The 72,089-nt window shown below is 37.5% G+C and overlaps 5 protein-coding genes across 5 annotated transcripts; 4 read left to right on the top strand and 1 right to left on the bottom strand.

Annotated features, from left to right (window-relative positions):
• Window positions 1–7,077: 7,077 nt before the first annotated feature.
• Window positions 7,078–18,306, top strand: LOC140817864 (uncharacterized). Its single transcript, XM_073177657.1, has 2 exons — window positions 7,078–9,025; window positions 17,756–18,306. Exons 1-2 carry the CDS (start codon window positions 7,078–7,080, stop codon window positions 18,304–18,306), a joined length of 2,499 nt encoding a protein of 832 aa, XP_073033758.1.
• Window positions 18,307–43,004: 24,698 nt separating this feature from the next.
• LOC140818214 (calcium-dependent protein kinase 26-like) lies at window positions 43,005–46,016 on the bottom strand. Its single transcript, XM_073178105.1, has 7 exons — window positions 44,808–46,016; window positions 44,524–44,667; window positions 44,150–44,302; window positions 43,938–44,053; window positions 43,688–43,855; window positions 43,350–43,574; window positions 43,005–43,248 (listed from the first exon to the last, which is right to left on the bottom strand). The coding sequence occupies exons 1-7, from the start codon at window positions 45,715–45,717 to the stop codon at window positions 43,126–43,128; spliced, it is 1,839 nt and encodes a 612-aa protein (XP_073034206.1). The 5' UTR covers window positions 45,718–46,016; the 3' UTR covers window positions 43,005–43,125.
• A 5,620-nt stretch (window positions 46,017–51,636) lies between these two features.
• On the top strand, window positions 51,637–52,458 carry LOC140817863 (uncharacterized). The gene has a single exon (XM_073177656.1). The coding sequence runs from the start codon at window positions 51,637–51,639 to the stop codon at window positions 52,456–52,458; it is 822 nt and encodes a 273-aa protein (XP_073033757.1).
• Window positions 52,459–55,044: 2,586 nt separating this feature from the next.
• On the top strand, window positions 55,045–56,286 carry LOC140817862 (uncharacterized). The gene has a single exon (XM_073177655.1). The coding sequence runs from the start codon at window positions 55,045–55,047 to the stop codon at window positions 56,284–56,286; it is 1,242 nt and encodes a 413-aa protein (XP_073033756.1).
• Window positions 56,287–58,872: 2,586 nt separating this feature from the next.
• LOC140817861 (uncharacterized) lies at window positions 58,873–60,114 on the top strand. The gene has a single exon (XM_073177654.1). The coding sequence runs from the start codon at window positions 58,873–58,875 to the stop codon at window positions 60,112–60,114; it is 1,242 nt and encodes a 413-aa protein (XP_073033755.1).
• The last annotated feature ends 11,975 nt before the right edge of the window (window positions 60,115–72,089 follow it).

Here is a 72,089-nt window from a genome sequence, read left to right as displayed (position 1 = left end):
TCTTGTGTTGTTTTCGAGACTACCGGCCATTGGGGCATGAACCACCGACCAGAGACTCTTACCAACATCCCAAGGAGTGATTTGAACCCTGGCTAAGGGCCCTAGGCCAGCCACAATCCGCGTCACACCAAAACTCAACCGAAACTCCAACCGAGAACCAACGTGCATGCGTGTGTAGTGTTTTGCCTTGATCTATGTCTTGCGTCGTTCCAGTGGCCATTTGATTGACCATGGCCCAATCTAGATATCTAGGAGCATGATATGAACTGTGGCTAAGGGCCATAGGCCAACGAAGATCCACACCAAGCCAACCAAAACCGAACTCATGTGCTGTCAAAAACCGAAGGCCGAGAGGGGAGGGGGGCTGTTCTTGTTTTTAAATTGAAAACCGATGAGCCATGGACCAAGCCACCAAAAGGGCGACTTAGTCTCGTCTTAGACATGCTAGGGGAGTGATCTAACCATGGCTATAGGCCCTTGGGGCAGCCAAGATCAGATCCTTCCTCCTTGCCATCAAAACTGAATTTCGAAACTCATAATGGACCAAATGAGAAGTTGCTGTCCATTTCTGAATTTCCAGCAACCAGGGGCTTGAACGAACGGACCAATATGATCCTAATACCTCCTATTACGTGTACATATGTCGCCTTGGGAGCCTGGAGTCGAACCAATCACCTGAAACTCACAAACCAAGAAAAACGTGAAGCTTGCCAAGGAATATCAAAAATTCTGCATGTGTTGTTTCAAAATGTTTTAACATGGATCTCGATTTTTGCTTGAATAAACATGATCATGTACTGAAAAATAAATGATAATATGACTTGATTGAGGTTTGAAAGAATCTAGACATGCCTGGTTTCGTTTCGAAAGAAAACAAACGAAACGACGACGACGCGGAACGGAGGAGGTGGAGCGCTTCTCTTGTTTTCTTTACTCTCGATTTTCTTCCCTTGCTTCCTACTGAATTCCCACGGTTTTTCTACTGAAAAATACTCTGAATTTCGTGAATGAGGGAGGGGGAATGATGGTTAGGAGAGTGAGGGGGAGATCCAATAATAAAGGGGTTCAATGTATGACCAAGTCTCCCTCTTTTTTGAATTTTGAATGGTTGTTTGATATCAAGTCTATGTTGGGTGTTTCTAGAATGGTGATGGCCGATTTTTACATGCTAGACTAGGATAGGATAATGCTAATTAGATCATTAAATGGTGCTAGAAAGATCAAAGAATTATCTTCCTAATTAAATACAAGAAAGGGTCAAAGGTGGCAAGGCAAATGAATTGTTTAATAGTCTAAGGGGGTGGCCGAAATTCACTAAATAAAAGGAAGGGAAAAATAATTATCTAGTGAATTAATAACCCTTAAAAACTTTACTAATCCTTTAATTAATTTAGTGAGCTAACCCCTTAATTATGCAACTTAAATGAGCTTATTTTCTACTCACCTCAAGTAACTTAAATTAAATCCTCAAACTTTCTCACTAACTTAAACTAACTTACTTGCTAGCTAAATTAAATTCTGGAAATATTTTCTGAGTCTTAAATTTTATCTCTGAACTCCAACTCCAGTCCGGCCTCACTGAATTAACTGAAAGAATAAAATCAAACTGCTGGCTAAAATAATTAACTTCAAAGAAATGCATTTAAATAATTGTGCAATGAAGTCAATTAAGTTTAAAATACTAGAATTATGCATGGCTTATACGTAGACTGATGTACGGGTTCTAAATTTCCCTACATGATCAAGTATAAGCAAGGTAAGGAAAACATAGTGGCCGACGCACTATCACGGAGGTATGTGCTTTTCTCTACTTTGGAATCTAAAATCTTGGGGTTTGAGCTTGTTAAAGAATTGTATGTGCTAGATGATGATCTTAAAGAAGTGTTTGAAACTTGTATGCATGGTCCATATGATAAATTCTACTTGCATAAGGGTTTTTTGTTTAGAGAGGATAGATTGTGCATTCCTAAGTCATCAATTCGTGAACTACTTGTTAGGGAAGCACATGGGGGTGGCTTAATGGGACACTTTGGTGTGACTAAAACTTTAAATTCTTTGCATGAACATTTTTATTGGCCACACATGAAACGTGGCGTTGAGCGTGTTTGTGAGAAGTGTATGACTTGTAGACAAGCTAAGTCTAGGACACAACCACATGGATTATATACACCACTTCCCGTCCCTAGTGAACCTTGGGTTGATATCTCTATGGACTTTGTTTTGGGGTTACCTAGGACAAAGAAGGGGAGGGACTCTATATTTGTTGTTGTGGATAGGTTTTCTAAAATGGCACACTTTATTGCTTGTCACAAGACTGATGATGCATCTAACATTGAGGATTTGTTCTTTAGAGAAATCGTTAGGTTGCATGGCATGCCTAGGACTATTGTGTCTGACCGTGATGTTAAATTTTTAAGTTACCTTTGGAAAACACTATGGGCTAAACTTGGCACTAAATTACTGTTTTCTACGACCTGTCATCCTCAAACTGATGGTCAAACTGAGGTAGTTAATAGGACGTTAGGAACTTTATTACGTGCTATTCTTAAAAAGAACTTAAAGAATTGGGAAAATTGCTTGCCATTTGTTGAGTTTGCATATAATCGTTGCGTGCATTCTACTACTAATTATTCGCCATTTGAAATTGTGTATGGTTTTAATCCCTTAACTCCGTTGGATTTGATGTCGTTACTTGTGAGAAAAAGGTTAAACTTGGACGGCAAAAAGAAGGCTGAATTTGTTAGGGGGTTGCATGAAAAGGCCAAAGCCAACATTGAGAAGAAGAATGAACAATATGCTAGGCAAGCCAACAAAGGGAAAAAGAAGGTGGTATTCGAGAAGGGTGATTGGGTGTGGCTACACTAGAGGAAGGAGAGGTTTCCGGAGAAGCGACGCTCAAAGCTATTACCTAGGGGCGATGGACCATTCCAAGTTCTTGAGAGGATCAATGACAACGCCTACAAACTCGACTTGCCAGGTGAGTACAACGTAAGTTCTACATTTAATGTTAGTGATTTTTCGTTGTTTGATGTAGGTGATGAGCAAGATTTGAGGACAAATCCTTTTCAAGAAGGGGAGGATGATGCGAACACGGGTCGTCAAGCCCCAAGGAAAGCATGGGATCCTTTGCAGTTGTCGGAGGGACCAGTCACGAGGGGTCGATTAAAGAAGTTCAAGGAGGCACTACAAGGAGTCATGAGTAGGCATGAAGGAGTCGGATTGCATGGGAGTGTGTTAGAAGACCAAAGGAATAGTATTCAAGTACTGATAGCATTGGCCGAGTCTGGACGGACCTGTACACGGACCCGCACACGGGGTCCGTGCTCTATACAACCTGAGGTGCCCATTGACAGTATCTACACGGACCCGACGACGGACCCAAGCACGGGGTTCGTGCCCTATTACATTGGCGAAGACAGAGTCAACACGGACTCGTACACGGAGGTGAGCACGGGGTCCGTGTCCCTTGTTTCCAACTGAAGTCTATTTACCGAGTGTACACGGACCCAGATACGGAGGTCTGCACGGGGTCCGTGCCTAGTGTTTTTCGGCGTGAATTATTTCCTTCTTTAGAGTTTTATTTTGTTAGGTAACTAGATTCTAGTAATCTTTTTGATATGTAAACCATATTGGACGAAATTTTACACACAATACACATATTATTTTGAGTTTTATCAAACTTGTGAGAATTTTCTCTCAACTTTTCAAGGCTTTAGCTTTGTTAAATCAAATCAAACTTATCAAAGTTTATAACTTTGTGGCGTTTGTCGATCGTGCTTGTGCGGATTATCGTAGGCGTCGTTCTTCGAAGGTTCGTATCAAATTCGATTGTTATCCTCGTGTTTATTTGTTGCTAAACTTTTATAGTTTAGAGGTGAATAACACATCAATTACTTGATTCAAAAGATCGGGAAAACACACGAGTCTTATTATCGTAATTAAATAGAGGGTGCGATTGCGTTTTAATCGTGTTTGCTATTTATTCGTATCAAGATTCACATCATGACTTCATGAGCTTGTCGCGGTCAGTAGTAGTACAACCCTTTACAAGAACATAGGCTCTGATACCAACTATAAAGGCCTGAAAATCCTTACTTGAAAATTTGCGGGAAATTTAAAATTTTCTTTTATAATAAATGGAGTGCCTCATTCATACCAAAAACTGATAAAATGTTTAACGTTCAAAATAGCAGCGGAAGAAATTAATACTTGCCAAAATAACAAGTTAAAGTATTCAACAACTGGTAAAATGTTTGAGCATCAAAAAAATGACAAGTGCTGAAACTGAGGTCCTCGGGTGCCACTACTGCCGACTCAAGCTAGCTCATTGGTCCCCTCCCTCGATCCCGACATCATTAGTACCTACAACAATCAAGTCTAGTGAGTCTAAAGACTCAACATGCATATATCATAAATAACAAGTAAATACTATATTAAAATTTGCATGGGATAAAATATCATGTCATGAGGCATACGTGAAAATAACTTGTCATGAGCAATTATAATACGTGCATAACTGAACTGAAAATCATAGTAAAATGTTTGCTCCTTGGAGCCCTGTACTGAAATAGCTTGCAATAAATTTTCTGGTGAGATTATGGTCTACACAAGTGGCCCTGAACTGAGCTGACCGATACTGGGGACCGGACCGATACTGGGGATCGGATTTACGTCTGATCAGACTACTGCCACAGTACTGGGTGAAACAACTGAACTAACCGGTAACTGGTGACCGGACCGATACTGGGGACCGGACTTAATACTGATAGTAAAGTGACCACAAGCAATATCGCATAAATCTCAAAATTTGTATTTGCACGTAATATAATTAAAGAACATAATTAAATATGAACAATTTCGATCTTCTTGCATTAAAATCATGTACTTGCGATATTTAAAAATACCTATATGACTTGATTGAAGAGTGAAAGAAGATATAAACATGCCTTGGTTTGTTTTGACAGAAAACAAACGCAATAACGACGCGGCGCGGCGGAGACGGAGTGCTCTTCACTTTCTCACTTTTTCTCTCTCAATTCCTTTAAACCAAGCATGCACCATAATTATTATAATAGCGAAAAAAATTGTAAACATGATGCATGAACATTTAAAATATCATGAATTTGTGCTAGGGCGCTGCCAGGACCAAATTCTCATCCCGGGTGCAAAATGACCATTTTGTCCTTGGAAACCCAAAAATTATCGTTCCAACCCTGGACCTCTAAAATTGACCCGAAGCTTACAAAACTCCTTAAAATGTCCCAAAACATTTTTATAAGCGTTATTAGACGTAAACTCGAGCCCATACTACAACTTAATCGATTGATTTTTAACTTGGACCGGAGTCCCGGTTTTAATCCGAATCGACTCAAAACACAACTAATTTTTTTTTCAACTTTTTAACACTTCTTACAACCAATAAAGCTCCTAAACTTCCACCTCAGCCCCTAAAACTCACGATTAAAAAAACAGCAAGTCATTGGACTCTAATCCTCCCAACAAGACACGTACACCCTCACTCACCTCTCCAAATCTTTGTGCTGGCCCTCCTCCACCAAAAACAGCCCTCAACCAATCACATCTCGGCTACTCTAGGCTCTCCTGGACTCAAATAACCCACACTTACACTTCCATGCATGCTGGAATTTTTGATCGACCGCTCACCCTTAAGAATTCCAAAACGCAGCCCCCTTCTCCTAAGCTCGCCCGATGGTGTGCAGGGACGGTTCCAGTCGGGTTCGAGCCTCCCTCAGCTTTTGCTCAGACCCCTCACTGCCTGGCTCCAGCCTCGGTTCGCCCCTTACACCGCTGGTCCCAACCCAACCGCACAAATCCCATATGAACCACTCACTCGTCACCAATCCTCACGGTTCTTCCACCTACATACCAATCCACGATTCTAACTCTCACGACAGCCTCTGAACATCACGTTCTGACCCTGAAACAACCACAACAACAGCCCCTTGCACAGATCGAAAGAAAAACGTGAGCAAAACGACACAACCATGCAATGTTCCAATGGAAAACCGAAACATTCATCATGTCTTAGGCTAGATCGAAAGATTTCGTGGATGCACACATGTATAACAGTACTATCGACATGTATGATGCAAAACAATGGAACGAGCGTGCCTTAGAAGTTTGATGAACCACAAAAGAGGAAGGAGACACCGAGAGCTTCTAATGCAACGAATGGAGGTGGCCGATGGTTTTGCTTTGAGCTGCTGATGAGAAAACCGAGGGCACTGAATTCAGAATTGGGGTGTCGGCTGCTTGTAACTATTAGGTTTAGGTTAAAGTGTGTTTAGGAGCTTAATAAATAGTAAACAAATGGTTAATGGGCTCTCAATTATTTAATTAAAAGTTTAAAAGAGTATTAAGCTCAATAAGCTTAAAAGTGGGCCCATTAAATCCAAACACGCTCCCGAACAATATATCGAGTTGAAAAGATTTTTTTTTTAAATATTAGCCGAACCATTAAAAAGTCCCCCGATTCGATAAAATTTGCGTACCGATTAAAAATAAAATCTTACGGGTAAAAACACCCAAAAATTCCTATTTTAGTAAAATACACTTAAAAATGCTTTAACTTAATTTATAAAAATAAATCATGTAATAAAATTATTTTTCTGAAAATTCTCCGGTCTCCGTTCCTCGATCGAACGTGAAATGCACCTAGAAATCCTAATGCATGAACTTTTAAAATTTTAAGAACTAAATTCTATCATGCATGAATTATGCATAAAATAATTAAAGATAATTTAATGAAATGAACATGCTAAATTACCACTTCTTAAATGAGTCTTTATTAGCTTATTTCAATACTCCATCTCCAGTCCGGCCTCACTTATTTAATTGAAAAGATAACAATTAAACTACTACGTCAAGTAAATAAATTTAAAGAAAAGAATTTAAATACTCCTGAAATAAAAATCATTTTAATTTAAATACTAGGAATTATGCATGACTTATACGTAGTCTAAGTTACGGGTTCTACAAAATGTTGGGACCAGAATTGTTCTGCCTTCATCTTTCGGTGGAAGCCCACGTGATATGTACCAAAGGTATCAAGATGCCATGACTTTGGTACAAACATATGGAAAACCAGATTTAATGCTTACAATGACATGCAATCCGAATTGGAGTGAGATAAAACATCAACTACTTCCAGGACAATCACCTCAAGACCGTCCAGATTTGATTACAAGGATATTTCGGTCAAAATTTGAGGAGTTCAAAAAAGACATCGTGGACAGAGGCATTTTAGGTAAGGTCTACTCTTATTCGTACGTCATTGAGTATCAAAAAAGAGGGCTTCCTCATGTTCATATGTTAGTCATATTTGAAAATAATGACAAGTTGTGTACTCCCGAACACTTTGACTCAATTGTGCGGGCTGAAATACCTTCACAAACACAAGAACCCAATCTTCACAAAGCAGTTGTCCACCATATGATACATGGGCCATGTGGATCAATCAATCCTAACTGTCCATGCATGGTAAATGGTAAATGTAAGAAGAACTTTCCAAAGCCATTTGTGGAATACACATCTCGAGGAAATGATTCTTACCCTTTATATCGAAGACGTGAAGGTATCCAAGTATCAATTCCCAACAATGCCGATGTTTTCATTGATAATGGTTGGGTTGTCCCGTACAATCCGTGGCTTTTGTTGAAATATGATTGTCATATTAACGTTGAAATATGTGGAGGGATTAAATGTGTCAAGTACATATACAAGTACATCCATAAAGGTCCCGATCGAGTTGCACTAGAGTTACGAAATAGGCAAAATTGTGATGAAATACAACAATATGTGGATGGAAGGTGGGTTTGTGCGCCTGAAGCATTATGGCGAATTTTCTCATTCGAGTTCAGTAGGATGTATCCTTCAGTCATTAGGTTACAAATACATATACCAAACCAACATTTAATCTATTTTGACCCCCAACAGCACATAAGTGATATACTAGCAGATGATGACAACTCAAAAACTATGCTTACAGAATTTTTCAAAATGAATTGTGATCCTGACTTGACTGGAAAGTATTTATACCGAGAATTTCCACAATATTACACATGGATAAAATATGGAAAAAATTGGATTCGTCGAAGAAGCAAAAATAAAGTGGTTGGAAGAGTATATGTTGTGTCGTCATCTGAAGGTGAGAGGTTTTATCTTCGTATCCTTTTAAATCACGTTAGAGGCCCAACATCTTTTGAACATCTGCTGACTGTGAATGGGGTAACATATTCAATATTTAAGGATTCTGCTCAAATGAGGGGGCTACTCAAACAGGATGATTATATAAAACAATGTTTGCTAGAAGCATGCTCTGTCAGAATGTCATCTTCATTGAGAATGTTATTTGTATCTATACTGGTGTTCTGTCAACCAACTATAGTTCGAGAACTCTGGGATGAGTTCCATCCTTACATGTTTGAAGATTATGGTAAAGAAATCTCTTCAAGTAACTTAATCATCAATAAGTTATTGCTTGAGATACGAAGGTTGTTACATCATTACAAAAAGAAACTTGATGATTTTGATTTGCCATCAATAAGTGCTGAGTTTTTAGAAGAAACACCCCTACCAAAATTTATTGAGGATGAGCTTTCTTATCAGATTTCTGATGATGATTTGAGATACATTGAACGTTTGAATGCTCAACAGAGGATGGCGTTTGACACAATCGTAGAAAATATTATGCATAACCAATCAAAACTTTTCTTCATTGATGGTCCTGGAGGTACTGGTAAGACTTTTTTATACCGATCAATATTGGCACATCTAAGAAAAATGGGTAAAATTATAATTGCGGTTGCAACATCTGGGATAGCTGCGACATTGTTGCAAGGTGGAAGAACCGCACATTCACGTTTTCAGATTCCACTTAGAACAACTGCATCAACACTTTGCAATATAAAAAAACAGACAGAACTTGCAGATCTAATAAGACGTGCATCAGCTATAATATGGGACGAGGCTCCAATGGCAAATCGCTATGCTTTTGAATCTGTCAGTAAGAGTTTCCAAGATATTATGGAAAATAAAGTAGCATTTGGAGGGAAGACAATGGTTTTTTGTGACGTCCCGAAATTTGAGATTCACATGAACCACGTGCGTGCAAGTTATTAAATTCCTTATGTATTTTATTAAATGGTTTTCATGCATGCTTAATTCATTGATTGGGGTTTTAATTCACGATTTAAGAATTTGCATTATTTTAATATTTATGTTTAATTGGTGTACGTTAAAATACTTTTCGAGTTTCATGTTTCAGGCGATTATTAGAGGCGGGATCGAGGAAAAAACCGGTGACGATTTTTTTTAGCAATTTAAAGTGTGGTATTTTATTTTAAGTCAAGAGTGGGGCATTTTAAATAATTTATTAAGTTTTTAGTATTATAAAAGCCTTATTTATGTATTTAGGAATTGTAGAGTTTGAAACTTTTAAAATTAGCATTTTTGTGTGTGTTATTTGAATTAAGGAGTTTATTTGAAATTAGTGTGTATTTTATTTCTAAGGAAGTGATGAGCTAGTGTGGGTTAACTTTTAATTATTGGTTAAATTATTTTTAAACAATATTTTAATCTCCTAATCTAGCCACACACACACTACACGATTTTCACACTTTTACACACACACACACCGATACACACATCGATACACACATTCAGAATTTTATTATTTTGAAAGAGTGAAACCTAGGGTTCCTCAAGCTAGAGCAGCCGCCCCTTCCCTCTTCGATTTCCAGCAACTTTTCGTGTGTTTCCTTTGAGGATTTTAGTGCCCCGTTCGTCCCGGATCAACCTCGCATCCCTCCCCGCTTCGGTATCGTCGTCACGGTATTTTTAAATATCAAAAGGCACGTATAATCTGTTCTTTCTGCATCGATCTTGTCATAGTATGCGTCGTGTTATTTTATGCGTGAAAATCCATGTGTGACGTTCGTCGTTTGAGCAGGAAATGGTTTGAATGCGTTTGAAATACTTTTTAGATCTGAAATCTCGTAAGTTACTGTTCTGATGAAAACTGCGATTTTTATGTCGGGATTTTGAGAAAACTTTCAACTAGAAAATTGTAGAACTTTTCGATACCTTCGATTTGATATAAAATTCGAGATTTTTGGATGAAAACTTAATGAGTTATGATGTTTTTCGTGGGACTGCTCAAACTGTGACTTTTACGAAAATTGTGTTCTTGAAGTTTTGTTGCATGCTTCGTTGGGGATCGACGGGTGATCGTTGCTGCGTCTAGGTATGGTTAGTATGATGTTGGGATGTCATTTGATACGTCGTTTAGTGTCGATAGGCACTCGAATGTATTAGAAGTCGTAGGAAAATTTTTCGGTGTCAATTGCCACATTTTTGAATTGTATGTATCGTAGGGTGAACATCGTTGCTTTGGGTGTTGTACGATTTTGGTTAGATGTTATGGCATGCTAAGATGGTCTCGTGGTGTCAATTCATGGTCCGTGCAATCGAGTCTAGAAAGTCAAGCGAATCATGTACAAAATTTTCGTTGGTCCGCGTTCACAGTGGGTACACGGACCCATACCCGGACCTCTACACGGGGTCCGTGCCTGTTGTTCTTCCGGAGTGTCTTTTTACAGTGTCAACACGGACCCCCACACGGACCTATGCACGGGGTCCGTGCCCCCCTCCTTTTCAATGTCTTTTTACAGAGTCTACACGGACCCCTACTCGGACCTCAGCACGGGGTCCGTGTCTCCCCTTTTCTGCACACACATTTTTACAGTACCTACACGGACTCGGAGCCGGACCTGGGCACGGGGTCCGTGTCCTTCATATTTTGGGAAAATATTATAACACGTTTGAGGTTTGATGTTATGGCTTAGTGCAAGGATTATCCAGGGTCGCGTTATGGGGAATGTTAGAACGTCCTAAGTATCGATTGAACTTGAGAGTAAGTATGATATTTACGCCTAAGTTATGCAAGTTACGTATGTGAATTCACGTTAGTATGTACAGCAACGGCCCCGGTCGCAGTCCAGCGAATCCCTCAACGCCAAGTAAGTGAGTATTGACGTGCAAAGAAAATATTTTAAGTTTTGAGGTATGCTAAATGTCTTATGACCAAATTATGTTAGGATTGGAAAGCGTTAAATTATGAACGGGGACCAATCGGCCCGTTAAATTATGAACGGGTTAGATCGTGGTTGGAAAGCGTTAAATTATGAACGGGGACCAACCAGCCCGTTAAATTATGAACGGGGATCTTATGTATGCGGCAGTGGATACGTCCCTGTCAGCCCAGTACTGTTGTATAGTCTGATCAGGCTCTTTTATGTTATGGGTCACATGCTTTGAAACATCCTCTACGCAAAATGATGAAGTTACGTATGTTCAAGTATGCAGTATGTTTATGAAAGTTTATGTTGATGGCACGTCTAGTTATGTACGTACGTATGTTTAAGTTTATGATGCAAGCTCAAGTTTCAAGTTATGTACGTCCTATTTTTAAGATGCATGCGATTTTATTACGTAGTACTCGTTATTCCAGTTTATACGTGTTGAGTCTTTAGACTCACTAGACTTGATCGATGCAGGTGACTATGTTGAGGAGGCAGGAGGTGGCGACCAAGGGACAGGCTTGGACTGAGTGGCAGGCTAGACCCGAGGACCGCCTACGTTATTTTAAGATTTTAAGAAAATACATTTACACTCTGATTTTATGATTGGGTTGTGAGACATTTCGTGACAGCTTTTCTTTTAGCAAATTTTAGTTGGCAATATTGATTTCAAATATTATTTTGATGAATGATGAGTGACGACCGTATGGATATGTATATTAAGAAAATTTTTAATTTTTCCGCAAATTTTAAGTAGTAAAAAGTACGGTTCGTTACAGTTGGTATCAGAGCGGTGTTCTTGTAAAGGGTTATGCCTACTGCCAGTCGCAAGAAGCTCACAAAGTCACACCTCAAGTCTGTAAGTTTTAAAGTTTTAAATTATTTTATGTAGTAAGCATCAAGTCATGATTTCAGTATGTGCATGTTTTTAATGCTATCAGTTGTATGTTTGTATGACATATGTTGAGAGTGCATATTTATCAGTTGTTGTGGTTTGAGTTTGGATCTTTAAAGTTTTTATGCATATTACGACATGAAAAGCGAAACTATATGATTTTCAGTTGGTTTTGTGGTATTGGACATGATTAAGAATTTGACTTTTGGGTGCTACGAAATATTGATAATGATTTGAGCATATTGATTTTTGGTTAATAAGCACTGATGTTCTACTCTTTGAGTCATAAGTTAGTATGAAAATTCTGAATGCTTTCGGGAAGGAGATATATATATATATATATATATATATATATATATATATATATATATATATATATATATATATATATATATATATCTACTCTTTGAGTCATAAGTTAGTATGAAAATTCTGAATGCTTTCGGGAAGGAGATATATATATATATATATATATATATATATATATATATATATATATATATTTTTATACTGATGATGATTCGAGGTTACTAGTTGAGTTAAGTTTTGAAAATTTCGTTTAAGGGTTAATGATCCGAAATCTTGTGACGACCTTTAGAAGTATAAAAAAAAAAATTATGTATAATTTGGAATTTTTTGTATTGATGGAAATGTAAGGATTAATTATTTGAGACTACGACGATATTTGGAAGTATACAAGCATAGAATTTATTTAGGATGCATGCTCCCCCTAGTTGGATTTAAGGATTTAATTGCACGAATTGAGAATTTTAAGGACCTAGTGGTAATGACCAATAGTTTCAGGACCTAAGTGCAAAGATGAAAAAAAAAATCCTAAGGGAATAGTTTCGAAGTTATCGTTTGGGATTAAATTCCGAATTTCGAGGATTTTAAGGTTTAATGAGACTAAAATCGAAGATTTTATCGGGGACCGAAAATGCAAATTTTGAAGAGTTTTAGGGCCAAAAAAATATAAGTTCGAGAACTTTAAGGGACAAATTGCAAATTCAGAAAAATTTTGGGGATTAAAATTCGAATTTTTGAGGAACACTTGGGTTAAATCAGTAAATTTCGAGGCTATGAGAATTGAATTTGGGTCTAATAAGCTTAAAATTTTTGAATTTTATATTGCGAGGGACTTACACAATGGAATTAAGAACACCAAAAACTTATGGGTAAATGTGGAATTTCCGAAATTTAGGACAAACTGGATAATTTTGAGGAAATAATGAATTAATGGTACAATTTTAAGGAATTTGGGGGACTAGTTTAGCAGTAAGTGAGAATTGAATGGTTTAAATGATAAGAATTTTCGATGATTTAAGCTCGAAGGGATCATTAGAACCTTGAAGTATCTGGGTTATAATATTATAAGAAATGGTAATCAAGGGGATTGTAAGATGAATCGACATTGGGCTCGAAAAGTTAAGCGCTAGTGAATTAATGTTGCTGCAAATTTAAAATTCAGGGTGATAACGATTTGAGGTATAGTTGATCAATTAGCTAAGTTTTAAGAGTAGACATTGAGTTAGCGAAATTTTTTTTTGGGAACTTAAGTTGATGTGTCATAGGTTTTAGTCATGATTGTAACAGTTAAGCTTGTACCTTTGTTGGAATTTGATTTTTCTAGAAAGTTGGGTATGATTGACGGTTAAGTTACTCGATAGATTCATGTAAGGATTGAGGGAGACGCCTTGTCTTGAGGAAATTTTGTAATCCATTAAGCAACTTGGGAATAAGTGAAGGTGTGTGTTTGGAATTATGTTATCCAAAACAATTTGGGTTGCGTAAGTTTGAATTGCAAATATACGGATATGGGTGTTCATACGGAATTTTTGGGTGAAATAAAAACAAAGGGAATTATTGGTGTTCAACATAAGTTATCAATAAATGAATATTAAGATTTTTTTTTTATTGAGTAAGAAATCTACAAGCTTGATATGGGGATTCTAGAATTCTATGGGTTATAAGTGGAGTTGATTCATTAGAGTTAGTCCATTATTAATAAAGGAAGCTTATTAAGTTTTATACGCTAGAATTAACTGAGTATTGGGGATACGTCTAAGTGGGACATTCGTTACAATGAGGAAGGCTCGAGTGTCTTAGGCTTTAACTATGTTATAATCGGGAAGAAAATAGTTTAAGCTTGTGATCGATGCTAGAAAGTTTTATTATTTAAGGAGAGGATCGATATTATATATTTTGGGGTTTTACGAATTTATGTTACTCGAAATTAAAGGTTGGAAACAATTTTATATTTGGGATGTACTCGTAAATAGCTAAGTTATGTAAGTTTGTATCATAAGGTAAATATTCGATTCAGGGATTGTAAGCCAATATTAACATATGGAGTTAAGATAAGGTGCATCTTTTAAGTGTATTGTCGGGGATAGAAGTTGATCAGTAGCCTTTGGTGCTAAGAGTTCTTAAGTTGAACTGCATAAATGCTAATGTAATAGGTCGTTGACATTACAGGTATAGTATAAAGAAGGTAATATACGATAAGTTTGAACCTCCATTTCTAATATTGGGAACGACGAGAAAAGTCAGAATTCGAGATCGTAGTAAAGTAAACTAAGTTACCATAAGCCGTTTAAGTTGTATTTCTCAAACGAGGTTTTGGGTAGGCAATTTAATTAGGATTGAAGAGACGTAAGGACAACATAAAGCTTAATTTATCAGAGTAGCGCAGCGGTAGCGTGGATTGTTGGGATACTAGAATTAAGAATCTAACTTTTGGATTATCGAGGATAAGCGAATTTCGTGACGAAATTCAAATTAAGGGGGATAGATTGTGACGTCCCGAAATTTGAGATTCACATGAACCACGTACGTGTAAGTAATTAAATTCCTTATGTATTTTATTAAATGGTTTTCCTTCATGCTTAATTCATTGATTTGGGTTTTAATTCACGATTTAAGAATTTGCATTATTTTAATATTTATGTTTAATTGGTGCACGTTAAAATACTTTTCGAGTTTCATGTTTCAGGCGATTATTAGAGGCGGGATCGAGGAAAAGACCGGTGACGATTTTTTTAGCAATTTAAAGTGTGGTATTTTATTTTAAGTCAAGAGTGGGGCATTTTAAATAATTTATTAAGTTTTTAGTATTTTAAAAGCCTTATTTATGTATTTAGGAATTGTAGAGTTTGAAACTTTTAAAATTAGCATTTTTGTGTGTGTTATTTGAATTAAGGAGTTTATTTGAAATTAGTGTGTATTTTATTTCTAAGGAAGTGATGAGCTAGTGTGGGTTAACTTTTAATTATTGGTTAAATTATTTTTAAACAATATTTTAATCCCCTAATCTAGCCACACACACACACTACACGATTTTCACACTTTTACACACACACACACCGATACACACACCGATACACACATTCAGAATTTTATTATTTTGAAATAGTGAAACCTAGGGTTCCTCAAGCTAGAGCAGCCGCCCCTTCCCTCTTCGATTTCCAGCAACTTTTCGTGTGTTTCCTTTGAGGATTTTAGTGCCCCGTTCGTCCCGGATCAACCTCGCATCCCTCCCCGCTTCGGTATCGTCGTCACGGTATTTTTAAATATCAAAAGACACGTATAATCTGTTCTTTCTGCATCGATCTTGTCATAGTATGCGTCGTGTTATTTTATGCGTGAAAATCCATGTGTGACGTTCGTCGTTTGAGCGGAAAATGGTTTGAATGCGTTTGAAATACTTTTTAGATCTGAAATCTCGTAACTTACTGTTCTGATGAAAACTGCGATTTTTCTGTCGAGATTTTGAGAAAACTTTCAACTAGAAATATTAGAACTTTTTGATACCTTCGATTTGATATAAAATTCGAGATTTTTGGATGAAAATTGAGTGAGTTATGATGTTTTTCGTGGGACTGCTCAAACTGTGAATTTTACAAAATTTGTGTTCTTGAAGTTTTGTTGCAGGCTTCGTTGGGGATCGACGGGTGATCGTTGCTGCGTCTAGGTATGGTTAGTATGATGTTGGGATGTCATTTGATACGTCGTTTAGTGTCGATAGGCACTCGAATGTATTAGAAGTCGTAGGAAAACTTTTCGGTGTCAATTGCCACGTTTTTGAATTGTATGTATCGTAGGGTGAATATCGTTGCTTTGGGTGTTGTACGATTTTGGTTAGATGTTATGGCATGCTAAGATGGTCTCGTGGTGTCAATTCATGGTCCGTGCAATCGAGTCTAGAAAGTCAAGTGAATCATGTACAAAATTTTCGTTGGTCCGCGTTCACAGTGGGTACACGGACCCATACCCGGACCTCTACACGGGGTCTGTGCCAGTTGTTCTTCCGGAGTGTCTTTTTACAGTGTCTACACGGACCCCCACACGGACCTATGCACGGGGTCCGTGCCCCCCTCCTTTTCAATGTCTTTTTACAGAGTCTACACGGACCCCTACTCGGACCTCAGCACGGGGTCCGTGTCTCCCATTTTCTGCACACACATTTTTACAGTACCTACACGGACCCGGAGCCGGACCTGGGCACGGGGTCCGTGTCTTTCATATTTTGGGAAAATATTATAACACGTTTGAGGTTTGATGTTATGGCTTAGTGCAAGGATTATCCATGGTCGCGTTATGGGGAATGTTAGAACGTCCTAAGTATCGATTGAACTTGAGAGTAAGTATGATATTTACGCCTAAGTTATGCAAGTTACGTATGTGAATTCACGTTAGTATGTGCAGCAACGGCCCCGATCGCAGTCCAACGAATCCCTCAACACCAAGTAAGTGAGTATTGAAGTGCAAAGAAAATATTTTAAGTTTTGAGGTATGCTAAATGTCTTGTGACCAAATTATGTTAGGATTGGAAAGCGTTAAATTATGAACTGGGACCAATCCGCCCGTTAAATTATGAACGGGTTAGATCATCGTTGGAAAGCGTTAAATTATGAACGGGGACCAACCAGCCCATTAAATTATGAACGGGGATCTTATGTATGCGGCAGTGGATACGTCCCTGTCAGCCCAATATTGTTGTATAGTCTGATCAGGCTCTTTTATGTTATGGGTCACATGCTTTGAAACATCCTCTACGCAAAATGATGAAGTTACGTATGTTCAAGTATGCAGTATGTTTATGAAAGTTTATGTTGATGGCACGTCTAGTTATGTACGTACGTATGTTTAAGTTTATGATGCAAGCTCAAGTTTCAAGTTATGTACGTCCTATTTTTAAGATGCATGCGATTTTATTACGTAGTACTCGTTATTCCAGTTTATACGTGTTGAGTCTTTAGACTCACTAGACTTGATCGATGCAGGTGACTATGTTGAGGAGGCAGGAGGTGGCGACCAAGGGGCAGGCTTGGACTGAGTGGCAGGCTAGACCCGAGGACCGCCTACGTTATTTTAAGATTTTAAGAAAATACATTTACACTCTGATTTTATGATTGGGTTGTGAGACATTTCGTGACAGCTTTTCTTTTAGCAAATTTTAGTTGGCAATATTGATTTCAAATATTATTTTGATGAATGATGAGTGACGACCGTATGGATATGTATATTTAAGAAAATTTTTAATTTTTCCGCAAATTTTAAGTAGTAAAAATTACGGTTCGTTACATTTTTTGTGGCGATTTTCGACAAGTGTTACCGGTTGTTAAACGAGGGTCAAAGGCAGAACAAATTGCAGCAAGTATTTCAATGTCAACATTCTGGCATCGCATAAAGATTATACACCTTCAGCAAAATATGAGATCTGCTCAAGATATTGAGTTCTCGCAATTTCTCTTGCGCATAGGTGATGGATTGCAACATACAGTGAATCATGATTTCATAAAATTACCAGAATCAATTATCATACCATGGGAAGGTGAACATTCAATTCAGATGTTGATTGATTCTGTTTTTCCTAATATGATAAATCATGTTAATGATGAAAACTATATGGTCCATAGAGCCATCATCACACCAAAAAATATTGATGTCGACAATATTAATCAGATGCTCATTCTCAAGTTTTATGGAGAGGAAAAAGAGTATACATCTTGGGATAGTGTAAAAGACGACAATCACAACCTTTTTCAAGAAGAATTTTTGAATTCTCTTAGACCAAGTGGTTTGCCACCACATAAAATCATATTGAAAGTAGGAAGTCCTATCATGCTCTTGAGAAATATTGCGCCCGAACTTGGTCTATGCAATAGAACAAGATTAATATGTCGTGGTCTTGGTAGAAATATCATAGATGCCGAGATCATAACAGGTCCTTATAAGGGAACCAGATTCTTTCTACATAGAATGCTCTTGAAAAGTGAAGATAACTCTGTGAAGAACCTAAAGGGGGGGTGAATAGGTTCTTTTAGGCCCTTTAGCGTTTTTAAAACGAGTTTGCAAAAATTGCAAGCGGAAGACTTGAGGGACAATCACAAATAAAGTGAATGCGTAAAGTAAGTGCGTAAAATAAATGCGTAGTAAAGTAAATGCGTAAAGTAAAGAGGGATAGAGATGTTTATGGAAGTTCGACGAAGAATCGTCTACGTCTCCCCTTCTCGATGAGGATCGAGGTATCACTATATCGACTTGGCTTTAGGAGCTCCAAGCTAGCTTTTACAACCACGCCTCGATGCGTCTACTTGGCCTTGAGGGCTCCAAGGATAGCCACGAACTTTACAACCCACTCGAGAGTATTACTTTCACTCTTTTTCTACAACTCTTTTGATATTACAACTCTTTTAATCAACGCACACAAGAGATAGTAGAAAGCTTTGTAAGAGACAAGAGAGTGGAGTGGGATCGAATGATTGAAAATGCATCCTCAAAGGCCTATTTATACTAGACTTGGACGCCAAGGTTCGGATCTTCTGTTTATGCTTCGGAACGTCCGATCTGATTGAAATCAATTTGCGTAATTTTGGGATGACTTCGGATCGTCCGTTCTTGACTTCGTAGGGTCCGAACATGTGCTTCGGAGGGACCGATCAAACTTCGTATCTTCCGAACAGTTCTTTCAGACCGTCTATGCACAGCTTCGGAAGGTCCGAACTCCAGTTCGTACCGTCCGAACATTCCCGCGTTTCCGGAGATTTGAAATCTTCAACACTTCGTAGCGTCCGAAGAGTCTTCGTAGCGTCCGAAATCTTACTCGATCAATCAGTCATATCAATTTGTCTCCGCATTGAAGTGATTTAATTGCTTGTGTTCGGAACGTCCGATCACGTCTTCGGAACGTCCGAACGCTCTCATCGCAGCTTCCGAACAGCTTCTATTTTGCTTCCGAATTGCACAATTTCGGACCGTCCGAACAACATTTCGGATCTTCCGAACGTAAACTGTTCTTAATTTCCTGCATGCCTCAATATAAAACATTAGTACATTTTTAAGCCAAGTTTTGGTATCATCAAAACAAAAACTTTGGGATATGTTACAGCATTAAAAACATTAATCTCATCCTCGAGATTTGTATGCGTTTAAGGCGTAACAATCTCCCCCTTTTTGATGATCACAAAACTTGGTTAAAAATTGAGAAACAATAATCAACATAATCTAAATTATTATTAAATAACTCCCCCTTAATCAAATAACAAGTCTAAGAGGTTGAATTAAGGCGAATTTATTTAATAACCATTTAATAGCAATTTTAACCAAATAAATTCTCCCCCTTTTTGTGATAAGCAAAAAGACATAAGCATAAAGAGAGACAAATAAACAGGTAAAATATCCACTAATAAAATTTAAAATATTTAGCACATAAATGAATGTTGAGCCATAATTATGGATAAATACAATTAATTTGTATTATCCGACATTATAATGCTCACATTAATAATACTCCCCCTCAATTTAACAAATATGTACGAGAGTATTCGACTAGTGTTTACAACTCAATCATGCCAAGTTCACCACGCAAACGAATAAAAGTAGATTCATCTAGTGGTTTTGTAAAAATATCAGCAATTTGATTCTTGGTGTCAACATAGTGAAGTTCAACATCATTTTGCTCAATGTGATCACGAATGAAATGATGTCGAATGTCAATATGTTTAGTACGAGAATGTTGAACTGGATTCTTTGTTAGACATATGGTGCTTGTATTATCACAAAAGATTGGAATTTTTGAAAAAGTAACACCATAGTCGAGTAATTGATACTTCATCCAAAGAATTTGTGCACAACAACTACCGGCAGCCATATACTCGGCCTCGGTCGTTGAAAGTGCAACACAGTTTTGCTTTTTAGAAAACCATGACACCAAGCAATTTCCCAAAAAGAAACAAGTTCCACTAGTGCTCTTTCTATCCACCTTATATCCTCCAAAGTCGGCATCACAGTAAGCTTTTAAATCGAAAAATGAGTTCTTAGAATACCATAATCCGAGATTTGGAGTATTTGAAAGATATTTGAAAATGCGTTTTAAGGCGAATAAGTGTGATTCCTTTGGACATGATTGAAATCGTGCACACAAGCAAACACTAAACATAATGTCAGGTCTACTAGCAGTCGCATAGAGTAGGGAGCCAATCATGCTACGAAATAACTTTTGGTCAACAGGTTTACCTCCCTCATCTTTGTCGAGTCTGACTGTCGTGCTCATAGGTGTGGATGAGGCTTTGGAAGACTCCATCCCAAACTTTTTTAGCATCTCCTTGATGTACTTTCCTTGGTTGACAAAGAAACCATCCTTGCATTGCTTGATTTGGAGACCAAGGAAGTAGTTGAGTTCGCCCATCATGCTCATCTCAAAGTGATCCTGCATAAGCTTAGAAAAATCTCTACACAAGTGTTCATTAGTAGCACCAAAAATAATATCATCTACATATATTTGTACTATCAGCAAATCATTATTTTTAGTCAAGGTAAATAAGGTAATATCAACTTTACCCCTACAAAAACCATTAGACAGCAAAAAGGTAGATAATTTCTCATACCAAGCTCTAGGAGCTTGTTTCAAACCATACAAAGCCTTATCAAGTTTATACACATAATCAGATAAGTGCACATCTTCAAAACCAATAGGTTGCTCAACATACACTTCTTCTTTCAAATCACCATTAAGAAAAGCACTTTTAACATCCATTTGAAACAATTTAAAGTCTCTAGAGCAAGCAAAAGCAAGTAGCATGCGAATGGATTCTAGTCTAGCAACAGGGGCATAAGTCTCATCATAATCAATTCCCTCTTCTTGGCTATATCCTTTAGCTACTAGCCTAGCTTTATTTCTAGTGATTGTACCATGCTCATCTAACTTGTTCCTAAATACCCATTTAGTTCCTATGACAGGTCTATCAGTGGGTCTAGGTACAAGATTCCAAACTTTATTCCTTCTAAATTCATTTAGTTCATCTTGCATAGCAATAATCCAAGAATCATCAAGTAAAGCTTCTTCTATGTTCTTAGGCTCTATGTGAGAAAGAAAAGCAAGATAATTGCACATATTAGAAGAGCGAGTAGATACTCCCTTCGATGGGCTACCAATGATGAGGTCCATGGGATGATCCTTGTGTGTAGTCCACTCCTTCGGAAGAGGTGCGTCCTCTTGATCTTTAGGAACATCATCTAGGCTTGTGGACTCCAACTTTTCGCCAAGGATATCTATATCATCATCATCAGAAATAACAGTTCTAGGCAAGCAAGGGTTAGTTTCATCAAATATGACATGAATAGATTCTTCAACTAGTAAAGTACGTTTATTAAAGACTCTATATGCTTTGCTAGAAGTAGAGTAACCAAGAAAGATACCTTTGTCCGATTTAGCATCGAACTTACCCAGGTTGTCCTTACCATTGTTGTGGATGAAGCATTTTGATCCAAAAGCGCGGAAGTAAGAAATGTTAGGCTTTCTCCCTCTCCATAGTTCGTATGGAGTTTTCTTGAGAATTGGCCTTATTGATACGCGATTGATGATGTAACAAGCAGAACTCATTGCTTCAGCCCAAAAATATTTTGGTAGAGAATGCTCACATAGCATGGTCCTTGCAATCTCTACTAGGGTCCTATTCTTCCTCTCAACGACACCGTTTTGTTGAGGAGTTCTAGGACAAGAAAAATTGTGACCAATGCCTTTGCTTTGACAAAAAATTGAAAAATTTTCATTTTGAAATTCCGTTCCGTGGTCACTACGGATTTGTTTGATCAAAAGATTTTTCTCATTTTCAACCTTTTTGACAAAAATTTTGAAATGATCAAAGGCATCATTTTTGTGGGCTAAAAACAATGTCCAAGTAAAACGTGAAAAATCATCTACAATGACAAAAGCATAAGATTTTCCTCCTAGACTAGTTGTCCTCGAGGGACCACATAAATCTAGGTGAAGTAATTCAAGGGGCATAGAAGTGGATACAAAATTTTTATTTTTAAAAGATTCTTTTGTGTGTTTACCAAGTTGACAAGCATCACAAAAAGAATCTAATTTTAAATTCAGCTTTGGCATTCCGGAAACTAGGTCAAGTTTTAAAAGTTTTTCTATGGTGCTCATCCCAACATGACCAAGTCGTCTATGCCAAAGAATGTTGTCATCAACATTTAATGTTACAAGGCTTTTTATTTTTGAAAAAGATGAAATCTTTAAATCGACCTTGTAAACATTTTCACTTCTATAACCTTTGAAACTAATGGTTTTGTCAGTTGTGAGTGATACAGTGCAATCGTGTGGTGTGAATTTGACTTCATAACCCCTATCGCACAATTGACTAATGCTTAGGAGGTTATGTTTAAGCCCTTTCACAAGAAGTACATCATCAATAATAGTAGAGTTAGATATACCTATTGAGCCGATGCCTTCTATGATCCCTTTGCTGTTGTCTCCGAAGGTCACCGATCCTTTTTCTTTTGGTCGAATGGATTGTAGCAGCTTCTTTTCTCCCGTCATGTGTCGAGAGCATCCACTGTCAAGATACCAAGTGCTCGATGACTTGTCTCCCCTTTGTCCCTCGTCGTCATCCGAGTCGGTCAGATGATCTTCCTTCGCCATGAAGCATAGGGTAGACTCCTCTTCGTTGTCGCTGTCGCTCCACGTGGCTAGAAGGGCCTTTTTCTTGTCTTTGCCGGCCTTCTTCTTGGAGGGACACTCGTTTGCATAGTGACCCTTTTGTTGACAGTTGTAGCAGGTCACTTCCTTCTCAAACTTTTTGTCTTTCTTGTTGAAGTTGGAACTCCGCATGAATCTTTTGAACTTTCTAGTGAGGAGTGCCATTTCTTCATCGTCGCTATCTTCAAGTTGACTGGTCAAGGCGATCCCTTTCGCCTTTACTTTATCGTCATCTTTCTTTGTCTCCTTCCGGGTAGATACTTCAAGTTCATGGGTCTTTAGGGTCCCATGAAGTTGATCAAGGTCGTAGGATGCCGCATCTCCCTTGTTGGATTCAATGATAGCCGTGCGCTTTGCATCCCATTCCGCCGGTAATGCTCGAAGGGCTCTCCTCCACACTTGTTTAGTTGGGTAGTTCTCACCAAGTTGGGCAAGCTCATTGATGATTTGGGTGAGCCGCCGGAACATGGTGTCGATATCCTCCTTGGGTTCCATCTCAAAGGTCTCGTACTTGAGTTGGAGAAGGTCTATCTTCGTTTCTTTGACTTGATTGGTTCCCTCGTGGCAAATCTCCAATTTGTCCCAAATCTCTTTGGCGGAGGTACAAGCCGAGATTCGGTTGTATTCATTCATATCTAGAGAACAATGAAGAATATTCATAGCTTTAGCATTTTGAGAGATAAGTTTCATATCGTCCTTGGTGAAGTCATCCATTCCCTTAGGAATTTCCTTATTATCCACCGTTTTCATGGGGATATAGGGACCTTTCACCGTTATTTTCCAAAGGTCGTAATCGACGGATTGGATGTATAGAGATATTCTATTTTTCCAATATCCGTAATTAGTACCATTGAAAAGAGGGGGACGATTTGTGGATTGTCCTTGGGCATACTCGCTTGCTAGATTGGCCATTTTAAAAGATTTTGAAAAACCTTGCTCTGATACCACTTGAAGAACCTAAAGGGGGGGTGAATAGGTTCTTTTAGGCCCTTTAGCGTTTTTAAAACGAGTTTGCAAAAATTGCAAGCGGAAGACTTGAGGGACAATCACAAATAAAGTGAATGCGTAAAGTAAGTGCGTAAAATAAATGCGTAGTAAAGTAAATGCGTAAAGTAAAGAGGGATAGAGATGTTTATGGAAGTTCGACGAAGAATCGTCTACGTCTCCCCTTCTCGATGAGGATCGAGGTATCACTATATCGACTTGGCTTTAGGAGCTCCAAGCTAGCTTTTACAACCACGCCTCGATGCGTCTACTTGGCCTTGAGGGCTCCAAGGATAGCCACGAACTTTACAACCCACTCGAGAGTATTACTTTCACTCTTTTTCTACAACTCTTTTGATATTACAACTCTTTTAATCAACGCACACAAGAGATAGTAGAAAGCTTTGTAAGAGACAAGAGAGTGGAGTGGGATCGAATGATTGAAAATGCATCCTCAAAGGCCTATTTATACTAGACTTGGACGCCAAGGTTCGGATCTTCTGTTTATGCTTCGGAACGTCCGATCTGATTGAAATCAATTTGCGTAATTTTGGGATGACTTCGGATCGTCCGTTCTTGACTTCGTAGGGTCCGAACATGTGCTTCGGAGGGACCGATCAAACTTCGTATCTTCCGAACAGTTCTTTCAGACCGTCTATGCACAGCTTCGGAAGGTCCGAACTCCAGTTCGTACCGTCCGAACATTCCCGCGTTTCCGGAGATTTGAAATCTTCAACACTTCGTAGCGTCCGAAGAGTCTTCGTAGCGTCCGAAATCTTACTCGATCAATCAGTCATATCAATTTGTCTCCGCATTGAAGTGATTTGATTGCTTGTGTTCGGAACGTCCGATCACGTCTTCGGAACGTCCGAACGCTCTCATCGCAGCTTCCGAACAGCTTCTATTTTGCTTCCGAATTGCACAATTTCGGACCGTCCGAACAACATTTCGGATCTTCCGAACGTAAACTGTTCTTAATTTCCTGCATGCCTCAATATAAAACATTAGTACATTTTTAAGCCAAGTTTTGGTATCATCAAAACAAAAACTTTGGGATATGTTACAGCATTAAAAACATTAATCTCATCCTCGAGATTTGTATGCGTTTAAGGCGTAACACTCTGAATGACCATTTGAGTTGACACGTCGACAGTTTCCCATAAGGCTTAGTTTTGCTTTGACAATAAACAAAGCACAAGGTCAAACAATTCCAAATATTGGCATATTTTTGCGTAACCATGTGTTCAGCCACGGTCAGCTATATGTGGCACTTTCAAGAGGAGTCTCCCAAAATTCTACAAAAATTTTGGTAAAAGACGGGAGTTTAAAGCGTCGATCCGGTGTATTCACAAGAAACGTGGTTTTCAAAGACGTATTGCTACCTACTGCATAATGATAAATTGTAAGTAAATTCAATTCCCTTTCTTTTACATTTAAAAAATGCTTTATGCAAAATTTCTTACATTAATTGTTAAATACATTCTACATGTTTTGGCGTTATAATTTGGGGGATGCTAATATATATCTCTACTATTTTATTAAATCTTATATGCTCATAAAAACTGCTCCTGCAGACACCAAATTTACAGTGCATCGACTATTATATTTATTGACTCAAATGAAACTTAAACATGTGTACACAATTATCTAAGAGTTGCCTTCTAAATATTTTCACATATTCAAATACTCTTTAATTTCCATGTCTTCTCCTTCTTGCATCCCTTACGAATCACCTTTTTCCTCCATCACATTCACAGACGATGGGTTAACCTTGGCTCCCGGTACAAGCACCGGCCAGGTTGCATTCTATGATGTCCGTGGAAAGCCACAACCAATAACTGTTATTTTTGCATATGGGAGTTCTGAGGTATTTCTCATTTTATAACACATGTTTGAAATTTTTCTTATTCATGCATCTGTTTAGTACCTTTATGTATGCATTCACTAAATTAACCATCATCATGTTGTGTTAGGAGCAGTCGCTATAATGAATATGGTCTATATTGAAAGCTGGAGGTTGGAAAAGGATTGATTTAATGTTGACTTTATATTTGGGCAGGCCTGAGGAGATCTATCATGTTACTGTTATGCCATGTTATGAAAAAAAATTTGAGGCTTCTCGTGATGGTTTTGTATTACAATTGGACTCCAATGGTGAAAGAATTGCGGAATTTGATTTTGTATTGGCTACCAGAAAAGTTTTATATTTAATTATGGTTTGCTTTTGGTTGTTGCATTATGATTTCTTCATTCTATCTATTCTATATGTTCACTGAATAATTTATTGTGTCATTGTTGCAGTTGGGATCTATTAATTTGACATATTTATTTAAGCTTTGAAATTCATTGTCTTTCATGAATATATGCATGATAACTAATATTTCGGTGTCATGGTGTTGTAATGTCATGAATGTTTAATATATTATGTACACTTATTCATGACACACGCAACGTGTGTGCCTCGGTGGCTAGTATGAATTATTTGTTACACATGGTTAGAAAACGTTGAGTCATTAGACTCACTAGATTTTGATGGCTGGAAGTGAGGATGATATTGAGGGAAGCACTGACGTTTGAGTGGATTGATTCTGGTAGTACACTCCGAAGGGACACTTATTTCCGCACTAGCTTGATGGTTAAAGTTTTGAAATAAAGATTTTGAGAATAATTTATTTAGAGATTCTTATGCTTTATTTTGAAGTATATTTTTCATCATGTTAAAGGTGATGTAGGATTTTGTTAATTGAAGATTTAGGGATTTTGATGCACTTAAGATTTTTTAAATGTTAAATTAACTTTTGGATTTTGGAAATGTGGAGTTATTTTTGTATGCAAGTTTCGAATTTTAATAAATAAAAACAATTAGTAGCATTTTAAAGAAAAAATTAGTGGACGTTTCAATAACGTTTCTGATCCACTAACAAAAACTTTGTCAGGACCATTGTCTGAGAAGTATCGCGAAACGATGGGATTAAAGTTTATGGGTAGTTGTCTCTAGGACAAGTGAGAAATTGTTAGAGTAGATGTCCTGTAAACCAACTGTTGGCTAGGAAATTTGTTGACTCAAGTATAGTCAATCTTTATTTAATATAATTTAACTTTTCTTGGTTTCATTTTACTTTATCTGTATACCCATCCAATCAGCATAGATAAACTCATTGATTATGCTTTAATACAAATGAATCGTAATTCGATCTTGAAACTTATTTATAAACACTCTATATTCAAAATTTGTTTGTAGTCGATTCAGACACTTAAATTAAGGATAAAGGCCGCTTGTGCTTGAGACTAGCATCTGTGATTTTGTACCATGTTTCATGGTAAGGGCACAGAGATGTCGAATCATACAAATGAGTAATCATATAATGATTATACCGAACAACCCTCCCTCAGACTTACCAAGTGGTTATCATTCATCAAGATGAAAAGTCCATGGTTGTGATTGTATATGATTAGTCATTACGACTCGGGACAACACTGAGGCTTTGCATACTAGGATTGTGCTTTGACACGTTTACCAACTCCGCGAGGGTCACAAGATGGCAAGGTTGGGTGCAATTGTGAAATGTGTAGGATTGAAAACATGAAATGTTCCAACAATATCCCTCTTTTTGATGATCACAAAATTAATTCTCCCTCTTTGAGACAAAAAAAATCAAAGCGAATAAAAGGAAATTTTCAGTTCGAGGGATAGCACATTTAAACACGGTTAAAAGGCTCCCCCTCAAGAATTTAATTAAAAAAAAAGGTTTTAAAAACATTTTTCAGTTCTAGGGAAAAACGGAACTTCCCCTCAAAAACTGATTTACAAACTCCCCTTATAAAGATAATCGCTTACGTGTTTGATGGAGTTTTAGTGAGTTGTCATACAAGCAGTTTAGGCAACACACAAACTGGCAATAACAATTCAGTTATATTCAAACTAACTGGATAAACATGATGTTTTATTTAAATAAAATACGCGTCCCTGTATTTTACATTAAACACATCAACGTGTAAAGGAAATTGTTACTAGAATAGCATATTTTAAACAACATCAAATATTCGTCAGTTTACATGTAATAGAACTGAATATACTAAAAACTGGTCGCCTTGAATGCTTGAAATGCTGCATTGATATTAAGTTTCTTTGCCAGAAGAGCAGCTAATTTGACTTGATCTTGATCTCTTTGCTGGCTAACTGGTCGAGCTGACTCAAACTGGACACAACTGATGTTGAACCACAATGACTGATATGACAATGAAGCGGTGGTATACTGCTGATGATTAAGTTCCACTTTAATCATCCAACATCTCAACATAGATGAGCTTGGTCTGTTGGTCAACCGAATTGGTAGACTTGGCAGCTGAAATCTTGCCCACTGATCTGCTGTCAGTTTGGACTCAAAAATCCTACAAGCTGCTAAAACATCAAGATTACATAATCGAGAGAAGTGGCTACAATGTCAGTTGCAGAGCCAAGAGCCTTCTCTCTTCCTTCTTTAAACTCATATAAAATTTTTCAGAGGATTTTGAAACCCATTTTTAATACCATTTTAAAACATATTTGAAATATCAGTTTTCAAATGTCTTTCTTAGAATAGCTAGCTCTTATAGCAATTGATGGATCGAGTGCTTATCAGCTTCGAGGTTCTTCGAACACAATATTCTCCAATTAGCTGCAATAGCTTGTGTTCTAAGAATGTATACACCGATAAATTAAATCAAGTTTGATTTAAACCAAGCGAAAAAAACTTGAAGTAATCATTCGTTAAGAAAACCGATCAGTTGAAGATTTTTATCTTGTGTAAACTGATCAACTAAAATAAGGAAAATCAGTTCTGGTGATATCAGCTGAGTCTAACGACTCCGCACATCCTAAACATGAGTAACAATTAATACATATACAAGCTCATGCATTAAAAATCATACTTTTATTTAAAATCTAGCGTAAGTTTGTAAGCATAAATGAATCATAAAGCTTTCCATTGTTTATCCCTTTGTTGAAGTCCTAGAAAGTGACTAGATGTATCATGTCGTCGACTGATCAGTCTTAGCTCACCATTGCACATGGGGACCGGAGCTAGGCACCGACGTAAAGGAAACATGATCGTTGGGCTCCTTCTAGGGCCTTCTCCCGTAAAGTGGCTCCCTCTGAGGCCTTCTCCCTCACGATATTCCCAATAATCATATATCATATCTTTTTTGTCACATTCAATTCACATCCTTCAAAATATTTTTCTTTTCTTTTAATAACAAAATATCATATCCTTTCCACATATGTAAAATAGCATTTTTAAATTACACAGCCTTGTCATAAATCTTGAGATCCCATAATTTCATCATAAACGCTTTAAAATATCATTTAGCATGCGTTATGATTATTAGGGAAACTGCCAATCCTTTTTTGTGCTACCCGGGTGTAAAATGACTATTTTGCCCCTGGACCCAAAAATCCTCGATTTTGACTTTTTCTCACTTTTATTAATTCGATCCTATCCCAAATAAATATATAAGCTTAAATTTTGCTTCCAATATTTTTAATTTGACGTAAACTCGGGCTTTTTGATTTAATTTCTTAATTACTAAACCATGAAGCGTTTAAATTCTGAAGTAATTCAAAACTTAATATTTTTTATTTCAAACTTTAAACATAAACTTTTCATACCTAACTACCCTTGTGAACTATGGATCGACCCCGTGGACCATGGTTCAATCCACTTTATTCCCCCTAGCTATGTTCGAATCCTAGCCTATATTTATTAAGCCACTCACCAATTACATCGAGTCATGGCTGAGCCACCTTGCCCCAGACCAGACCCTGACCCTCCTGGACGTTTTTTTAACCTTCCTGGAAAAGCACACCATCCTCAGCCCATGCGCATGACTCGAGCCGCGACACCTCCTCCTTGATTCACTAGGATCCTAATCGCACTATAACTCTCCTATTTATCTAACCAGCGACTCCACAACGCCCTGAGCATCCCTGTTCCACTCTCCAATCTAGCCTACACCAGCCCCAACCAAGCCGCGAGCCGCCCTACCAGAAACCGTCCATATGCGTACATGGGTAAGATTCCTACCACTTGTGGGCTCTTCCCTAGCTGCTTTCCATGATTCCTAGCCATGCTAGGACTCTTCCTAACACTGAACCACAACCAGCATGGCCCTTGCCCAAGCCCTGACCGTGCCGCACGCGAGTTCCCCAACCTAGCCGAACCCAAACACCATGAAACCCATGAGGAAACCCTAGGCTTGTTTCCCTCCATGCCAAGCTCGGTTCCAGCATGTATTTTTTCCCCTAACGACTCTTTTCTCGTCCCTAAAATACATCCTATTGGCAGCGTGTCTTTAAAAATCATAACGTTTCTAAAACAAGTGTAAAATCATCAAAACGTTGAAAATATTTGTTCTATCGTTAAACGGATAATGCTTCAATATTTTTCATGCAAAAATAAATAAAACAAGAATAATATGATTTGAATGGTGCGTCCAAGAAGTTTAGAAGCGTGCCTTTGCGTTTAGAACGCTCGAATACGCGATCGTAGGCGTGGGTTGCGAAGAGGGACGAACGGGCGATGAAGACTCCTTGGTTTTTCCTCTCCAAAATTTTCAAAAATATGGTGTGTGTTGTGTGTGTGATGGACGGATGAATGAAGTGACAAAAACCCTAGGTTTCTATTTTATAGATTTTTAAACTACATGTTAATGGGATTAGGTTTTGGGTATTTGTGTTTAGGGGCAATTGAGCCAACTAATCTTAGGTAAATTAAGCCCAATTACACCTATTTAATTGTAAAATAAAAGTTTACAAAATTTAGTTTTCAAAAATAATATTTTGGTCCTCTAAAAGTCACTCGTTTGCCCAAAATCGGCTTTTCAGATAAAATCGAGCTTGTCTCATAAAATAATTTGGTCTTCAGTTTTTCTATAAAATTTTAATCATATTACCAAGCCTTTATTGAAAATATTTTATCTTGGTCATCCCCGGTCTCCTTTCATAATATACATCAAGTAAGTATTTAAAATCAATTAAATAAATAAATTAAGCAATTGAAATCATTTGCATGCATGTGGTTTACGTGGGTTGGCTTTTGGACGTTACAAATCCTCCCCTCCCTTAAATAAAATTTCGTCCTCGAAATTAAAACTTACCGAATAGTTCGGGGTAGCGACTCCTCATCTCTGACTCGGTTTCCCAAGTTGCTTCTTCCGCCGAGTGATTCAGCCACTTGACTTTGACCATCTTTATCAACTGTTCCGCAACCTTCTTTCTTGTTACCCAAGATTTGAGTACGCCTCTCCTCATATGACAAGTTGGGTGTAAGTTGTAGTGGCTCAAAGTTCAGTACATGTGAAGAGTTTGACATGTACTTGCGGAGCATCGATACGTGGAAGAAATTGTGAACTCCTGCGAGATTAGGTGACAATGCCACTCGATATGCTAATGCTCCCACTCTTTCATCTCAAATGGTCCGATGAATCTCGGACTAAGTTTGCCTTTCTTTCAAAATCTCTTAACACCCTTCATAGGTGCTATATTTATAAACACATGATCACCTACTGCAAACTCGAGATCTCGTCTCCTTTTGTCCGCGTAGCTCCTCTGTCGACTCTGAGCAATTTTCATTCTTTCTCGGATCTTGGCGACCATTTCTGCAGTGTGCTGAACTATCTCGGGTCCCATCGTGGCCCTTTCTCCTACCTCGTCCCAAGGGATAGCCGATCTACATTTCCTTCCGTAGAGTACCTCGTATGGAGCCATTCTTATAGATGACTGATAGCTGTTGTTGTAAGTGAACTCCACCAGAGGTAGTTTTGGTTCCCAACTCCCTTAGAAACGATCATCAGGCTTGGAGTAGATCCTCTAAAATTTCTAGGACTCTCTCAGACTGACCGTTTGTCTGAGGATGAAATGCGGTACTGAATAGTAGTTTGGTTCCCAAGGAAGCATGTAAACTCTTCCAGAATGATGAAGTGAATATGTGTCTCTGTCGGGCACTATAGAGACGGGAATTCCATGCAGTCTGACTATCTCTCAAATATATAGCTCCGCATACTGTGTCATGGAAAAATTCTTCTTTACTGGTAGGAAATTCACTGACTTAGTAAGGCGATCCACTATTACCCAAACGGCATTGAGTTCTTTCACCGTCTTTGGCAATCCAACCACGAAATCCATAGTAATGTTCTCACACTTCCACTCGGGAATGGGAAGTGGTCGAAGCATTACCTCTGGTCTTTGATGCTCTACCATCACTTGTTTACATGTCAAGCATTCGGATACGAAGCGCATAATATCACGTTTCATTGCCGGCCACCAATATAAAAGTTGCAAGCCTTTGTACATCTTTGTACTTCCGGGATGAACAGAACAAGGGGTACTGTGAGCCTCTTTCATAATGTCAACTCTAAGTGAATCTCCACTAGGAACCCATAGTCGACATCGATACTTAACAATGACATCCTCGACCGAATATAACATGTTGCCCCTCGATTCATCTCTATGTCTCCATTTCTTTGATTGCTCATCATTAGGTTGTCTGGCTTGAATTCTATCTCGCAGAGTCGATTTCACTGTCAATGTAGCAAGATTAGGGGCCTTTCTCCTAGCATAAACTTCAAGATCAAACCCTTGAATTTACACTTGTAGAGGATTATTTATTGATAAATGGGCCAAGACTGTTCGTTTCATACTCAGCGCGTCCGCCACTACATTAGCTTTGCCAGGGTGATAGCTAATGTCACTGTCGTAGTTCTTTACAAGTTCTAACCATCTTCTTTGTCTCATGTTTAGATCCTTTTGGGTGAAAAAATACTTAGGGTTTTGTGGTCTGTAAAGATTTTTCATTTCTCGTCGTATAAGTAGTGCCTCCGAATTTTCAACTCAAATATAACTACTGCAAGCTCAAGATCATGCGTCGGATAATTCTTTTCATGTATTTTCAGCTGTCTAGATTCGTATGTTATGACTCACTCATGCTGCATAAAAACTGCACCCAATCCTAGTTTCGAAGCATCGGTGTACAACACATATTCCCCTTGTTCTGTCGGCATAGCTAGAACTTGTGCTGTAGTAAGTTCTTGCTTCAACTAATCAAAATTGTCTTACATTCCGATCCTCGTACAAATTTTGCATTCTTCTTCAAAGATGTTAAGGGTACTACAATTGATGAAAAACTCTTGATGAACTTACGAGAATAGTCAGCTTAACCCAAGAAACTGTGGATTTTCGTCACACTTTTAGGCACTTGCCACTGCTTAATTGACTCAACCTTAGATGGGTCGACCTCTACTCCCTCTTTTGACACGATGTGACCTAAGAATGCCATCCTCTCTAGCCAAAACTCGCACTTGTTGAAATTTGCATATAATTTCCAATCCCGTAAAACTTGCAAGGTCGTCTTCAAGTGATGATCATGCTCCTCTCGGCTCTTGGAATAGACCAATATGTCATTGATGAAAAAAAATAATAAAATGATCGAGGTACGACTGAAATACGCAATTCATGAGATCGATTAAGATCTCCGGGGCATTAGTCAATCCAAAAGGCATCACTAAAAACTCATAATACACATAACGCGTTCTGAAAGCCGCCTTGTGCACATCCACTTATTTTACACTCAGCTGGTGATATCCAGACCGTAAATCTATATTCGAAAATACCGAAGCTCCTTGCAATTGATCAAACAAATCTTTGATTCAGGGTAAATGATACTAATTCTTCACTGTCACTATATTCAACTCTCTGTAATCGATACACCGTCTCATACTCCCATATTTTTTCTTCAAAAACAGCACGGGCGCGTCCCATGGAAAGAAACTAGGGCGAATAAATCCCGTGTCTAGCAGCACTTGAATTTGTTCTTTTTATTTCTTCATCTCGGTAGGTGCTAGGCGATATGGTGCCTTAGAGATCAAGACGGTACCAGGCATCAACTCAATAGCAAATCCACCTCTCGTTCGGGTTGGATACCTTAAACATCGTCAGGGAACACGTCAAGAAAGTCCTTGGCAACCTTCACATCCTCGATCGATCCATTTGTTTGTAGTGGGTACAGATATGATACTAGCAAGAAAACCTTGATAGCCTCTTCTGATAAGCTTCTTTTCACGAATGCATGAAATGATATACGGCATTTGATTGTTTTGTGCAGCATCAAAGATGAACGCTTTCCCACTGGAAGGTCTAATAGATACTGATCTTTGCTGAAAATCAATAGTAGCTCTGTTCAGTGTGAGCCAATCCATGCATAAAATAATATCGAACTCGGACATTGGTAAAACAATAAGGCCTGCTCGAATGACATTTCTCTGCAGTTTGAGCTCCACATCTTTAATCATGCTTGTAGAGACCATATATTTGCCAAAAGGCTCTGTAACTCTGAATCCCGAATCTACGTCCACTGGTAAGATTCTCAATCATTTCACGAAGGATTCAGATATGAAAGAATGCGTAGTTCCAGAATCTAGCAAAGTGTAAGTAACTACGCCTGCCAATAAAATTCTGCCTGTGATAATATTCGCATTATTCTCGATTAAGGCCATAAAGTTTAGAAGTTTCATATCATCTAGGCCCTTCTAGTTTCCCATATTAGCATTTCCACCACTTAAATTTCAAAAATTTCCAAATGACCCATTAAAATTTCGAAATTTGCAATTTAGTCCTTGGAAATTTCGAAATTTGCCATTTCAGCTATAACTCCTCTGACCGATTTTATAAATGACACAGCGGAATTTTTCTAAACTTTATTTAGAGGGAAGGAGGATTTAAAATTCACTTGACATAAAAAAATTACAATCAAAAGTATATACATGATCAATTGAGTGTTGCATCAAAATACAAAATATCATTTTTGATCATGTCAAAATTCTAGCAAAATATCTTTTTCCTTCCATCTCTTGTATGCATATGACCCGGCTCCAATCAACGTCCTGGCTCGTCGCTCTTATTTGCATCACATGAATAACTGAAATGAGTATAAAACTCAGCAAGTGGAACTCTTACATAACAATCTGTACATATCATACTCTGTAAAACATGGCTTTGAAATCATTAAATACCATCTAACTCTTGAAACATGAATAACATAGTATAACATAACAATAACGATGGTATTTCTCTTTTCTTTGTTGGATTGATATCTAAATAGTATCTCTATATCTGTACCTATATCCCATCGATATAAATCGATACTCTGTTGGGATATAAGCCTATGGTCGTTGATCAACTAATTGCATGCAATCTCTGACTATGTATCTATCAATCCATTAATCATTTGAACTCTCTTTTGGGCATTAAATCAAACACTTTGCATACTCTTTTCTTTTGTATTCCCTTTTACACAATTGAGACATATAAAAGCCTCTAATATACAACAAAGTGTATTTATACATAATATGAATCAAATGGAAGGGAATAGCATGTTAAAACCATTGAAACACAATACATATATTATCATGTGAGCACAAGGAAATGAATTCCACTTACAACCAATGGAAACCTTGATTCTATTCTCTTGGTACAAAACCTACAACAATAAACCATGTATTGAACCATCAACAACCCAATAATCAAACAACCATACCATAAAACCCATAAAACCAACACAATCAACAAACCCAATTTCTCCTCAACACCAAAATCCAAGAATAAACAAAACTACAAGCTTACCTTAGCTCCTTGAACCCAAAAGAACCTTGTTCTCACTTTAATCATCCAACAATAAGCTTGAATGAAAGAAATCAAAGAAAGAAATTGAGAACCCTAACTACCCTTGAGAAGAGGAACCGAGAGAATGGGAAAAGATGAGGAAAAATGAGCCAACTCCTTCTATTATATCACTTAAAACACCAAAACACGACTTTACTGTTCATCAACCACGGGTGTGCTAGCTTCTTCACCGCAGGTGCGCTGCGTATACTGGACAACATCCAAAAATCTGAAAGTGACGATCGCAGGTAAGCTGCTCAAATGACCGCGGGTGCGCTGAAGGCTCTGCCCAAACACCGCGGGTGCGGTCTCTTTTCCAGTGCGGGTGCACTGACCCTTCTGTCCAATAACCGCGGGTGCACTGAAAAATGGAGTGCGGGTGCACTCTCCTCTGCAGCCAACAATATACTCTTTGAAACTAAAATCAAATATCAACGTCGCTTCTCCTCATAATTTGACAACACTCTCAACAAGAAAGTTGCACCTCTATGTCTTATCTAACCACTACAATTGGCCTCATACCAATTGGCTCAACATACAATTTACCATGAATTTAATCGCAACGACACTACAATATCACCACACATCATCTATAGACACAACACCATAAATCATAGATCACAATTCTTAACAACAAAACTATACTTAAACTTAACCAAGGAGTCAATAAACATATTAAATCTTAAACCGTACCGTTCACATAGTTTGGATATTACATTAGCCCTTTTAAAAAGTTTCGAATTATACTAAGTTTTCCTCAATAAATTTTGAAAATTGCAATTTAGTCTCCTAAGTTTTCAATCTTCTACAGTTTGATCCTCATTACTAATGTTTGCAAAAATTCTACGCCTTGTACCTTAGAAATTGGAAACATGCAATTCTAAATCATCAATTTCAATGCATCTCGATTTAATTCTAGAATCCATGCTTTTATCTCAAGCAATAAAGCAATACAAAACACTTAAATAGTCGGAGTACCTGTAATAAGCATTGTGTCTGGCTCCGCTTGCTCGGCATGCATCGCGTAAGCCCTTCCAGTCATGGGTTGTTTAAGCTTTGGGCAATCACCAGCCTTATGCCCCATTCCTCTGCACTTGAAGCACTTGTAAGTGCCCCACCTGCGCTTGCCGTAGTGATGGAGATCGCACTCCTTGCAAAGTGTCTTATGAGTAGTCTTCGGGACATTTTTGTTAGGTGGTTATCCTTGTGGTTTGTACTGTCTTGGCCGATTCGGTGGTCCCTCAAATGGCTTTTTATTCTGCTGATTTGATTGATGGGCACGGTTCCTCTTGCGCTACATCTCTCGGTCAATATGCTTCAGAGATTGCTCGGCTTGAAAAGCTTTAGCAACGGCAGTAGCATAGTCAATAGAGTCAATGAGCATCACATCTCGACTGATCCTTGGCCTCAATCCATCCAAGAAATGTCATAACTTCTCCACAGCATCATTGACAATCAAGGGCACAAAGTGACAGCCCCTATCAAACTTCTGCACAAATTCAGCAACAGTCAAGTCTCCCTGGCGGAGACTCATAAACCCTCTCTTCAACCTCGAACGAACGTTGGTAGTGAAATATTTATCAAAGAATATCCTCTTGAAGTCCTCCCATGTTTGTGACGCTAGATTCACTCCTCACTCTGCTCCCTTCCACCATAAAGAAGTGTCGCCCTTCAACAGATAGATGGTGCAACGAACTCGGTCAGCGTTCGCCATATCCATATGCCTAAAGATCACCTTTAAAGATCTAATCCATCACTCAGCCACAAATGGATCAGTAGTGCCAGAAACATTCTCGGGGTTCATCCTCCTAAATCCCTCATAGACTACTTCCGGTTGGACCCTCGCGTCATTTCCCATGTGCTGCTCTAGTAAATGAACCATACCGGCTAGTACACGGGCACTAGCATCCTGATTAGGTGGAGGCTGTAGAATCTCCTCCTCCTGCCTATTCTCATTATCACTATGAAGAACCCGTCTACGAGGCACTCTGTACAAATCATTCATACTACGTAAACAACAAGCATTTAACATTTTAAATGAAACATGCATCTAACCTCTATATCATGTATCAAAAAGCATTTAAAGTTTAGCATAAAAAATCTAAAGCAGTAAAAACTCACAAACTTGAGGTGTGACTTCTTGAGCTTCGCGCAGTGGTAGTAACACAACCCTTTCGGGATCCTTGGCTCTGATACCAACTGAAATGTTCACTATTTTTAAACTTTAAAATCCTACAAATTTTTTTTCTTATTTAAACTCGAAAGTTGCGATTCAAGATACTCAAAATTTAAAAAATCCAAAATTTAATTTAATATTTTAAATCTGAAGTGCATAAAAATCTCAAATCGTCAATTAGCAAAAACCTTTCATCAACCATTAACACGACCAAACTGACTTCCAAAATCAAGCATAAAAACCTCTAAATAAATTTTACAAAATTTTTACTTCAAAACTTTACTATCAAGCTAATGCGTAAAATAAATGTCCCTCGGGAGTGTACTGTCGGCCTCGATCCACTCAAGCGACGGTGCCACCCTCAACCTCATCCGTACCTGCAACATTCAAACCTAGCGAGTCTAACAACTCAACACGTCCTAAACATGAGTAACAATTAATACATATACAAGCACATGCATTAAAAATCATTCTTTTATTTAAAATAGCTAGTGTAAGTTTGTAAGCATAAATGAATCATAAATCGTCAAATCATAAAACTTTACATCAATTATCATTTTGGGTGAAGTTTGATCCTTGAAAGTGGCTAGATATATCATGTCATCGACTGATCAGTCTTAGCTCACCATTTCACATAGGGACGGGAGCTAGGCACCGACGTAAAGGAAATAAGATCGTTGGGCTCCCTCTAGGGCCTTCTCCCGTAAAGTGGCTCCCTCTGAGGCCTTCTCCCTCACGATATTCCCAATAATCATATATCATAACTTTTTTGTCACATTCAATTCACATCTTTTAAAATATTTTTCTTTTCTTTTAATAACAAAATATCATATCCATTCCACATATGTAAAATAGCATTTTTAACAGTGAAAATTACACATCCTTATCATAAATCTTGAGATCCCATAATTTCATCATAAACGTTTTAAAATATCATTTAGCATTCGTTATGATTCATCGGGAAACTGCCAACCCTTTTTGTGCTACCCGGGTGTAAATTGACTGTTTTGCCCTTGGACCCAAAATCCTTGATTTTAACTTTATTAATTTGAGCATATCCAAATAAATATATAAGCTTAAATTTGGCTTCTAATATTTTTAATTTGACGTCAACTCGGGATTTTTGATTGAATTTCTTAATTACTAAACCATGAAGCGTTTAAATTCTGAATTAATTTAAAACTTAATATTATCTTTTCAAACTTTAATTATAAACTTTTCATACCTAAACTACACTTGTGAACCATGAATCGACCCCAATGGACCATGGTTCGAACCACTTCTTTCCCCCTAGCCATGTTCGAACCCTAGCCTATATTTATTAAGCGACTCACCAATTCCATCGAGCTATGGCCAAGCCACTTTGACCCATACAAGATTCTGACCCTCCTGGACCCTTGTTGAACTCTCCTGGACCAGCACACCAGCCCCAACCCATGCATGAAGCCCATGCGCATGACTCGAGCCACGCCACTTCTTCCTTGCTTCGCTAGGATCCTAATCGCACTAGGACTCTCCTATTTATCTAACCAGTGACTCCACCATGCCCTGACCATCCCTGGACCATTCTCAGACCTAGCCTAGACCATCACCAACCAAGCCGCGAGCAGCCCTAGCAGAAACCGTCCATATGCGTGCATGGGGAAGAGTCCTACCACTTGTGGGCTCTTTCCTAGCTGATGTCCATGAGTCCTAGCCATGCTAGGACTCTTCCTAATACTGAACCACGTCCAGCACAGCCCCTTCCCAAGACCTAGCCAAGCCGCACGCGAGTTCCCCCACCTAGCCGACCCCCAAATGCGTGCATGGGGAAGAGTCCTACCACTTGTGGGCTCTTTCCTAGCTGTTGTCCATGAGTCCTAGCCATGCTAGACTCTTCCTAATGCTGAACCACGTCCAGCACAGCCCCTGCCCAAGACCTAGCCAAGCCGCACGCGAGTTTCCCCACCTAGCCGACCCGAAACACCATGAAACACATGAGGAAACCCTAGGCTTGTCTCCCTCCATGCCAAGCTCGGTTCCAGTATGTATTTTGTCCCCTAACGACTCTTTTCCCATTCCTTAAACACATCCTATTGGCAACGTGTCCTTAGCAATCATAACGTTTCTCAAATAAGCGTAAAATCATCAAAAAGTGGAAAATATTTGTTCTATCGTTAAACGGATCATGCTTCAATATTTTTCATGCAAAAATAAATAAAAAAAAAAAGCACAATATGATTTGAATGGTGCGCCCAAGAAGTTTAGAAGCGTGCTTTTGCATATAGAACGCTCGAATACGTGATCGTAGGCGTGGGTTGCGAAGAAAGACGAATGGGAGACAAAGACTCCTTGGTTTTTCCTCTCCAAATTTTTCAAAAATATGGTGTGTGTTGTGTGTGTGATGGACGACTGAATGAAGTGCCAAACTCCTAGGTTTCTATTTTATAGATTTTGAAATTTGCATGTTAATGGGCTTATGTTTTGGGCCTTTGTGTTTAGGAGAAATTAAGCCTACTAGTCTTAGGTAAATTAGGCGCAATAACACCTATTTAATTGTAAAATAAAAGTTTACAAAATTTAGTTTTCAAAAATAATAGTTTTGGTCCTTTAAAAGTCTCTCGTTTGCCAAAAATCGACTTCACGAATAAAATCGAGCTTGTCTCGTTTAATAATTTGTGCTCCAGAATTTTTTTAAAAATTTAATCATACTTAATCATATTAATAACCATTTATTGAAATTATTTTATCTTGGTCGTCCCTGGTCTCCTTTCCATAGCATGTTACCAAATATTGGGATAAGATCTTTAATTTTAATGAAATCATGCAATTAGACCTTCAGTTATATAATATACATCAAGTAAGTATTTAAAATCAATTAAATAAATCAATTAAGCAATTTAAATCATTTGCATACATGTGGTTTACGTGGGTTGACTTTTGGACGTTACAGTAACCTTTGATGAACCAATGGTTACAGATTCGATCGGGATATATGAGATAAAGAGATCGTACTATACGTTAATCATAACCGACTTAATCTTGCAGACGCTATAAGTGATACCTAAGAAATCATGGGGCGATGCTACTAGATTCTCTTACCATGATTCGATTAGTTTTATTATAAAAATTGATTTCTGACATTCTCATTATCAAATGCTGGTGCATGGAATGTGGCAAAATAGGATAAGCCCGAATAAAAGAAAATTTCATGAATCACAAAGAGTTGTGAACCCACGACTAGCTATATACCTGAGCCATTTAAGATCATTCAAGCACTGGATCATTTGTTCCCATTGAGATAATAAATTCAAGGAGTTGAATTTATGCTATAGTAAATTCAAGGAGTTGAATTTAAGATAATTAAAATTTGGATAGAATAAATTCAAGGAGTTTAATTTATAAAATTTGAGAATTTAAATTATTAAACTCAAATGTTGAGTATTAAAGATTTATTAATTGTAGTAAGAAAATGCATAATGGGCTTGTAAGGTATGAGTCCAACATGCAAATTAATTGTTGTTTTAATAGACTTTGATATATTAATTAATTAAACCAGTTTGACTAGTCCAATTAATTAATTAAGCCCATTAATATTAATTAAAGAATCAAAATCTACAATTAAGGAAACTAGGTCAAGGGCTCATGTTTTAGGTAGGAGAAAACAAACCCAAGCCTCCATTCTTTCTTGTCAAGTTTTCGAAATTCTCCTCCAAAAAGGCTCTCAAAATTCGGCCACTCTAAAACAATAAAGAATTGAGCCTTCTTTTGGTTTTCAATCTCAAATGCAAAATATCTTCTATACTTTCTAGTGCAAGTTGGAAGATGAATAAGTAATCCTGTCGTGGACCTGATTTAGAGATTGAAGAAAGAATTTTTATTGAAGAAAGTTTGTAGGGAAGTATAACAAGAGTTACATCTGTTAATACCGGAGTAGTTAGTGCAAATTGAAAATTCACTAAAGGTAAAATTATAAACTCCCTATATATATGTTTTTTTCTTTTAAACAATACGAGTGTCCAAAAATTTTGAATGTCAAAATAAAAATTTTAAACTTCTACTGTGTTTTGGACATGAAAAAATCGATAACCGAACAATCGAGTCTTCATAACTATGTATATCAAGGCTAGCATCTTAATCAAAGGATAGTAGATCAAGATGGTCATGTTTTACGTTATCTGATGTTTTATGATACATATATATCGTAAAAATGTAATAACGTTAGGATGGTCCAGCATGGACCTCGGCCCATGCCCATGTACCGCCACTCACAGAATATCCCACTCCTGGAAAGTGGTTCTTCTCGCCTTCCCCAACACTTAAACCCAGGACCTCCAGGATAAGTACCTAGATTCCTAAGTGTTGGTACCAGTTGAACTAGTTCAACTGGTACCAACACTTAGGAATCTAGGTACTTATCTAGTTCAACTGGTACCAACACTTAGGAATCTAGGTACTTATCCTGGAGGTCCTAGGTTCAAGTGTTGGGGAAGGCGAAAGAAACCACTTTCCAGGGAGTGGGATATTCTATGAGTGGCGGTGCATGGGCATGGGCCGAGACCCATGCTGGACCATCCTAACGACCCATGACCAGTAGTGGTGCGTGGATATGGGCCGAGACCTTTGTCGGTTCAGCCTAATGGCCCATGATCGTTACATTGTGTATATTGCTACGATAGTAACATTACTGTATTTTAGTTCAAAGTCTATTTTTTACTAAGGTTATGATGCCTGGTGTAGCGTAGCCTCACTCCTAGTATGATGAGTCTAGGTTCCGGTTTTGACAGTTAATTTGATAGGGGGTTCTTTAGCCACTGCTATATGTTGTAATCATGGTTTTTGGTCTCACAACCATTCTTACTTTAGTTTAATCAAGTCTTGGGGTGAAAACAATCTTTCAGCTTCCTTACTTCGATAGCTAACTTAACAATTCTACTAAAATCTTTCTGGTGATTCCATGTTAACTTAGTTAATAACTGGGTGTCTTCTCACTACAATTTTTGAGTTAGTTATATTTTTATTGACTTGAGTTAAGTTCATATTCAGGACTTAATTATGACCCAGGATTCTTTGGTTGTTACACACACGGCTCCATTCTAGCCACATTAGGTGTGAGAGATCATTCAGACAATAATGCATTATTGGAAAAGTAAAGATGTATTGACGAGTGGTGCCATTTCCTCTCGAAGAACTTCTCAACTGAATATATCAGATATTATTTGGCATTTTTATGTAACAGTGCTTGTGATCTTTGTAAGAATCTAAAGAATACAAAACGCAAAAAATAATAACAATAACCATAATGTGTTTGTATCAGCTAACAGGCAATGCCTCCCTTAATCCGATGTTAAAACTGCTCGGAAACCTCTTCTTGTCAAAACCCGAGTTCCCTTTGTGCATCATACTCACAAACTCGTTGTAATCTATCTGCCCATCCTGCAAAAAATATGGGAACAATCTGTGATTATCATTACCATAATCAAGACTTTCAATAAAATTTGTCAACAAAATTTTAAATAAAATATATAGGCGTTTACGTTATTCTGATCAGCTTCTTGGATCATTTCTTCCAAGTGAGCATCCTCTATCCCGAATTGTTGACAAGCTATTAGAAGCTCATATTGTGTTATATATCCACTCCCATCTTTATCAAAGAATGAAAATGCTCTGAATAAATTATCTTCTTTGTAAATCTTGTTCAGATGCAATGTTGCAGCTATGAATTCTCCATACTCGATTGTACCATTATTGTCTACATCTGCCTGTAAATATACCAAGAAAACAAAACTATAACTCGGCTTGATCTTCCAATGAACCTTAGTGTTGAATTAGTTGCAGCCTGGGATATAAATTGTCATGGATAAAACACACTCACTGCTTTCATCAAATTGTGTATCTCAGATTCATTAAGATTAGCTCCGAATCGTTTTAATCCGGCCTTGAGTTCTTCGAAAGTTATGTATCCGCTGTTATCCGTGTCGATCATTTTGAACATTTCTTTCAGACCGGCAATTTCTTCTTCAGACAAACTTTCTGCAATCACCTGTTGAAGGGGAAAAACAATGTCAAGGTTTGTTCAATGTTAGGATATATTTGTTCCACAATTTAAGGGATCATGAATGTACCCTGAGAGCCATTTTCTTGAGTTTGTTCATGGCTGAAAACTGTGTTAATCGACTCAAAACTGCAGAATCAAGAGGCTTATCTGGAGCCACTCCCTTAAGCTGCACCCAAGGATGAGCTGCAGGGAAAAAAAACAGTTCTAATCATGATGTTTCCTGAGGCATTTGTGTGCTAGAGAGCAATGGAAGTGTTTGATTCAATATTCGAAACATACATAGGACTTGATGAGCAGTTAACCGCCTCTTTGGATCCCTTACAAGCATTTTCTTGACTAGATCCTTTGCACTATCAGAGATTTTTGGCCAGGGATCTGATGAGAAGCCAATATCGCCGCGTAAAACTTCTTCGAATATTTCTCGTTCAGTTTCTGTATAAATAGAAGCAAAGACATGAGAATAAAGGAAACGAAAGTAAAGTGATGTGGGGCAATATTTTTTCGTGCTGTCCTCATCGAGGGTCTATATAACACAATCGAAAAGTGATCTCAGAGACACCGCTGCACTAACATTAACCATAGCTTTTGATATAAAAGTGGGAAGTAATAGCCTTATATTGCATAAAAAGTGAAAAGAATCTTGCACATCTTACCACCCCAAAATGGAGGCACACCACAAAGTAGAATATAGAGTACAACACCAGCACTCCACACGTCCGCCTCGGGTCCATAACGCTTACAAAGCACCTCTGGTGCAACATAGTAAGGGCTCCCAACAACGTCAGTAAATATGTCTCCTGTCGAGTTCAAAGCAGACCTTTAGAGAAGGCGGATCCAACTAAGATTAGAGTCAATGGAATAAAATAAATTTTATTCTCAATTTCCTAAAAATGCCAGTTTTGACATTCATATAAAGCTTAATAAAATTGAAATATACCTGGCTTAAAAAACACAGACAACCCAAAGTCTATAGTCTTTATGGGTGAATCCTCGTCCTCGTTCACAAATAGGAAATTTTCGGGCTTAAGGTCTCGATGCATCACTCCCAGAGAATGGCAGTCTTCTATAACACCAACTATGGTCCTAGTGAGCTCTGCAGCCTTTTTCTCCGAATAATGGCCCCGTTTAACGATTCTATCGAAAAGCTCGCCTCCCCCACACAATTCCATCACAACATGAACCGCAACAGAATCTTCATACGCCCCTTCGATTGAAATAACATTCGGATCACCAGATAAATGATGCATAATCTCGATTTCTCGTCTTACGTCGTCAACGTCATCCATAGTCAATAGCTTCCTCTTTGCAATAGATTTACAAGCATATTCCTTTCCAGTTTTCTTCTCCACGCAAAGAAAAGTTGTCCCATATTGCCCATGTCCAAGTTCCCGACCCAAATTGTAGTACTCCTTCAAGTGCCCTGTCTTGGTTTTGAGCACAGAATCCACTTGAAGGCCGACACTCATGTTTCTATTGAAACTCTTCGGTTTTTCGGGCTTCGAGGGATCTACCTTCTTAGGGTTTCCCTTGACAATCATGATCACTTGCTCGGGTTTCACTTGAGCGGGTTTAATGAAATCTTTCTTGATCGTTTCCTCCCATGTCCCGAGTTCCTGAGGTTGTTTTCTACCTCCCTTAACGAAGATATCCTCCAATTCTATCTTGAACAATTCAGGGGGCTTATTCTTGACAGAATTTGGAGCTTCATCCACTTCTGAACATGGAAAATTCAGGTTTTTCTGGCTCAGGACAATCATTTCTGGTGATTTAGACCACCATAATGAACGTGAAACTGTGTAGAAGAAACCATCCTCATCAATCTTTCCATGGACACAATTATTTCCCATTATTTATCTCCCCTGAAGAAATCCTAGTACTGGAATCCAATCGCATAACAAGAACCAGATCCAACCAGAAATCAACAAAATCAAACTTATGTGCTAAAGTTACTCCAAAAAAATTGGTGGAGTACAGAATCAAGAAATCTTCAACGAAACGAAAGCCCAGATGGAGAAATATTTATATATAATGGAAACCGTGCGTTGAATACGAGGAAGGAGTCAATCAGAGCAAGGACTTGGCAATATAATGAGAATGATGAATGAACAAGTAAAGGAAAGCGAGGATTTGAGAATGGAAATAGTGCGGCTGTTGCGTATAGTTTACCAAGTCACTCTCTATATATACAGACGTGTAAACGCGTGTGAGCTGTGGGGGGTGTTCTTGCTAAAAAGTATGGATTGTTCGTAAAGTGTGAAATAATAATAATAATAATTTTCCTGAAAATTTTATTTTACTTTATTTTAATAATAATTAATAAAATGGGGTGGAAAAGATTTGGAAAAATTAAGAAATAGTTGGCTTGCTTTCATGCTACTATTGCTTCAAATATTTTGCGATAACTCGTACAAAAATATTTACTATTTATCCATAATGTAAATGATATAACATACAATAATCGTGTCATATAATAAATATTTATATTGATTTTAATTGTAAGCCCATAAAGTCATGATAATCAATACACCAATGCCCATATTATTAGATCAACTAAGTATTCACTAAATTTAGGATTTGTCGTAAATGAAGTTGTTCGGGTTAGTGGAGTATGTGAATCTTTGATTAATGATTAAGAATTCGTTTTCTCCACCAACATTTTTTTGGACAAACTTATCGTACAAAGTTTGTCTAGTGTATTCTACATGACTAACCTTGTTTGCAGCTGTTGCGTTAACTCGAAGTTTACCCGGTACGTATTGAAAGATAACGGTTGTGAGTTTTATTGTCAAAAATAAATTAATTAATTAAGGGATTTGTCTTTAAACCACCCAAAATTCAGATAAAAAAAATAGACGGGTATGGATTTTTTATTTTTTTATTTTTTTGCTTTATTTTAGACGAACTTTACTTTACATTCCATTTTTTCAATTATCCTTCAAACTTCTTGCTAAACTAAGTTTTGAGGATTTGGTGGGAAAACTCCAATTGTCCTCTAATGTTTGTTCATGATTTTAAAGTGATATTGGAACAACTGAAATACCAGAATCTCACATATGGATGGACCCATTTTTGGTGATATAAATCATTTATAAAATTTATTTTTCAAAAAAAATTACATTCTTTTAGTTTAACGATTTTTCCTACCTACCTTTTTGGCCTTCATTTATTAGTGTAAAAATGGTTTTATATAGTGGATAAAGTTTTTGAAATAGTTTTTGTTTAAACACATAAATAAAAAATTATGAATATAAATGAGTCTGCTAATTAACTTTTTATGACAATTAATAAATTTAAAACTCCAACAATTATCCGCAGCCGGCAGCCGGCCGGAGCCCTGGCGATGATATCTGCAAGTGTCACTATACGTAGACTGGGCTACCTAATATATATCCATTTAACTTATAACCATAAAAATTTCATAATATAATACACACACGCACACAAAACACTAATTTATATATATATATATATATATATATATATATATACACCCAGTCTTGATACAAGTTGTGTACATATATACAACATTGTTGCCAAAAAAACAATTACACGAATAAATATATATGTGGAAAATAAAATGAATTAATTATACACATAATTATCAAATGAAAATGGCATTTCATTATAGAAACTACTATGTAGTTGAACTTTAATCACTAACATATTTTAAATTGGAAAGAAACATTTCCACTATCCAAGCGCGTCAATCACGATGTTATTCAAATTCACATCTATCATACTACCAGAGTAAATGTTCAATTAGTCAACTTGTGACTTGGACTTTATTGACTCTAATGTAAAAATTATATTTATTTTAATAATATTTTATGATTTTATCTAGTTATGGTATTGTATTTTATCTGTATATTCATGCAAGCTACATAGATAAAATCCTTGAATATATGATAGATACAAATTCAGGGGCGGAGCTAGAATTTTGATTCAGTGTAGACTATGATATGCTATAAGTAATAAAACAAAAAAAAAATCTTTTAATCATTAAACTTCACAAAATAACTACCTTACAATTTTTCTTTTCGAGTCTTCATATTTTGAAACCTTTGTACAATAGATTCATTATCAACAATTAGAAATATATCTTTCTCTACATAGACAATGAGACTATCATTCATCCAATCATCACTCATTCGATTGCGCAACCTGTCTTTCACAATTCTCAGGGCAAAAAATACCCTCTCTACTGTCGCCGTTGCAACCCGTAGAATTAATTCCAATGTCAAAAGCTTATAAACCAATGGGTACACCATATTTTTCTTTGATATAACTAACTTTTCTGAAAGATCGCCAAGTTCTTTCAATCCTTGAAATGCTTTGTTAGAATGCATATCACATATATAAGTTTCAAGTTGATCATCAAGTGTGAGGAGATGAAATCTTGAAAAATCTAGTGGATAAAATTCAGCTAGTTGCATCAATTTTTTCTTGTCAAAAGCATAAAACAAGTTTTTTGAACACAAACAAGCTACACAAAGGAGTAACTCTGTACCTGCCTCTGATAAACGATCATTTAACTCTTGAAATTGCATGTCGACAACACCATAGAATAAATCCACGTGATTGTAATGCCCAAGAATTTGATTACCGTAATTTGATATGATTTATTGATTATGAATGGATGTGAGTATAGTTGGACCGCTCCGAGACCAAATTGGTTAAAACATATGAGTTATGTGATTTTCGGGCAGAACCTGTGGCGCCCGACCGGTGGAATATTACCGCCCGAGCGCCAATGTGTGATAAGGAAAGGCTCGGACAGAAAGTATGGCGCCCGAGGGGTAGAATATTACCGCCCGAGCGCCAGTGGATAACAATTGTAAATCACGGACAGAGGGTTCCGCGCTCGAGCGGTAAAGGTCGACCGCCCGAGCGCCACCTGAAAGTGGTGAAAAGAAGACACGTTTCTTAGACATGAAACGTGGGATATATATACATATATATGTCATTCTTCAGAAAGGAACAAAGCAAAATGTGAGAACCGAGAATTTTCAATAATGTATTTAATAAAATTGTAAGGAAATTCAAGAGTAGAGGATATTCTTGTTGGATTATTGTATTAAAATAAGATTTACATATTGGAGAATATTTGATATGGGAAATATGGAGATACTCTAGGATATACAATATTAAGTCATTAAGTTATGAATATCATGCAAATTTCGAAATTAGGGAGAATGATTGCAACATTGGTAGGTCATACAAGGTGCAAGGAAAGAAGATAAATTAGTCCTTGAATATTCCTAAAAATTTAGGAATAAATCCCTCATCTTGGTAGCTAAATAACTCAATTGTGGGAAGAAAATTCTAAGCCAAAAACGTGAGATTGGGTGGTAAATTGGAAGGAAAATCAAGGGATTTTGATGCTTATCATACATGATTTAGGTGCCATATTAAGCTCTTCTCTCCTCCCTATAAATATGCCATCACCCTCACTCCACAACACACCCAATTTTCGAGACTCTAGGTTGCTGTTTTCGAAAAATTCAGCAGCACTCCCTAGCCGAAACTCTGCCCGAAAATCGTCCAAGAAATTAAGCCGAAGTTCAGTCTGAAGGAGGAGCAAGGAGCGATCCAATTTTCGAGTTGAGCATCCACGTTTTTAGCGATTAAAAATACTGTAAGTGGGCTGTTTTAAATTTTGGTTTTGCGCATATGAAATCTCGGTTTTGTTGTTTTAAAAAAAAACGGTCGAGCACCGTCGGTCCGTCTATACGTTTTACGAAATTTTGGTACGTTTAAGTTTGACACTGTGAGGATTCCCTGAAAATGGGTGGAATTCCAACATATGGCCCTTAACAGTGGGATAGAACTGTTTTATGGCCTCGCCCCCTTAGAGGATTAAAACTTAGGGACTGACGTCAGTAAACCGTTGAAAGGTGAAAAATCACAGTGTTATTATGTTATGGAATTTACGTTACGATTATGAAAAGCATGCTGTACGTTTATGATATGTTTCGAAAATGTTATTAAATTGCTTATGTTGTGTTCAAAGTCCCCCATTTACTGAGTATTCCCAAAATACTCATCCCCCTTACTCTCCCCTCCCAGATAAGTCCGAAGAACAGGTTGAGGAAGAAGAGTCGGAACAATTTTGGGGTTGGTGATTTTCCAGATTAGTAATGGGATTTACTTCGAATTTATGATTTAATAATTGTAAGACGCTTCCGCATTATTTACTATTTAGTTAGATTTCGATATTGTAAAAACAATCGTTATTTTATCTGAGATTATGATTTATAAACTGGTTTTCGGTTTATACTGTGCTACGAAAGGCTTGTTGTTTCGATTGTGTGATTGTCAAACAACGCCGGTGTCAATCCCGAGTTTCGGGGCGTGACATTTAAGTGGTATCAGAGCCGCCAGATTCATAATCCGAGTGGGAAAAATCGAATTTCGAAAAAAAAAAATTCGGAAAATTTTCGGCCAAACAAGGCCTTAGCGCGCGCGCCGCGTTTCCTTCGATTCCGGCCGTTTCCGGTACCTTTTCTTCGATCGGCGACCTCTTCCAGAATCGTCTCGACGAAACGAACAAAAGCCCTCAATCAATTTTCGAGTTTGTCTTCATGTGAAACGGGAATTTCAGATCTACGAATTTGGCGTACGAACCCTAACGCCGAATATTATTTCGTCCAATTACCCTAGTAATCATACTCCGATTTTCAATTAATTTGACCCAAACAATCTATGAGCCATGGGTAACTTTCCCCAAGAATCAATTTTGGGATCGGATCAACCAATCAGAAACGCCCAATTTCAAGTGAGTCAACCGATTTCTCGCGAGTTCCGGCCAAATTAAGTAGCTTTCCGACCGATTCTTACTGTGCCACCACCGATTCCTTGATGCTGACCCCTTCGCCAACACACGCCTTTGCTCCGACCATACTCCGGCATGTCAACCCGGCGAGTCCACTCGGCTGAGTCAACGAGTCCACCCGCCAGCATGTGTCCTTCGATTTCTCGTAGGAAATTCCGAATTCGATTCCGTCAATCGTTCCAGAATCCTCCCGACATATGATTCGAACCCATATGTCAAATTCCAAACTTTCCATTTTGGGAAATTTTCAAAAAAAAAAATTATTTTAAGTATCTTACTATATCCTGATATTTTATTCTGTCTTAGTGATTTTGTTCTAGGAGTTTTATTTTACTTTTCTTTTTCGTTGTTGCTATTTTATTCAGTACCACTTTTATTTCCTTTAGATTGGTCATGTTATTTTTTTTAGAAATCAATAAAAATTTGTTCTCTTTGATTTCAATTTATTTCAGCAGACCCTATTGTATGAACTTTTCTCGTACAACAAATTCTTAGAACTTGCAATCTGTAGGAAATGGCCGGCAGACCCCCAAGACAGAACCGCAACCCGCGTTATGCTAATATCAACCGTGAAGGCGGACAGGAGAACGAGCAAGGAAATGGACCCCCGCCGGCAGTCAACTTAAGCCAAGCTGATCTTATGGCCATAGCCACTATTGTGGCGACAACACTGCAAGGGTTGGGAAACTCGAACGCCAATCAGCCACCACCACCTCCACCACCAAATGGAATCAAGTTCCACTATGAATCACTGCGCAAGAACAGGTGCCCAACTTTCAGTGGCGCTGTCGACCCTGAAGTTAGCCAGAGTTGGCTGAAAAGTGTGGAGACTCAGCTGCGACTGTTGGAAGTCTCGGATGCACTGAAAGTGGACGTGATAGTGCCCTTCCTGGAAGATCGAGCAGGCAAATGGTAGGAAGCAATCTCGCCAGCCATGACAGCTGCAGGACCAATGACTTGGCAGCGATTTCGAGAAATCTTTCTGAAACAGTATTATCCAGCCGAGGTCAGACTGCAGAAACTGAGTGAGTTTGAAAACTTCACTCAAACTCCGGATATGTCAGTTGCGGAATACACCTCCCAGTTCAACGCCTTAGGATCTTATGCTCCGACAATCATGGCGGACGAAGTTCTAAAATTGCACCGCTTCAAAAAGGGTTTGAACAGCATAATACAGTCGGCTTTGGCGGTCTACCAACCTGCAAACTTCTCAGACTTGATGGGCGCAGCTATCCGAGCTGAAACTGATATCCAGCGCAGAGAGAAGGAGATTAGGAACAAAAGGCCTATGAATGATCAGTCCTCTCATGGCAGTCAGTCGTTCAAGAAACCAAACCATTCCGGTGAACCATCTAAAGAAACTTCGCCTGCCTCAGGCTACCAAGCCATTAAGCCTTGCCCAACTTGCCACTTACGACACCTGGGAGAATGTCGTAGAGCCAGCGGCGTCTGCTTTGGATGCGGGAAACCAGGACACCGTATGGCAGATTGTCCAGCCGCCAACAACAAAACAACTGGACCAGGTAAAGGAGACGGGTCAAGCACAGGGGCGAATGCCAATAAACCACGGGAGAACAAACCAAATGCCAGGGTGTTTGCCATGATGCAGGAGGAGGCAGATGATGCAAGCGATGTTGTGTCAGGTACCATATTTTTTCAACAAGTGCCTGCTTATGTCTTATTTGACTGTGGCGCTACACATTCTTGTACATCTAAGAGATTTGGTAAGAAGTTAGGACGTAAGCCGACAAGCTAACCGAACCTTTCCAAATAGCCACACCTAGTAGAGCCATTGAAACTGACGAAATTTACGGAGATTGAAAAGTCAGTATTGGTAATTAGATTTTTAGAGCCAACCTGATACAGTTGATCATGGTCGATTTCGATATTATCTTAGGAAGGGATTGGTTAGCAAGAAACAATGCGGTAGTAGATTGTAAGGGAAAGAAATATCCCTACCTATTTGGAGACCAGGCCAACTCCAGTTTCGAGGACGAAACTTCTCATAAGGAGGGAGGAATGTGAGAACCGAGAATTTTCAATAATGTATTTAATAAAATTGTAAGGAAATTTAAGAGTAGAGGATATTCTTGTTGGATTATTGTATTAAAATAAGATTTACATATTGGAGAATATTTGATATGGGAAATATGGAGATACTCTAGGATATACAATATTAAGTCATTAAGTTATGAATATCATGCAAATTTCGAAATTAGGGAGAATGATTGCAAGATTGGTAGGTCATACAAGGTGCAAGGAAAGAAGATAAATTAGTCCTTGAATCTTCCTAAAAATTTAGGAATAAATCCCTCATCTTGGTAGCTAAATAACTCAATTGTGGGAAGAAAATTCTAAGCCAAAAACGTGAGATTGGGTGGTAAATTGGAAGGAAAATCAAGGGATTTTGATGCTTATCATACATGATTTAGGTGCCATATTAAGCTCTTCTCTCCTCCCTATAAATATGCCATCACCCTCACTCCACAACACACCCAATTTTCGAGATTCTAGGCTGCTGTTTTCGAAAAATTCAGCAGCACTCCCTAGCCGAAACTCTGCCCAAAAATCGTCCAAGAAATTAAGCCGAAGTTCTGTCCGAAGGAGGAGCAAGGAGCGATCCAATTTTCGAGTTGAGCATCCACATTTTTAGCGATTAAAATAATGTAAGTGGGCTGTTTTAAATTTTGGTTTTGCGCATATGAAATCTCGGTTTTGTTGTTTAAAAAAAAAACGGTCGAGCACCGTCGTTCCGTCTATACGTTTTACGAAATTTTGGTACGTTTATGTTTGACACTGTGAGGATTCCCTGAAAATGGGTGGAATTCCAACATATGGCCCTTAACAGTGGGATAGAACTGTTTTATGGCCTCGCCCTCTTAGAGGATTAAAACTTAGGGACTGACGTCAGTAAACCGTTGAAAGGTGAAAAATCACAGTGTTATTATGTTATGGAATTTACGTTACGATTATGAAAAGCATGCTGTACGTTTATGATATGTTTCGAAAATGTTATTAAATTGCTTATGTTGTGTTCAAAGTCCCCCATTTACTGAGTATTCCCAAAATACTCATCCCCTTTACTCTGCCCTCCCAGATAAGTCCGAAGAACAGGTTGAGGAAGAAGAGTCGGAACAATTTTGGGGTTGGTGATTTTCCAGATTAGTAATGGGATTTACTTCGAATTTATGATTTAATAATTGTAAGACGCTTCCGCATTATTTACTATTTAGTTGGATTTCGTTATTGTAAAAACAATCGTTATTTTATCTGAGATTATGATTTATAAACTGGTTTTCGGTTTATACTGTGCTACGAAAGGCTTGTTGTTTCTATTGTGTGATTGTCAAACAACGCCGGTGTCAATCCCGAGTTTCGGGACGTGACATTTAAGTGGTATCAGAGCCGCCAGGTTCATAATCCGAGTGGGAAAAATCGAATTTCGAAAAAAAAAAAAATTCGGAAAATTTTCGGCCAAACAAGGCCTTAGCGCGCGCCGCCGCGTTTCCTTCGATTCCGGCCGTTTCCGGTACCTTTTCTTCGATCGGCTACCAGTTCCAGAATCGTCTCGACGAAACGAACAAAAGCCCTCAATCAATTTTCGAGTTTGTCTTCATGTGAAACGGGAATTTCAGTTCTACGAATTTGGCGTACGAACCCTAACGCCGAATATTATTTCGTCCAATTACCCTAGTAATCGTACTCCGATTTTCAATTAATTTGACCCAAACAATCTATGAGCCATGGGTAACTTTCCCCAAGAATCAATTTTGGGATCGGATCAACCAATCAGAAACGCCCAATTTCAAGTGAGTCAACCGATTTCTCGCGAGTTCCAGCAAAATTAAGTAGCTTTCCGACCGATTCTTGCTGTGCCACCACCGATTCCTTGATGCTGACCCCTTCGCCAACACACGCCTTTGCTCCGACCATACTCCGGCAAGTCAACGCGGCGAGTCAACTCGGCCGAGTCAACGAGTCAACCCGCCAGCATGTGTCCTTCGATTTCTCGTAGGAAATTCCGAATTCGATTCCGTCAATCGTTCCAGAATCCTCCCGACATATGCTTCGAACCCATATGTCAAATTCCAAACTTTCCATTTTTGGAAATTTTCAAAAAAATAAAATTTATTTTAAGTATCTTAGTCTATCCTGATATTTTATTCTGTCTTAGTGATTTTGTTAGTACCACTTTTATTTCCTTTAGATTGGTCATGTTATTTTTTTTAGAAATCAATAAAAATTTGTTCTATTTGATTAATTGATTTCAATTTATTTCAGCAGACCCTATTGTATGAACTTTCTCGTACAACAAATTCTTAGAACTTGCAATCTGTAGGAAATGGCCGGCAGACCCCCAAGACAGAACCGCAACCCGCGTTATGCTAATATCAACCGTGAAGGCGGACAGGAGAACGAGCAAGGAAATGGACCCCCGCCGGCAGTCAACTTAAGCCAAGCTGATCTTATGGCCATAGCCACTATTGTGGCGACAACACTGCAAGGGTTGGGAAACTCGAACGCCAATCAGCCACCACCACCTCCACCACCAAATGGAATCAAGTTCCACTATGAATCACTGCGCAAGAACAGGTGCCCAACTTTCAGTGGCGCTGCCGACCCTGAGGTTAGCCAGAGTTGGCTGAAAAGTGTGGAGACTCAGCTGCGACTGTTGGAAGTCCCGGATGCACTGAAAGTGGACGTGATAGTGCCCTTCCTGGAAGATCGAGCAGGCAAATGGTGGGAAGCAATCTCGCCAGCCATGACAGGTGCAGGACCAATGACTTGGCAGCGATTTCGAGAAGCCTTTCTGAAACAGTATTATCCAGCCGAGGTCAGACTGCAGAAACTGAGTGAGTTTGAAAACTTCACTCAAACTCCGGATATGTCAGTTGTGGAATACACCTCCCAGTTCAACGCCTTAGGATCTTATGCTCCGGCAATCATGGCGGACGAAGTTCTAAAATTGCACCGCTTCAAAAAGGGTTTGAACAGCATAATACAGTCGGCTTTGGCAGTCTACCAACCTGCAAACTTCTCAGACTTGATGGGCGCAGCTATCCGAGCTGAAACTGATATCCAGCGCAGAGAGAAGGAGATTAGGAACAAAAGGCCTATGAATGATCAGTCCTCTCATGGCAGTCAGTCGTTCAAGAAACCAAACCATTCCGGTGAACCATCTAAAGAAACTTCGCCTGCCTCAGGCTACCAAGCCATTAAGCCTTGCCCAACTTGCCACTTACGACACCTGGGAGAATGTCGTAGAGCCAGCGGCGTCTGCTTTGGATGCGGGAAACCAGGACACCGTATGGCAGATTGTCCAGCCGCCAAGAACAAAACAACTGGACCAGATAAAGGAGACGGGTCAAGCCCAGGGGCGAATGCCAATAAACCACGGGAGAACAAACCAAATGCCAGGGTGTTTGCCATGATGCAGGAGGAGGCAGATGATGCAAGCGATGTTGTGTCAGGTACCATATTTTTTCAACAAGTGCCTGCTTATGTCTTATTTGACTGTGGCGCTACACATTCTTGTACATCTAAGAGATTTGGTAAGAAGTTAGGACGTAAGCCGATAAGCTAACCGAACCTTTCCAAATAGCCACACCTAGTAGAGCCATTGAAACTGACGAAATTTACGGAGATTGAAAAGTCAGTATTGGTAATTAGATTTTTAGAGCCAACCTGATACAGTTGATCATGGTCGATTTCGATATTATCTTAGGAAGGGATTGGTTAGCAAGAAACAATGCGGTAGTAGATTGTAAGGGAAAGAAATATCCCTACCTATTTGGAGACCAGGCCAACTCCAGTTTCGAGGACGAAACTTCTCATAAGGAGGGAGGAATGTGAGAACCGAGAATTTTCAATAATGTATTTAATAAAATTGTAAGGAAATTTAAGAGTAGAGGATATTCTTGTTGGATTATTGTATTAAAATAAGATTTACATATTGGAGAATATTTGGTATGGGAAATATAGAGATACTCTAGGATATACAATATTAAGTCATTAAGTTATGAATATCATGCAAATTTCAAAATTAGGGAGAATGATTGCAAGATTGGTAGGTCATACAAGGTGCAAGGAAAGAAGATAAATTAGTCCTTGAATCTTCCTAAAAATTTAGGAATAAATCCCTCATCTTGGTAGCTAAATAACTCAATTGTGGGAAGAAAATTCTAAGCCAAAAACGTGAGATTGGGTGGTAAATTGGAAGGAAAATCAAGGGATTTTGATGCTTATCATACATGATTTAGGTGCCATATTAAGCTCTTCTCTCCTCCCTATAAATATGCCATCACCCTCACTCCACAACACACCCAATTTTCGAGATTCTAGGCTGCTGTTTTCGAAAAATTCAGCAGCACTCCCTAGCCGAAACTCTGCTCGAAAATCGTCCAAGAAATTAAGCCGAAGTTCTGTCCGAAGGAGGAGCAAGGAGCGATCCAATTTTCGAGTTGAGCATCCACATTTTTAGCGATTAAAATACTGTAAGTGGGCTGTTTTAAATTTTGGTTTTGCGCATATGAAATCTCGGTTTTGTTGTTTTAAAAAAAAAACGGTCGAGCACCGTCGTTCCGTCTATACGTTTTACGAAATTTTGGTACGTTTATGTTTGACACTGTGAGGATTCCCTGAAAATGGGTGGAATTCCAACATATGGCCCTTAACAGTGAGATAGAACTGTTTTATGGCCTCGCCCCCTTAGAGGATTAAAACTTAGGGACTGACGTCAGTAAACCGTTGAAAGGTGAAAAATCACAGTGTTATTATGTTATGGAATTTACGTTACGATTATGAAAAGCATGCTGTACGTTTATGATATGTTTCGAAAATGTTATTAAATTGCTTATGTTGTGTTCAAAGTCCCCCATTTACTGAGTATTCCCAAAATACTCATCCCCCTTACTCTCCCCTCCCAGATAAGTCCGAAGAACAGGTTGAGGAAGAAGAGTCGGAACAATTTTGGGGTTGGTGATTTTCCAGATTAGTAATGGGATTTACTTCGAATTTATGATTTAATAATTGTAAGACGCTTCCGCATTATTTACTATTTAGTTGGATTTCGTTATTGTAAAAACAATCGTTATTTTATCTGAGATTATGATTTATAAACTGGTTTTCGGTTTATACTGTGCTACGAAAGGCTTGTTGTTTCTATTGTGTGATTGTCAAACAACGCCGGTGTCAATCCCGAGTTTCGGGACGTGACATTTAAGTGGTATCAGAGCCGCCAGGTTCATAATCCGAGTGGGAAAAATCGAATTTCGAAAAAAAAAAAATTCGGAAAATTTTCGGCCAAACAAGGCCTTAGCGCGCGCCGCCGCGTTTCCTTCGATTCCGGCCGTTTCCGGTACCTTTTCTTCGATCGGCTACCAGTTCCAGAATCGTCTCGACGAAACGAACAAAAGCCCTCAATCAATTTTTGAGTTTGTCTTCATGTGAAACGGGAATTTCAGATCTACAAATTTGGCGTACGAACCCTAACGCCGAATATTATTTCGTCCAATTACCCTAGTAATCGTACTCCGATTTTCAATTAATTTGACCCAAACAATCTATGAGCCATGGGTAACTTTCCCCAAGAATCAATTTTGGGATCGGATCAACCAATCAGAAACGCCCAATTTCAAGTGAGTCAACCGATTTCTCGCGAGTTCCGGCAAAATTAAGTAGCTTTCCGACCGATTCTTGCTGTGCCACCACCGATTCCTTGATGCTGACCCCTTCGCCAACACACGCCTTTGCTCCGACCATACTCCGGCAAGTCAACGCGGCGAGTCAACTCGGCCGAGTCAACGAGTCAACCCGCCAGCATGTGTCCTTCGATTTCTCGTAGCAAATTCCGAATTCGATTCCGTCAATCGTTCCAGAATCCTCCCGACATATGCTTCGAACCCATATGTCAAATTCCAAACTTTCCATTTTTGGAAATTTTCAAAAAAATAAAATTTATTTTAAGTATCTTAGTCTATCCTGATATTTTATTCTGTCTTAGTGATTTTGTTAGTACCACTTTTATTTCCTTTAGATTGGTCATGTTATTTTTTTTAGAAATCAATAAAAATTTGTTCTATTTGATTAATTGATTTCAATTTATTTCAGCAGACCCTATTGTATGAACTTTCTCGTACAACAAATTCTTAGAACTTGCAATCTGTAGGAAATGGCCGGCAGACCCCCAAGACAGAACCGCAACCCGCGTTATGCTAATATCAACCGTGAAGGCGGACAGGAGAACGAGCAAGGAAATGGACCCCCGCCGGCAGTCAACTTAAGCCAAGCTGATCTTATGGCCATAGCCACTATTGTGGCGACAACACTGCAAGGGTTGGGAAACTCGAACGCCAATCAGCCACCACCACCTCCACCACCAAATGGAATCAAGTTCCACTATGAATCACTGCGCAAGAACAGGTGCCCAACTTTCAGTGGCGCTGCCGACCCTGAGGTTAGCCAGAGTTGGCTGAAAAGTGTGGAGACTCAGCTGCGACTGTTGGAAGTCCCGGATGCACTGAAAGTGGACGTGATAGTGCCCTTCCTGGAAGATCGAGCAGGCAAATGGTGGGAAGCAATCTCGCCAGCCATGACAGGTGCAGGACCAATGACTTGGCAGCGATTTCGAGAAGCCTTTCTGAAACAGTATTATCCAGCCGAGGTCAGACTGCAGAAACTGAGTGAGTTTGAAAACTTCACTCAAACTCCGGATATGTCAGTTGTGGAATACACCTCCCAGTTCAACGCCTTAGGATCTTATGCTCCGGCAATCATGGCGGACGAAGTTCTAAAATTGCACCGCTTCAAAAAGGGTTTGAACAGCAGAATACAGTCGGCTTTGGCAGTCTACCAACCTGCAAACTTCTCAGACTTGATGGGCGCAGCTATCCGAGCTGAAAATGATATCCAGCGCAGAGAGAAGGAGATTAGGAACAAAAGGCCTATGAATGATCAGTCCTCTCATGGCAGTCAGTCGTTCAAGAAACCAAACCATTCCGGTGAACCATCTAAAGAAACTTCGCCTGCCTCAGGCTACCAAGCCATTAAGCCTTGCCCAACTTGCCACTTACGACACCTGGGAGAATGTCGTAGAGCCAGCGGCGTCTGCTTTGGATGCAGGAAACCAGGACACCGTATGGCAGATTGTCCAGCCGCCAACAACAAAACAACTGGACTAGATAAAGGAGACGGGTCAAGCCCAGGGGCGAATGCCAATAAACCACGGGAGAACAAACCAAATGCCAGGGTGTTTGCCATGATGCAGGAGGAGGCAGATGATGCAAGCGATGTTGTGTCAGGTACCATATTTTTTCAACAAGTGCCTGCTTATGTCTTATTTGACTGTGGCGCTACACATTCTTGTAGATCTAAGAGATTTGGTAAGAAGTTAGGACGTAAGCCGATAAGCTAACCGAACCTTTCCAAATAGCCACACCTAGTAGAGCCATTGAAACTGACGAAATTTACGGAGATTGAAAAGTCAGTATTGGTAATTAGATTTTTAGAGCCAACCTGATACAGTTGATCATGGTCGATTTCGATATTATCTTAGGAAGGGATTGGTTAGCAAGAAACAATGCGGTAGTAGATTGTAAGGGAAAGAAATATCCCTACCTATTTGGAGACCAGGCCAACTCCAGTTTCGATGACGAAACTTCTCATAAGGAGGGAGGAATGTGAGAACCGAGAATTTTCAATAATGTATTTAATAAAATTGTAAGGAAATTTAAGAGTAGAGGATATTCTTGTTGGATTATTGTATTAAAATAAGATTTACATATTGGAGAATATTTGATATGGGAAATATGGAGATACTCTAGGATATACAATATTAAGTCATTAAGTTATGAATATCATGCAAATTTCGAAATTAGGGAGAATGATTGCAAGATTGGTAGGTCATACAAGGTGCAAGGAAAGAAGATAAATTAGTCCTTGAATATTCCTAAAAATTTAGGAATAAATCCCTCATCTTGGTAGCTAAATAATGTATTTAATAAAATTGTAAGGAAATTTAAGAGTAGAGGATATTCTTGTTGGATTATTGTATTAAAATAAGATTTACATATTGGAGAATATTTGATATGGGAAATATAGAGATACTCTAGGATATACAATATTAAGTCATTAAGTTATGAATATCATGCAAATTTCGAAATTAGGGAGAATGATTGCAACATTGGTAGGTCATACAAGGTGCAAGGAAAGAAGATAAATTAGTCCTTGAATATTCCTAAAAATTTAGGAATAAATCCCTCATCTTGGTAGCTAAATAACTCAATTGTGGGAAGAAAATTCTAAGCCAAAAACGTGAGATTGGGTGGTAAATTGGAAGGAAAATCAAGGTATTTTGATGCTTATCATACATGATTTAGGTGCGATATTAAGCTCTTCTCTCCTCCCTATAAATATGCCATCACCCTCACTCCACAACACACCCAATTTTCGAGATTCTAGGCTGCTGTTTTCGAAAAATTCAGCAGCACTCCTTAGCCGAAACTCTGCCCAAAAATCGTCCAAGAAATTAAGCCGAAGTTCTGTCCGAAGGAGGAGCAAGGAGCGATCCAATTTTCGAGTTGAGCATCCACGTTTTTAGCGATTAAAAATAATGTAAGTGGGCTGTTTTAAATTTTGGTTTTGCGCATATGAAATCTCGGTTTTGTTGTTTTAAAAAAAACGGTCGAGCACCGTCGTTCCGTCTATACGTTTTACAAAATTTTGGTACGTTTATGTTTGACACTGTGAGGATTCCCTGAAAATGGGTGGAATTCCAACATATGGCCCTTAACAGTGGGATAGAACTGTTTTATGGCCTCGCCCCCTTAGAGGATTAAAACTTAGGGACTGACGTCAGTAAACCGTTGAAAAGTGAAAAATCACAGTGTTATTATGTTATGGAATTTACGTTAAGATTATGAAAAGCATGATGTACGTTTATGATATGTTTCGAAAATGTTATTAAATTGCTTATGTTGTGTTCAAAGTCCCCCATTTACTGAGTATTCCCAAAATACTTATCCCCCTTACTTTCCCCTCCCAGATAAGTCCGAAGAACAGGTTGAGGAAGAAGAGTCGGAACAATTTTGGGGTTGGTGATTTTCCAGATTAGTAATGTGATTTACTTCGAATTTATGATTTAATAATTGTAAGACGCTTCCGCATTATTTACTATTTAGTTGGATTTCGATATTGTAAAAACAATCGTTATTTTATCTGAGATTATGATTTATAAACTGGTTTTCGGTTTGTACTGTGCTACGAAAGGCTTGTTGTTTCGATTGTGTGATTGTCAAACAACGCGGTACTGTGTTCCTATCGACGTAGGCTACAACTGGACGTAAGTTTTGTTACGTTTTGATATGATTTGAAATTATGGTATTGTCAGAATCTGATATGATTCATATAAGATGTTCTTGGTATGTTAGACATCGTATAATTGAAATTGGATTGAGGAACAGATACCATATGAAATTATTATGATTTTTAGAGTTGAGTTGATTGAGAAGTGATATCAGAATTGAGTTGTTATTGATTATGAGATGTTGGAATGGTTATCTGACTGATATGGTAGCGCTGGATATATTGAGATTATGACATTATGTTATTGAAACAGAATTTGTCTGAATTCTGATTATATCCAGTATGGATTGAATGGTGTATTGATACCGTACCCTTGATATTGCTATTATCAGATTGAGTATTGACAGGCTTGGGGTTCGAGACTGCGACCGAGTCAGAGTATCAGAAAGAAAGGTATAAATTAATGTTGAGTTGGGATTGCACAACTCGAGTGAGGTTTGACTCGAGTCTCCCTAAATCACATACTTTCATTTATTGCATTGATATTTGCAATTGATGAGACTTATGATTGTAGTTTATTGATTTATAGCCACTGCATGTAATGACTGCTGATTCGCTAGTCATCGATTGATTTGCTTAGATACTGAATGCATGTATTGATTACTGAGTCGTTGAGTCATTGGCTGATTCGTCTAGTCACCGGCTGATTCGTCTGGTTATGGACTGATTCGTCTAAACTTAAGCTGATTCGCTTAATTACAGGCTGATTCGTCTGGTTATTGGCTGATTCGCCTAATTCTTGACTGATTCGTCAATTCTGCGGCTGTTTCGCCCAGACACTGATATATGAATTATATCGATGCCGTTTAGGGATTGATTCATTCGTATCGACTGAGATTCGATATAATTACCTATATCCAGACATCGGGATCCCTAGGTTAGAATTGAGTCAAGTCTGAGACGACGCGTCAGTGGAATCGAGTCTGAGACGACGCGTCGGTTGAGTTGAGTCTGATACGCCATGTTGATTTACATTGGTTATATCATTCATGTTTATTGAATGCTTGATATTGATTTATGTTTCTGATTTGAGACATGTTATGAATAATTCTTATATGCTTTCGTATATGCTTTTATATGATTGCATGTATACATTGTTTATACTGGGATATTTATATCTCAACGGAGTTATCCGGCTGTTGTCTTGTTTTGTATATGTGCATGATAGCAGGTGGGGCTGGATCAGGGTCAAGAAGAGGATGAGAGAAGATTAGATATCGTGGAGATCCGGGCTTCGAAGCAACATAGGATTCAGCACTGATATGTAGTTGAACCTAGTTGAATTCTTGTAGATAACACAAGATTTGTATGTTCATGTTTAATATGTAATTTGAGTAAATTACATTTCGTTTCCGCTTTGTATTTTAAAAAAAAAAAATTAGACCCTGTTTTATAATTGATTAATTAATCCCAATGATGATTAAGAACTTGATTAGCGTCCGAGTCCCCACATTGATAATGATGCAAATTTGTCACTTCTGGTGGATTACGATGGGGACGACCACGTGGTGCCCAACGTGTGAACATATCATCCATTTTGAGAACATCAATGTAATTTTGCTCACAAAACCGGTGAACCTTTTCTAAAAATGAATCCCAACCATCATTTCTCATTTTTTGGAGTCGGTGTTTGCATATTTGTACCAAATCCATTGCATTCACAATATCTTGATCTTTTTTTTTGCAATGATGTCGACAATTCACTCGAAATTCCGAAGACATGTTTCATCAAGTGTAGATTGAATGGTACTGACTCCAATAAATTAAATGCTTCAGTTTTTTATCAGGAGAACTGGAATCATCTTCTGAAAATTATTTCAAGCACATCAATGACAGCAGAGAACATGGAAATCAAGCTTATCAAAGAATTGTAATGTGACCCCCAACGTGTATCCCCAGCACGTTGAAGGGTAGTTTCTTGATTAAGTCCCCGGCCACTTGAAATCTCACCCATCTCCAATTCCTCGACAATAAAATCTGAATGTTTCTCTCGAAGAATATCAGAAATTTTGCAAGATGCTCCAACAACATTTAACACATCACCAACAACACGAAAGAAATTAGAAATCAGAAGATTTTTCTTGGCCACAACTATAAGAACTAGTTGAAGCTGATGGGCAAACAATGCATGTAAAATACACATGGGTTCTCCTTTAAAATGAGTGCTTTTAAACCATTAAATTTACCCTGCATATTACTTGCTCCATCAAAACCTTCTCCTCTCAACTTAGACATGCTCAAATTATATCTAGAAAACAATTATCAATAGCAGCTTTAAGTGAGAGTGATGTTGCACTGGTAAGATGTTCAATCCCGACAAAGCGTTCATTTACATGTCCACTACTATCCACATATCGGATAACAACTGACATTTACTCCTTTGTTGAAACATCACGAGATACATCAACTAAAATAGAGAACAATGAATCACCAACATCTCTGATAATAATATTAATCGTTTCAGTGGCACAAGCACTCACTATGTCCTTCTGAATATCAGGTTATGTCAACTTGCAATTTTTAGGAGCATTTTTCAATATCACATCATTAATCTCTTTATTATGAGCACCTAAAAATTACATTTGGATAAGAAAGTTACCTGGATTAAGAGAACTTTCAGTTTCATCGTGACCTCAAAATGAATTCCCTTGTCGCAACAAAACTCTAATATAATCAATTGAATCATTGAGACGGATACGATAATCATTCCGCATTTTCTTTGACTGTTTGTGCAAAACTGATTGAATGTGCTCATCTTGATTCATCAAAGTTTCACAATTCATTCGAGCTTTATGATGTTCTCTGTCATGCTGGCCAACATGAATATTTAACATATCTTTACACTTCTAATTTGTGAATCCTTCATTAACAAAAGCCTCCCCTCCCGCTTATTTTCCCTTAGTTGTCTTGAAGAGATAACAATACAAACAATATGCATCATCTTTTTCTACACTATACTCCAACCAATCACAAAATTCATTAAACCATGAAGGATTGAACTGATTACATTGGCTTACTCCAAATTTTCTTTTGGAAATTCATAGCCTGAAGGTTGACATGGACCTTTTTATTTGCTCTTCGAACTTGATCCCTAATATTAACATTATATTCACAAATTGGAGTCCTAAGTCCAGGATCTGCCGGTAGTTGTGAGAAATCAAATTCTTCAACCCTAACATCTCCGATGCTTTGTACTTCTGGTTCTGGTTCTGGTTCTTTTCTTTTAAAAAATCTATGCATTGTAAATATTGATTTCCTGATAAAATAAAAAAAATTATAATATTTTTAGCTTTATATATATATATAAATATATATATATATATATATATATATATATATATATATATATATATATATATATATATATATATATATATATATATATATATATATATATATATATATATATATATTAGGAACAAATGGAACACACTTAATAGGGGAAAAACAACATCGAACAAATATTAAGATAACAAACATCACTTTTAAAATTATAAGAAACAAAATGAAAATGAAAGCATAAAATTAAAAGTTCTGAATATATACCTAACTCCACATAATTAAAGCTAATAAATTATTGAAGTCATCTTCGCCCCTAATTGATATAACACATCTGCAGGCAACTAAATGTCAAATTTCAAATCCAAAATCGTGAAACTTCTAACAAGTTTAAAATATGCCAAAATTATGAAAATCATAATCCAGTAAACAAATTCTTCTATCATGATAAATACTCCAATGTATCCAACCAACTGCAATAGACGTTTTATCAAAAAATTCATAATTTACTGATTTCCTAGATTCATATGGAGACCCACTTGTAAGCAAGCGTTAATGAGTAGCAGATAAAATCAACCTAAATCCTGCCACCACATGAAAAAATCTGGACATCAGTTATACGACAAGCATCAACCAAAACATGAATCAGCAACTCTTCGATTTTCTCATCTTACACATAAAATATTGTTCGCTGCTAGTTCGGTAAGCGAAAATTGTTCTCCTGCGGCCCTGCCATCTGCTTTGAATTCTAGGCTTATGTTTTGAATTAATTGTTTAGAGGGATTTTAAAAAAAATGGCCCACTTATATTTAAAAATACTATTAAATTTTTTTTGCCCACATTTATAAATACTATTATATTTGCCCACAGTGGGCCTTAATCAGCTTCGCCCCTGGGTACAATGAGGTCTGCCTCGTAGCGTAAGATCATAAAAATCATTAGAAAGTGTACCATATATTCTAAACAGGTTCCTAGTCAAATTAACCGCCTAAAATAAAGATAAACATAATGTTTCATTGGTAAGAACATGAAGATGTCAATTCATACAAATAGGTTATCATATAATGATGCACTGAACAATCTTCCTTCGAACTGTCCAAGTGGTTCTCATTTATCGAGTGTAATGATATGCGGTTATGGTTGTACACCAATAATTCTTTGACCTGGGACAATGTAGGGGTTCTGCGTACTAACATGAAATTTGATCTATTTATCGACAGCATTAAGGGTCATCAGATGACGGGGTTGGATGTAGTTTTGAAATACGTAGGAGCAAATGCATTGTAGTCGGAGATTCACCAATTTCCTACGTGTGAAGATATCATATATGGTCTGATTTGTTAATAGTTTGAACAATCTCTGGCCAGGGTAAGACGTGTGTGTTTCACTATTATTAATCAAAGATATATTATATTATTATCGAATTCATATGCAACTCTCAATATACCAATGACTGCAGATTCTATCAGAATATATGAGTTGAGGGGAACGTACTATATGCTAATCATGACTTAAGGTTTTTGCAAGTAATATCAGTGATACCTAGGGGATCATGGACTGATGCTACTAGACGCTCTTTCCATGATCCGATGGGTGTAATCAGAAATGAGTTCTGATAATATTGATCAAGGAGTTGATGAAAAGAATGAGGCTAATTAGGATAAGCTCGAATAAGAATAAATGTTATTTTGAATCACTTGGAGATATGAACATGTAGCTAGTTGTATCTCTAAACTATTGATAATCACATAAGTATCGAATTATGTGTTCTCGTTGAGAAAGTAAAAGTTCAAATAGTTGAATTTGCAACCATAGTTCAATGGAGATCAAACAAAATGCTTATAAATGCGTGTATAAATTGATTTCATAAAATGGAAGAAATAAAAGTAAGCTTAACAGCTAATTAAGGAAATATAGTGGAACTAGCTGTTTTGGTGAATAAATTCATTAAAGTGGTAGCTGTCTAATATGATAAGTAAAAATTTCGATTTTCGAAATTTTCAATTTATATGAACAAGACTTGCATCATTCTCACACCGTCGTTGTCAGAACGTTGATCGGGATTATGATGAGTCTATAATCATTTATTTAGTGAATTTAGAATTTACTCATTAAATGATATTTTTAGTAGTTGTGATTACTAATATGTACAAATTCTAAAAAAATATTTAGAGGGGTCTAGAATTAATTAACTAATAAGTTAATTAAATAAATTAAGTAATAGTATTTAATTTAATTAATATATCTATGCGTGTATTAAAAGTGCATGTGTAAATATATTAATATTTTATATATACATTTTATATGGAGATATAAATATTGATATATATGTGGGTATATATATATATATATATATATATATATATATATATATATATATATATATGTAATAATAATAATATGAGAATTTTATTTAATGAAAATTAAAAGTCCTGGTGAGACAAGGATTAGGAATCCTGATGGGAGAGATACTTCTGATATGATAAGGAATTGACTTCTATAAATATTTTTTTGTGGGTCATATGAAATAACTCGAGTTTTTGCACAAAAAACAAGTACAAAAGTTCACCAAAAATCCTCCCCACTTCCATAGCAAGTTTCGGTTACCTTAAAGAAAACTCGAGGAAGATTTCAGCCAAGCTCTTCCACAGCCGCAGTGCAGTGTCTTGCCGACGCTGCATTGACTCTGAATTTTGGAAATTTGGATGCCATAGTTTCAATGCAATATTGTTTGCCATTTCTAGTGCAATCCAAATAAGGGGCGTATTTTCTAATCATGAACCTAATTTCAAGATCAAGATGCATCGATCTGAACGAAGATACAAGAGGGTCATCTCTGTTAAAGTAAACACCATATGGATGTAAAGGTAACATATGAAGAGCAAAAACAGTTTCGAGTGTCGAAACTAAAATTCAAAACTTCTGCCACGCCTTAGATGCGAGAAAAAGGTGCTCCAACACATTCCTCTAAAAATGTGGCATAAAAGTTGGAAAATAGGCTATAAATAACCACTCAGGTAATTATAACCTATATTTTCCAACACATCTTCCTTTTAAAATGTGGAGTTGATGCGGGAGATATGGGACGGGAAGAAACCAATCCTACAAAAAAAATAATTGAAAAAATCGCTCCCCCAACAAAAAAAAAATTGAACTATTTTGTTTGTGAGTAGGTCTCATGTGAGACCGTCTCACGGATATCAATCTGTGAGACGGATCAACCCTACCCATATTCACCACAAAAAGTAGTACTCTTAGCATAAAAAGCAATACTATTTCATGGATTACCCAAATAAAGATCCGTCTCACAAAATTTGACCCGTGAGACCGTCTCACACAAGTTTTTGCCTTTGTTTGGTTAGCTCTTATGGGCGATGAACCAACCCATTTTAATATTTCTTATAATAATAATCCAATTGAAATGTAAGAGTTCGAACCAAAACAATTTCGATTCGCCTTTGATCGACACACAACAACATGAAATTATGCAAGAAGATTTACGTGATTCGGCTGAATGCACCTACATCCACGGGAAAGTAACCAATCTCTTTATTCATGAACATTTTAGGAGGACATTTTTTATATATTTAATTTTGAAAATTTATATATAGTAAAAAAAATTGGAGCGGCCGTGGCCCTCGTTGGCCAATTCTATCCTACACCAGGTGAGGTACTCCCCTTTACTTTTTTTTCCTTACGTGTGTCTTTATTTTATTATTATTATTACATTTCACACTACTTTAACCAACATCAACCAAACTAATCATTAAACTAATTTTGTTTAATGTATATAACATGTGTTTTATCATTATATTATTATTATTATTTTCAAAATTTAAAACTTAAAATTTTATATTTAAAAATTTTGTGAAATTTTTTTTTGATAGTAAAACTTTTACGTTTGAGGTTTGAGATTTTCATTTCTATTATTCTTATTTTTGTGGTAGAATCATATGAAATGTAAAAAATCAATATTTTAAAATTTAATTATTATAAGAAATTCTATGTTCTACCCATTTATAAACGCTAATAAAATTGTTGTAGCTATTTTTAAATGCTATACATGTATATATTATTTAGTGACAGGGAGTAAATCTCCCGAAGTAGAATAGAATTGTCCGCCCTCGTTGGCCATATACTAGATCCGTGCCTGGAGTGCACTAGAGCCAACGGTAATTGGAAATACATTTCCCAATATATGATTAACAATTTCAAAGTAATAGCACTAAAAACTTCAAAATACTACGAACCACGATAATTTATAATATAATATATTGTATTAATTTGTGTATATGCTCTCGAATTTGATTCCAAATATCGAATTCTAAATATAAATTCTTAAAAATCCAATATGATGTTTTGAAAATTAATGGTTGGAAAATTCGAAATAAAAAACAAATTAGAGATAAAAATGAAAGTCGGACTTTTACACATGAAATTTAAAATTCTTATGGTGTTTCTGTAGTATTCAAAAAGTTGTGGATAAAACGATGTCCTTTAACATGGGGTGGCAGCTCCTAAATCGTAGTCGCAACTCCAAGCCACCGGTGCCATGGTGCTATTCTTTATTTGCAAGGCCGGCGCTTAGACTAGCGCCACAGCTCCATTCTATCCACACTTTATATATACAATTTTAAATGAAAAATTTCGTACATAAATTTCTTATTTAGTATGAACATGTAGGTTGAGTTAAGCGTGCATGGATAAGAGAAAAACACAAATAGATGACATCATGAAAAACTTTCGCGCATCGAGTTGCCGATGCTACGCTGTATGGTTTTGTTAGCTAAGTGAACAATAAAAGAGGGACAAATCTTGATGGGTTAGTAAAACTATCATTTTGTTGGGGACAACATCAGCGGCACAGAAAAGATAAGAATGATCATGAATGTGATATGAAATAACACCAGTAGTCGGGCACATCCTTCCCCAGAAGTATGATTCTAATAGTTTGATCCTTTGACACTCGAAAAGGCCATCCCCTCATAACAACGTGTTGCTTAGTATGTGGTTTTGCTTTTTCCATATGTATAAGAAAATAAAGTTGAGCTTCTTTCAACATTTATAAAATGGTAAAAACTTAGATCCTAACGTTAGGTATCAGAGCAATGTCATGAGTTTGAATTTCCAAGAAGTATATTTCTATACTCCTTGAGGTGATTGTTGGGTTAAGTGTACATGAGTGAGAGAAATATTAGGATGTGAGACCTCCTATAAACCTCTCGGGCGTCAAGCTATTGGCGTTACATTGTATGATCAAGTTGCTAAAGTAAGTGCCCGGCTAGCCAATTTGTTGCTTTAGTTTTATTGACTCTTATATAAAACAATCTTTATTTTAATAATATTTTATGATTTTATCAAATAGTGGCAATTACTTTATCTATATGATAATGCAAGCTGTATAGATAAAGTTCTTGAATATACAAAAAGCACCACGAAGAGTAGCTCCCAACGTAAGTTCATGAAATTTATTAAGAAGTGTACCGTATATTCTAAACAGGATCCTAGTCGTATAATTCACCTAAAATAAAAATAAATGTCGCTTGAGCTTGAGGCTAATATCTGTTATATAAATGTCATGTTTTATTGATAAGGACATGAAGATATCCATTCATATAGATGGATGATCATTTGATGATGCACTGAACCCTCTCAGTGACTTTTCAAGTGGTTATCACTTATCGAGTGGAATAGTTTATGGTTTTAGTTGTACATCATTAGTGATTTGACTCGGGACAACGTAGAGGCTCTAAGTACTAGCGTGCACTTTAATTCATTTACTGACTCCATTGAGGCCATCAGGTGGCAAGGTTGGATGTAGTTTCTAAATATGTAGGAGCTAATGTACTGTAGTCGGAGATTTACAGTTTGTCTACATGTGAAAATATCCTATGTGGTTTGATTAGTTAATAATGCAAGGAATATCTGAACAGAGTAAGTCGTGTGTATTTTGGAAATGTGTTCATATCATGCCATTATTGTTACTCAAATATATCACATCATTATTGATAAACATATAAATTTTACATTAATTTAATATTTTATAATATAAATTTATAGTTTTTGTTTTATTAAATGTTTAAATATTATATATTTTATAATAAATTGTATGAAATATAAGTTGTTGTGTAATTATAAGTTTTTACTATTTTTACAGGTTCGATAAAACAAGAATAATATTAGCGTTGTAAATGGGATTAAGATGATTCTTGGACCTGTAGAAAGTTGATGTTAATATCTATAATATTGGTGGCAAGCATGAGATAAAAATCCTCTCACAATTGAGATCAAATTAAGCAACAAATAAAGTTACCAAAGAAGTTGCAGTTTTACCATGATCTAGAATTTTGACTATATATCTCAAATTATTGGTCAAATGGTAAAAAAAATATCAAAATTCAAACAACTCAATTAGCTACATATTTTGTTTTATGTGGAAAAAAAATTCGGAGGAGAAGATTTTCAAAAGTGATGTGTATGATGACATAATTTTTTGGAACATCAATGAAGACTTATATGAAAAAAATATTATTTTATTTGTGGTTGTCTCCCCAAATTGGGTTATAAATAGGGGTGAATTGTAATATATTGGGATATCCCTCATTTTATGAACAAACTTTTGAGTTCATAATATTTCTCTCTTTGTTTTTTTCCATTTAAATATAATTAACATGTTAATTTCATATTCAAAGTTTTATACTTTAAATATGAGCTAACTTCCCAAAGTTAAGATGAAAAGGTGAAACC

The sequence above is a fragment of the Primulina eburnea genome, chromosome 17, assembly GCF_022965805.1.
Source record: "Primulina eburnea isolate SZY01 chromosome 17, ASM2296580v1, whole genome shotgun sequence".
Lineage (NCBI taxonomy): Eukaryota > Viridiplantae > Streptophyta > Magnoliopsida > Lamiales > Gesneriaceae > Primulina > Primulina eburnea.
The sequence above is the reverse complement of the archived record's forward strand: the minus strand, read 5'-3'. Positions and strand labels throughout refer to the sequence as shown.

Coding starts and splice junctions, on each gene's coding strand:
- LOC140817863 (XM_073177656.1), top strand. CDS start 51,637: ATGACAGCTGCAGGACCAATGACTTGGCAGCGATTTCGAGAAATCTTT.
- LOC140817864 (XM_073177657.1), top strand. CDS start 7,078: ATGACTTTGGTACAAACATATGGAAAACCAGATTTAATGCTTACAATG. Junction 9,026..17,755: donor CTATGCTTTTGAATCTGTCA/GTAAGAGTTTCC, acceptor TCTTGCGCATAG/GTGATGGATTGCAACATACA.
- LOC140817862 (XM_073177655.1), top strand. CDS start 55,045: ATGGCCGGCAGACCCCCAAGACAGAACCGCAACCCGCGTTATGCTAAT.
- LOC140818214 (XM_073178105.1), bottom strand. CDS start 45,717: ATGGGAAATAATTGTGTCCATGGAAAGATTGATGAGGATGGTTTCTTC. Junction 43,856..43,937: donor TCAAGAAAATGGCTCTCAGG/GTACATTCATGA, acceptor CCCCTTCAACAG/GTGATTGCAGAAAGTTTGTC. Junction 43,249..43,349: donor AAGAAGCTGATCAGAATAAC/GTAAACGCCTAT, acceptor TATTTTTTGCAG/GATGGGCAGATAGATTACAA.
- LOC140817861 (XM_073177654.1), top strand. CDS start 58,873: ATGGCCGGCAGACCCCCAAGACAGAACCGCAACCCGCGTTATGCTAAT.